At 45.0% G+C, this 71,826-nt stretch overlaps 4 protein-coding genes and 1 long non-coding RNA gene across 5 annotated transcripts; 3 read left to right on the top strand and 2 right to left on the bottom strand.

Moving 5' to 3' along the window:
• The first annotated feature begins 38,161 nt into the window (after window positions 1-38,161).
• Window positions 38,162-41,547, top strand: LOC127308423 (uncharacterized). Its single transcript, XM_051339247.1, has 4 exons — window positions 38,162-38,509; window positions 38,721-38,951; window positions 39,477-39,983; window positions 40,450-41,547. The coding sequence occupies exons 1-4, from the start codon at window positions 38,291-38,293 to the stop codon at window positions 41,281-41,283; spliced, it is 1,791 nt and encodes a 596-aa protein (XP_051195207.1). The 5' UTR covers window positions 38,162-38,290; the 3' UTR covers window positions 41,284-41,547.
• A 106-nt stretch (window positions 41,548-41,653) lies between these two features.
• On the top strand, window positions 41,654-45,251 carry LOC127308424 (putative vacuolar cation/proton exchanger 4). Its single transcript, XM_071821531.1, has 14 exons — window positions 41,654-41,962; window positions 42,065-42,141; window positions 42,318-42,359; window positions 42,543-42,761; window positions 42,871-42,938; window positions 43,029-43,057; window positions 43,145-43,341; window positions 43,410-43,619; window positions 43,710-43,844; window positions 44,030-44,146; window positions 44,222-44,275; window positions 44,389-44,505; window positions 44,593-44,689; window positions 44,947-45,251. The coding sequence occupies exons 2-14, from the start codon at window positions 42,070-42,072 to the stop codon at window positions 44,967-44,969; spliced, it is 1,380 nt and encodes a 459-aa protein (XP_071677632.1). The 5' UTR covers window positions 41,654-41,962; window positions 42,065-42,069; the 3' UTR covers window positions 44,970-45,251.
• Window positions 45,252-45,426: 175 nt separating this feature from the next.
• LOC139832334 (uncharacterized) lies at window positions 45,427-49,713 on the top strand. The gene is made up of 5 exons (XM_071822069.1): window positions 45,427-45,430; window positions 45,829-46,139; window positions 46,241-46,912; window positions 46,993-48,588; window positions 48,682-49,713. The coding sequence occupies exons 1-5, from the start codon at window positions 45,427-45,429 to the stop codon at window positions 49,711-49,713; spliced, it is 3,615 nt and encodes a 1,204-aa protein (XP_071678170.1).
• A 2,200-nt stretch (window positions 49,714-51,913) lies between these two features.
• Window positions 51,914-52,476, bottom strand: LOC127310622 (uncharacterized). Its single transcript, XR_011746364.1, has 3 exons — window positions 52,388-52,476; window positions 52,234-52,296; window positions 51,914-52,001 (listed from the first exon to the last, which is right to left on the bottom strand). It is a non-coding gene; the product is annotated as an uncharacterized lncRNA (long non-coding RNA).
• Window positions 52,477-53,255: 779 nt separating this feature from the next.
• LOC127309750 (uncharacterized) lies at window positions 53,256-53,802 on the bottom strand. Its single transcript, XM_051340485.2, has one exon. It carries the CDS (start codon window positions 53,721-53,723, stop codon window positions 53,280-53,282), a length of 444 nt encoding a protein of 147 aa, XP_051196445.2. The 5' UTR covers window positions 53,724-53,802; the 3' UTR covers window positions 53,256-53,279.
• Between the last annotated feature and the right edge of the window lie 18,024 nt (window positions 53,803-71,826).

Genomic DNA, 71,826 nt, shown 5'->3' on the forward strand with positions numbered 1-71,826 from the left:
ACCACAAATTTAGGATATCTCGTTACTAAAGATAAGACTAAAAAACAACCCATTATACATCATATTTTATTGTTATATCTAGATTATGTGGCATGGTTAAGATAAGACAACCTTATCAACCATTGCACATGCCCTGATGTGGCAGTAGTGAACCAACATTGGAGAGATTTGATGTGCCTTAGTTAGACAAACTGTCTGAGTTTTAGCGGGCCCTAATAAATTTTGTAAGTACGATTTAATATGGCAATGTGCTTAGCCCAAAAGAGAAGATTTTGGCGAGTAATAATTAATAATAATCAGGAAGATTTTGGTAAGTAAGAATTAATGATTATTAGAGAGATTTTGCCAAAATATGATTTAAAAAAATAAAGCAATTGGATGGTGTAGATATTTTAGATGTTATTGCTGAGTGGAGACGTTGAGGTGGGATTGAATGGTATAGATGCATCCGTTGAGTGTTGAGGGTTTACTCAGAGCTAAATACATCAGTAGTCCCAATACCTGTACTTTAGGTGCAGTTTAGTCCCAATAGTTGTAAAATCGGATTAGTTAGTTCCTAAAGTTGTTCAAATGTGCAAAACCAGTCCTAATGGTTTGTGGTGTGGACACGTGGCTTCAGAGTTCTTTCAAAATGCCCCCGCATATTTTCTATACCACGTTTGACCATGCTGACGCCTGACAAATGCGGGTCCCGCCTGTCAGGTGAGAGGAAAGAAATAAAAAACAAAATGCGCTGGCACACAGATTCGAACCGGCACCTGCGGCGACCCTGTTAGCCAGAGCGGACGCTGCTACCACAAGCTCTTGTGATTTTTTATGTCTAAATATTGAACTTTTCCTTTATTATGCATTATGCACAAGATCAAAGCCAACAAATCTTATCTCGTTGTTTTTAAAATGTACCAAGAGCTAAAGACACTTTTTGCTATGACACCTGCTATTTTCAAACATGTTATAGAAAATATGTAGGGGGCATTTTGAAAGAAATCTGAAGCCACGTGTCGGCACCACAGACCATTAGGACTTGTTTTGCACATTGGAACAACTTTTGGGACTATCTAATCATATTTTACAACTATTGGACTAAACTGCACTTAAAATACAAGTATTAGGACTGCTCGTGTATTTAGCTCATTAACTAGCACCAATGGCCGTTTAACTACAGAATTACCACACTAAAATATAGATAAACATACAACTACCCAGTGAAAAATATTTCTGGCTTTAACCCATTTAATATTCAGGCTCCACAAAAATCTCATATGATGTTATAAATTTCGTCGCTCGCTGCACACAGCAGGTTGTACGAGCACCCCATGTTGGCGGCTAGGTAGTCCGGGCATCGAGCGACACGCTCGCTCAAGCTCACGCTGCCATGGCCTAGAATCGCTGGACCTAAGTATCTTGGGAAGGTGCTCCTGCATATGAATACCTAGTGGCGGACCAAGGATTCCGCCAAAAGGTATGCGCACTAAATTTTTGGCGCGTCAATTGATAATATATTTTTGTAGAATATAACATAATTATTAAATAAATGGAATTATGGAATATAATTAAAAAATTAAATTTTGCACACATGCATGGCTGACGAGGCATCCTAGTATTGAATTGAATTCTCACGGTTGCATCCGATCCTAAACTTTCGAAGTATACGACCGCCGCTGGATAATTATTTTGGCAGTACTAGGAGATACAATACAGTTAAATCATACTATTAAAACAAACAAAAAAAATACATAAATAATGTTATAGAAAGTTACAATGAAATGTTAAAAAAATCATATACTTGACTACCGCGAACTAATTATCAGTTAACTAAATTAGCAGCTAATGTTATACAGCTAGCACATACATACGCAGTGTAGAGTGGCTCCAAAGAAAGCATAATAACTAATTATTTCTTTAATTAATCATCATAGCTAATCTTCCATTACCATGTAGATACGTCCTTGATTACAAATAACTTTGTACTGTCGCATTATAGATAAACTTAAGATCTCCTGTTTAACAGATTAGCACCTTGGAGCGGATGGTTCACGCGTCCGCGGTTAGCGTCATGCCTTACTAAGCCGCGAGTTCGAATCCTGGTGACATCAAACTTACATTTTGTTTCTTTGCTCCCACCTGACAGGTGTCGGCGTCAGAATAGTTTGGGACTAGTTTTGCACAATGGAACTAACTTACCCCATTTTACAACTATTGGGACTAAAATGCACCTAAACTACAACTATTGGGACTAGTGGTTTATTTAGCTCGTTTACTCACCGTCTCATACTCCCCTTTAAGATATGCACATATAACAGGTTAAAACGAATCAGATCAAAAGGGATGACATTGGATCCCGAAAAGATCGTGAAAACGAATCGGATCACAACATGCAAATATATAATCGTCGTGGAGTGGATCGATCGTGCATGCAACACACGTTGCACCTACCAGTAGTAGTCGTTCACATGCATGTTAGCTGTCAAGTCAAGTATAGCTCAAAATGCAAGTGTTTAATCTTCTCATTCTGCGCGTCGTACGTGTAACACGCTGCAGTTAAATTATTCGTCACACACTCATCATACACATGCAAGTGTCTGCTGGCCGGCGATAAAACGCCTTGCCTGGCTTTCACCTTAATGGGCAAGGGCAAGCAGCACTAGTCATATCTTCTTCTTCCTCCTCTTCTTGCTGGCTCCATTGACGCGCCCCACCCCATCTTCTTCTTGCTCCCTTTCTCCCTCGATCTCCACTCTCTAAGCTAGCTATCAGAAACTACCATACGATGGCTTCCAAGGTGGTGGTCGTTGCCGTTTGCTTGGTGCTGCTAGCTGTGAACACGCAGCTGGCTGCGGCGGCGGGCACTGAGTGCGAGGCTTGCATGAAGGACTGCGGAACCTCCTGCAGCGAAAGCTGTAAATCCAAGTGCCAATCGGACCCGTCGTCAGGCGAGTGCGACAACTGCCGGTTCTTCCATGCGGATTGCGCCATGAATTGCTACACTCGCAACTGTCTGCGCAAACCTGCGTGCAGTGAAGCCGCGCAATCCGCGTAGCCGCTAGCTCCTGTGTTAATTTCAACGGAGAAATTTTCACTAGGCGGTTGACTTGAGCCATGTGTCAGCAGAAAATAAGCCACCCATGCTTTGTTTGCTAGCTACCTGTAGCACAAGCTGTGCATGGATGCATTGTATTAACTTGTATGGATGTTGTCCTGTTTAGAGCAACTCCAACAGCCGGTTGTTGGCTATAAGCAAGATACCATGTCATCTATAGCCAACTTGTAGCCAACAGATACAATAGTTGGCTATTGAAGTGCACTACTTTTTCAATGGATGACCCACCTTTCATTGACACAACTTGCCTAGGAGCACATGGTAGAGCTAGCTCTTGCATAAGAGCCCAATTACATTCTCTCTCATCTTCTCTCTCCTCCAACTAGACACAAATATATTATTTTAATCCTTCTAGCCAGCTGATTAGAACTTATTGTACTTGCTCTTATTTATACGAGAGTTGTGTTCCTTTTATCTCATCGAAATGGTTGTGGTTCTGTAATAAATTTTCTCCGTTTGCGGTTCTGCAAAAATTAATCTAATCCCAGTGTGGTTGTGGTTTCTGATTAGGAGACTGGAGACGGAATACAACTTCATGGTGACAGCGCCGACTAAAATTGGTACTGTAGGACACACATGGAAACGTAGCTCGAGATAACAACTGCTCGCTCCATCTGAAAATAAGTGAGCCGGATTTGTCTAGATAATATGTATTTAGATAAGTTTTAGTGTGTACATACATTCGAATCTAGAAAATCCAAGTCACTTAGTACATGTATATAGTAGATTCCAGTGGCGGAGCGTGAGCCAATATGAAGGATGGGCCAACACATTAAAGACTGGGCCAATTGATGATAATGGGCCAATTTTTTTACCAAATCCTGAAGAAAAGTGAGAGTGAAGACTGGGCCGAGGCCCGGTATGGCCTCCACTACGCGCCGCCCCTGGTAGATTCCACCAATCATTGCGCAAATCACCACTTCGACGTCTCTTTTGCAACTTTCACCATGTTTTGGTCTAATTTGTGGCACACTAGTCCAAACCAATCATTAGTAGCACCAAACATAAGAGAATTTGTATCATCTGGTACTAGTAACCTGAAGAGAAGGTTGTTATGGAATGTTTTGACATGATGTCTCCATATAAAACAGATAACTGAGACACATTACATGGATATATTGAAAACAACACTGATATATACAATAAAAGTAGAAAATACAGATGTCTAATCCATAAGCATCCAACTCTATACCATATGGCCACTACAGAAATTGGAGTCCAAAATGTTGGTGCAGGTTGAAGGCACTTTGTAAGCATTTATGTTTTTAAAATGTAGATCTGAAAAATAAATGCACCTACAACTTCTATACACACCTGCTCTAGAGAGAAAATCATGTCTATGCTCAGACTGACTTTTTCTAAAGATTGCCTTTTCTTTTGTGAAAGAAAATTATTGTGTGTTATTGCCTTTTCTTTTGTAGCTAACCATTGCACATATTAGCTATATAAGTGGCTATAGATAATATAATCATGTCTTATAGCTAGCACTTACTTGACTATATTATTAGTGGGAAGTAATATAGGTAGTAACATCAATCACATGCAATGCCAACTAATTATTTTGATGACATAGCATGTTATTAATTGAGAAAAAGGAGGGTAGTGGTAACTAGCTATGTTACCATCACATCATATTTTCCAAGAAAAAATGAGTCTACAAAATTATAAATGATGCATTGTACTACCTCCGTTTCAAGACATAAGACATCCTCGTTTTACGTGCTTTTTGTTTGACCAAGAATTACTTCAAATATATAAAGATTGTTTATATGAAATTAGCATCATTAGAAAGTGTTTTTCAATACAAATCCAATGGTCCTAATTACATATAATATAATTAAGATTTTGTTGCTTAATTTTTATGGTCAAAGTTCGTCTTGGAATACTACACCTATGGTACTACCTAGTGTGGAGCAGCGGAAGTAGTACCATCTTGGAGTCAACACACTAAAGTGGCCATGATCCATTTAGGGTCACGCTAGCCATCTGTAATATCCCAGGTATTGGGGTTACAAAAATACAGTAAATAGATGTGTGCATTGCATTCATGCATAGAAAATCCGGGGAATTTTCGCGCTTTAAAGTAAAACAGATCCACGATGGCGAAGTTTCACTTGACCTTGATGGAATTGAAGTAGATCATCAAGTCAAGTTCTATAAACCTCAATGTGACTTTGTTAAAACCTTGTTTTGGGAAAAGATGATTTGATCTAAGGGGTTAGATCAAATGGAATTAAAACCAACACAAGAAAATATTAATTAAGGATCAATTGCTTGATCTTATAAAAGATCATAACATGATACTCCTTGCCATAACATAAAAACATCTATTCAATTGAAAATCAACTAACAATAAAATGAAGAAAACATTCTTGACTTATCTCTTCCATGTCTTTAACAAATAAATCTTCCTACCATGAACCTCATGGTATTTCTTGAATTAAACTTTTGAACTTAACACCAACAAAAGCTTATCATTAAACCCTAGAGTTGGGAGAGGTATATAACCATCAAAGAGATAAGATGCAACTCTAAATTGTTAACACTTAAAAGTTAAGCAATTACCTTGAGGTACAATTGAATTCACTTTAAAACTAAATACCAAATATAGCAAAACCCAGGGACCTAAGTGCATAAAAGCCACACATTCTTATTGCAATCATAACTTATTAAATATGTGGAATATTACAAAACTAAATTCGTTTACAATACGAATTATAGTTCAAACTATTTGAATAAAATAAAATATGAGTACTTTGAAACTCATATGATCATGCCTTGGTGAAACTAACAATCACCATTCTAAATTGGGGTATAATCCTTGTCTTTGATATTTTTATCCCAATTACAATATAACTACAATCACATATGATATAATGACTCAACCACAAGCATAAAATCATCCCCAAGATATTTAGTAACAAAAGCCACTTGGCTATCCAAAAACAAATCACATGAGAGGATAATACCCATGCCACATAGGATGAAAATATCTACATAACTTGAATCCTAAGCTATGCCACCTCATGCTTAAAGGATTGGTATGGATGAGAGCATGACAACCAAGCACCTTACTCATCAAATTAAAACAAGAGTCATCCACCTATGTGTCAAGATATTAGAGCATGCCCAAGCCTATAAAAAGAACCCTCTACCACATCCATTTCATCATCTTGCACCATGATGCAAGGAAACCAACACATTGAGCCACTCCATAAAATAGTTAGGATCAAGATGAAGCAGCTAGGAGGTGGAGTCATGCCACAAGATGCAGGCTTATCAGAATTCCTGAAGAACAAGCTACAAAAGATAGCAAGGTAGAATTCTTAGGCAGACCACATGCTCAGATAATCATATCATCATTCCTTGAGTAGAAACCTAGATTATAATCCAAGTCCTTGTGGAGTGAGAGTGATAATAAATGGTATAACCATATTCAAATACCTCTAGTAATAACTTAGGAAGCCAAACCTTGATCATTATAAATTGTGTAGTGATCATAAACCCTAAGAACTAGAAGTAGAAGATATAAGCCCATAAGAATAACTTAGAGTTAAAGTCTATAATTTATATGGTGAGAAAACATTCATAATTCTAACCAAAGTTAACTATAAAAAGAAATATAACTACTTTAGTTACCTTAATAATAAATTAAGGATAATAATAGAAATCTATTGGTATAAGATAAAACCAACTCTCAAGTCCTTAGTAATTATAGGAGAACAGAAACAATTAAGCAAGTAATCATATTACCTTGGTTAGGGGAGATTAAACCCTAGCAAATGCAATATGATGTCATCCCAAGTCTCTAAACTAGAATTATATCTCAAACCTAGTTTATACATCACTATGGTAATCATAATCTAAACCCAGGCCATAATTGAGATTCAAACCATGTGTTAATAGGTAAAGAGCATATGAACCCTAATGGTTCATTAATCAAATTATATGCTTCAATTATAAAACAAAAGAGCCACCTAATGCTAAGTCCTATAATTAAACCCATGTGTGGTTAACAACCATTTAACTTTGTAACCAAGATAAACCATGATGGAAACAATACCTACTTAGATACTTTCATGTATAATGATAGTATTAACCTTAATAAGAGGGGTTATGATAGAAACTATAAAACCCTAATACATTGGAGCTCACATAAAATCATGTGCAATTGACCAATTCCTCCAATATGAAATCAAGTCCTAATAATAACTTCCAAAACACTTGGAAGAGGAATAACCAACTCTAATTATTCAACAAGAAGTTATATCATAAATGAGAAAGGAAGTTAAAATTAATACCTAAATTCTTGCCTAATTAAAAATTGTACCAAGGCTCACATATATGTTTGTTCAACAACAATGGAGTAATACATTTATCCTTTTAATGGTCCTAATGAAATTCATATACTCAGAATACCTGCATGGTATTACATGAGTTAAATTTGAATTAAAACAAGAATTCAAAATAGAAAATAAATGAAAGAGAAAAAGGGGAAAAACCTTACCAGACCTTACCTGTCCGTAGAGCCCAGCAGCAGCCCACCAGCACCGACCACCAACAGCCCAGCCGCACTAGCCCAGCACAGCCCACCGCGGCCCAGGTACCTCTTCGCGTGGATAAACACGAAGGAGGCATCGTCGTCTTCGTCTTCGTCTTCGTCTTCGTCCTGGACGCGCGGGAGCTCGCCACCGCATCGTCGACGCCACGTCCCGTGGTCGCCGCCGCCGTTGTTGACTGCCAGCAAACGCCTGAGACCCTATAAAACACGCAGGAACCCTCCTACGCCCCTCTCTCTGCTCAAATTTCGCCCTAGGCCGAAACCCTAACCAACCGGAGTCCGACCACCGCCGTCGATGGAGCCCATCCCAGACCACGCCGTGACCACCATTAGAACCACCGTGCTCGACAAGCCCACCGTGCAGGAGGAATTGCGCCAGGAAGCTCTCAGCCACCGGAGAATCGTCGCCCCCTTTTGCCGGTCACTGCCAGCAAATCGACGTTTGCCGTCGATTAGGACCACCTCCGGTCACGCCGTCTAGCTCAACACAACCACGGTGAGCTCACGCACCTCCTGGACTCCCTATTGCATCCAATCGCAGCCCGTAGCTTCGCCGCGCCGTTCAACCGTGCCGCCGCCGCAGGACCACGTCGCCGGCCATGCTCTGGTGACCGTATCGGGGCGGCGCCGCCACCATAATGCTCACCGTGATGCGCTGAGTCTCGTAGTATAGGTCATTGGCCCGCGCGAACATCGTACCGCCGGCGACCATCGCCACCGTCCGCCGGTCACCGTGCCCAATCGCCACGTTGGCAATTTTGACTCGGTCAAGCACGCGTGGCAGGTGACGTGGACTCTGGCCCACGGGTCAGTGTCTCTGTGGGTGTAAAGCCCGGGTAGGTTTACTCTTCTTTTGTTTTGTTTCAATTTCATTAAATACTGAAACTTTGAAAATACTTAAAAAATCCATAAAAGCTCAGAAAAATATAAATGAGATATCCAAATTCTTATAAAAGCAAACTCTATCCAACAAAAATATAAAATGAAATTTTTATTTGTAATAAAATTTTAATTATTTAAATACCTGTTAATTAAGTCTTTTCTCTTAATTACAAATTCAACCAAAATTCAGAAATTAATAAATGGTTCTAAAATAAATAAAAACCAGCAAGTAAATAAAGAAAATCTTAAAATTTACTTTCCTTTACTAATAACTTATTAAATCCTTATTAGGAGAATTTAAATCCTAATTAATAATTGCCCCAATTGTTAATTGTTCAAAAATAACAAAATGGCAAATTCAATATTATTTTTATTTGCAAAGTTATTAATGACTTCATCCATAATGAAGTTATTAACCTAAGAACTATATAGTAATTAGGAAAACCCTAATTCCTTACTAGATGATATTACAACCTTACCATTTTATGTGGAACCCTAATTCATTTAGAAACCCTAGGTCCACTATTCCATGTGAACTTAATTTGCCTCTAACCTAAACCCAAGGTTAGAACATGTGATCATGGTACTTTCTTTCAAATCATAGAGCCATGATTAGCAACTAAAGACATACCTATGTCCACATAAAATGTAGAACCCTATCACTAGCAATGTAGTATTCCATGTCTGCATACCCTTAAACCAAGATGATCAAGTAGGATCAACCAAGTTTGAACCCTAGCTTCTATCCCCAAAACCATCATCTTTAATCAACCTTGGTTAGCATCACACCATGGTGATGAATCCTAATAGCAACCATACGTACTATTTTGCACTACATAAATATGTTCCCCTAAACCCTGCTAGTATTAGATATTTATGAATCATCCTATATAGGAACCACCCTTCTTTACTTAGTGAATTCAAAGGCAAAACCTAGACAACCTCAACCTTAATTGTAATACTTCTTATTACTTAAGAAGTATGTTCTTCGAAAGTTATTCTTTTGAAGAAAATAAGAAATCATCATCAACCCTGCTTATAAGGATCTATAAACCCTAGCTAGCCATCATCAACAAGATGAGCCAACCTTGATAGCAACCTTGTATGAATAATTGCTTAGGATGCCTAGGCTTAACTCAACCTTACAAACCTTGGTGTTGATGAATCCAACTAGGTTTTTACCCATCTAATACTTACTCCAGAAGCTAGTTGAAACCATAGTAAACCATAGAACCTCACAACCCTAATTATCATACTTGTTCTTTATTAAAGAGCATGTTCTTCAAAAGTTATTCTTTTGAAGTACATGATAATTAATCGTTAACCATGCCATGTAGTGCTAAAACCTACCACTATTTATTACATGTTAGGATTATACCAAATGTTATAGTTGTGTGCTATTAATGTTATTGTTATGATATGTTGCAGCACCTGTTTATGATACCCTGTAACCACACCTGAATAAGAACCTTGTATGAGAATCATTCTAAAAGTGCAACACACCCGAAACTAATTATTACCATTCACTAAACCTAGATCATCGGGGTTAGGTCACGTTTAGAGCGATTGCATCTCATACTTATGCATTATTGCATCCTTGGCAATCTTTTAAACATTGTCCTTACCGGACGATGATGCTATTTCAGAATTTGAAGTTATTGCGTATCGAAGACCTTGCCTGCATAATCTTGCTGTCAATAAAGGCAAGTTCATCACTTGCTCATGTCATTTGAGTATTTTTACCAAATTACTTGCAAAGTACTATGTTTATCACTATTGCATAAAAAGGCAAAAACCACTATCTTCATAACTATGAATATGACTATGTGGTGGGCAATGGAACCATGGATTGTGTCGATATGGTGGAGGTTCCATTGCAAGGGTTTATATCCATCTAGGATTAAACACCAAATGTCGTCCAATGATTCTTGTGCCGTAATACCCGTGTTAACCATAAGATCCGGAGTGGGACGGAGTAGTCAAAAGTATTTCCACCTCTCGTTCATCAACGGATGCGCTTGCCGTAGACACTTGTATTCTGTCGGAGGCAAGCGGTAGGCTGGGGAAGCCATAAGTTCCCCACGGCATTGTCCGTAGACACTTGTCGCCCGGAGAGCAAGTGGTAGGCTGGGGAAGCCATAAGTTCCCCACGGTAATGCGCTCTATGATGGGTTGCAACTGCCGGCGAAGGAGTGTATGGTAGAGCCCTGCATTGTTGTCGTGGTCGGGGTCCATCCTTAATTGGTGTAAGAGGACCGGCGAGGACCCAGGGTCGGAGATTGCAACAAAGGGTGGGTGTTCGAGGTAGCGGAGGAACGTGATTGGCTAGACCTTATACCGGGCCTCACACCAAAGGAAGTGTGGACGGGTAACGTGCTTGGTTGGCAACAAGGTTAAGATCTCTTATGGGTAAAGCAACACACCTCTGCAGAGTGTAATGAATCGTGACCTGTCACTCCCTGTTCCGGGATATGGAACTGCGAACGCTGCCGGAAAGGAACTCCATGAAGTTCTAGTAAACCGGTGAAGGCTGACGGACATAGTTCTTCTGAATAAAAGCAACCTTTTGAAGAAATGGTTATGAAAACATGCATTGGTATTAGACTTTCTGGTCTAATGTTGTAGCTAGTGCATTAAACACCTCTTTCCTATAATGAACTTGTTGAGTACGCTCGTACTCATCCCACTCTTAAATCCCCTGCTTAGATATGGAGGCATCGAAGGAGGATCTACAGTGCAACTCGAAGGCCGAGGAGTCAACAACTACTTCAAGAGACAGGACCCTGTCAGAAGAGTCAAACACCACATCCAACAAGGATAAAACCTAACTTAGCAATAGAAAGGAACTAGTTTCCTAAACCTAGCGCCTATTTAGCTAGAATCTATTCATAGCCTCTATAGCTAGTTAAATACTCTACAAATAGAGTTCGTGATAAGACTAGACTACGAGTCGTTCTTCTGGAGTTTATTTGCAGTTTTACCTCATTGTAAAGTAGGAGGCTGTGATGATCTTATGTAACAGAGTCTGTATGTAATTCTATAGACATGCCTTGGACCCGCATATGTTTCTGTTGTACCACTCTGAGCGATATAATACTAGTGGAACAATGTTTCATTGGTGCTATATCAGACTTGCATACTACACCATGCAGTGGTATGCCGGGTCACCACAGTTGGTATCAGAGCAGATGCTTTGACCCTATGATTAAAACCCTTTAAAGGAGACCTATAGGATTGGTAGTGTCTATAGGAAGTTGTATTAGCTAAGTCAACTATGCTAAACCAAATAGTTCTTATGACTTGAGATGGATATTCACTTGAGAATAATCCTGGCACACTTGAGTCAACATTTCTTACCTATATTTCCTAAGTGAAGTTAGATAGTTAATCCCAAGTATGAGACACATCATTAAGTCCTTAAAAACAATAGATACGTAGACCATAGTTGGTATACAACACATGATAGTCCAAAGAGAGGATATAACCATAAGGAAGATATCCTATTGGAAGATGTGTACCAACACTTGTTATGGTTAAGTAAGAGTTATTCAGACCGGTCATAGGAGTGATAATAAGTGATTAAGATAAGTACATAAGGGAAGTATCTTACTAGAAGATGTATACCAAGACAAGTAATGGGTAAGTAAAAATATCCCAACTTGTGAAACATTTGATAGTAAGTGGTAAATATAAATTAGATGAAGTAGTATAGACCATGATGAGTCAATCATGGGAGGTAAGGAAGAGAGATATGAATAAAATATGCTTACTTACATGGTAGAGTTGTTAGTCATATAAGATTCACTTGAGAGTCATTATGAGAAGAGTAGAACATCTTAAATAATTAGGAGGAGTACAATCAGAAGTCAGGTGTTCACCAATAGTGCAAGAATTGTGTTCCAAAACCATGGGAAGTGTGCCAAGCACATCATGACCATAGTCTTATAATAGAAACACTTGGAATTATTGGAGGTATATTCCAATAGTTATGTGTTTAGAGTAGCCATTTTAGAATCTAGTGATACCATGTGAGGTAGTCCTCAACAAAATGGAAGCTAAGTTAGAACTTCCAAAGGAAATTAGGTTAACCTTAACTATCCCAAACCACTTCGTTTCATGTTTATCTCATTGCAAATGTGCAATTAAGGTAAAGGTTGAGACAAATAGTAGAATCCCATATATTTGTGCGAAGTATCGCGATATAAACCTATATTATGTGGTGTTATATACTACACATCTCAGCCTGATGTTTAGAGATGTCTTACTCAACAATCATATTCAGGCTTATGATGGTGTGTATTATAATCACAAAGCTGAATCTTCTTGGATTTCATTGTTTGACTAGATCCATACATGAAGTTTGACTTTGATATGCAAGTGCATGTTGCAATATCAAGTTCCTACTTTATGTTAAAGATCTAGAGGGTAATAGCATTTGTGTGAGGAAGTGACGAATTCTGGAAAGATTCCGAAGACAAGATGAAGGTTCATCAGAAGAAGGAAGCAAATTATGAGAAGCAACCACAATACTATGAAGGAAATGCCAATCAAAATTCATGCTTTACCTCAACAGAGGAGTACTTTAGTACATATGAAGCATGAAGGTGAGAAATATGATGATTATGGAGAAGTAGAAGTAGAACCATAGTCATTAGGGAAGAGGGAATGCATGGGAAATCACTTAGGATACTATATTCATAGTGTCAGCTAGTGGTTTCTTGCAAAATCAACCCTGAAGGAAGCAAGATGACCTATGATACCATAGCAGATATAAGAAGACCAAAAATTGGTATCAGAAGACCACATTTGGTATAGGATTAATACTACGAGATAAATTAGAGGATGTCTCGTTCAGTTGACCAGAAACTATAATAGAATCCATTTTTAGATAACAAATAGCCACAATTGATATCAAGTAGTTCATAATTGGAGTATTTGTACCAAGAATTTGTGAGCAAATAAAATTTTGTCAGCCAAATAATAATGACCTATAATCATTTAGTCGAAGGATTCACATTGGATGTCCACAAATTGAGTGGATATACCACAAACATTCTTCGTGAGACCTTAGAAGAAGTACAAACCATAAGTTAGACCTAGACCAATATTCTAACCATAAGTCCAATGGTTGGAGGAAAAGGAGTTGAAGACCATAAGAAAACTCTAAGGGGTAGAGTAAAGATTGAGTTGGATGTACAATGACTCAATACTTTGAGTAAGATATAAGAAGAAGATCTAAACTGAGAGGAAGTTCGATCTTATTTTCATAAGATTATCGAACACTACTTTCAGAAGGATGTCAGACCAGAAGCCGAGGTTTATACCTCGAGGAAGTAAGAAGTGGACTATAACTTGAGAAAGTGAGTAATAACTACTCAGAAGTACGATAGCTCAAGTAAACTAAGGTTAATGAAGTTGGACGGAGGAAATAGCGGAGACCAAACAAAGCTTTAAAAAGGCCAAAGACCGAAGAAGTTTAACTATACCAAAATTAAAGACTAATTGAAAGATTCCTTTCATGGAACCTAAAGAACCCAAAATAGTTATAGGTATCAACTATAAACCATGATTGGATAGACTAAATGAGTCTAATCCATTCTTAGTGAAATAAACCAACAAGACCATATCCATGGTAAGTACCTTACTAAGTACCATTATTGTAGTTTTGGTAGTAGGGGAAAACAAAGACCTATATTACCAATTAGGAGTATGTTGTTAAATTAGTCTTCAGTTGAGACTAGCAGCACTAGAAGAAGTTCCAAGAATTGAATCTTCAAGGAGAAAAGAAACAAGATTATTATATTAAAAGAAATCAGGGAATTGAAGTAAGAAGCCATGACTCAGAAACATATATTAATGGATTCCAGGAAGAATCTGGACAAGGGATATATTCAAATATATCCAATAATATCAACACGAAGTTCGAGAGAAGTCGTAGTCTGCACAAGTCAAATCCACACTCCGGAAACGTAAGAGAGTTCAAACTTCGAGGACGAAGTTTAGTTTAAGGGGTAGAGACTGTAATATTCCAGGTATTGGGGTTACAAAAATACAGTAAATAGATGTGTGCATTGCATTCATGCATAGAAAATCCGGGGAATTTTCGCGCTTTAAAGTAAAACAGTCACAGTAACTGAAGTTTCACTTGACCTTGATGGAATTGAAGTAGATCATCAAGTCAAGTTCTATGAACCTCAATGTGACTTTGTTAAAACCTTGTTTTGGGAAAAGATGATTTGATCTAAGGGGTTAGATCAAATGGAATTAAAACCAACACAAGAAAATATTAATTAAGGATCAATTGCTTGATCTTATAAAAGATCATAACATGATACTCCTTGCCATAACATAAAAACATCTATTCAATTGAAAATCAACTAACAATAAAATGAAGAAAACATTCTTGACTTATCTCTTCCATGTCTTTAACAAATAAATCTTCCTACCATGAACCTCATGGTATTTCTTGAATTAAACTTTTGAACTTAACACCAACAAAAGCTTATCATTAAACCCTAGAGTTGGGAGAGGTATATAACCATCAAAGAGATAAGATGCAACTCTAAATTGTTAACACTTAAAAGTTAAGCAATTACCTTGAGGTACAATTGAATTCACTTTAAAACTAAATACCAAATATAGCAAAACCCAAGGACCTAAGTGCATAAAAGCCACACATTCTTATTGCAATCATAACTTATTAAATATGTGGAATATTACAAAACTAAATTCGTTTACATTACGAATTATAGTTCAAACTATTTGAATAAAATAAAATATGAGTACTTTGAAACTCATATGATCATGCCTTGGTGAAACTAACAATCACCATTCTAAATTGGGGTATAATCCTTGTCTTTGACATTTTTATCCCAATTACAATATAACTACAATCACATATGATATAGTGACTCAACCACAAGCATAAAATCATCCCCAAGATATTTAGTAACAAAAGCCACTTGGCTATCCAAAAACAAATCACATGAGAGGATAATACCCATGCCACATAGGATGAAAATATCTACATAACTTGAATCCTAAGCTATGCCACCGCATGCTTAAAGGATTGCTATGGATGAGAGCATGACAACCAAGCACCTTACTCATAAAATTAAAACAAGAGTCATCCACCTATGTGTCAAGATATTAGAGCATGCCCAAGCCTATAAAAGGAACCCTCTACCACATCCATTTCATCATCTTGCACCATGATGCAAGGAAACCAACACATTGAGCCACTCCATAAAATAGTTAGGATCAAGATGAAGCAGCTAGGAGGTGGAGGCATGCCACAAGATGCATGCTTATCAGAATTCCTGAAGAACAAGCTACAAAAGATAGCAAGGTAGAATTCTTAGGCAGACCACATGCTCAGATAATCATATCATCATTCCTTGAGTAGAAACCTAGATTATAATCCAAGTCCTTGTGGAGTGAGAGTGATAATAAATGGTATAACCATATTCAAATACCTCTAGTAATAACTTAGGAAGCCAAACCTTGATCATTATAAATTGTGTAGTGATCATAAACCCTAAGAACTAGAAGTAGAAGATATAAGCCCATAAGAATAACTTAGAGTTAAAGTCTATAATTTATATGGTGAGAAACCATTCATAATTCTAACCAAAGTTAACTATAAAAAGAAATATAACTACTTTAGTTACCTTAATAATAAATTAAGGATAATAATAGAAATCTATTGGTATAAGATAAAACCAACTCTCAAGTCCTTAGTAATTATAGGAGAACAGAAACAATTAAGCAAGTAATCATATTACCTTGGTTAGGGGAGATTAAACCCTAGCAAATGCAATATGATGTCATCCCAAGTCTATAAACTAGAATTATATCTCAAACCTAGTTTATACATCACTATGGTAATCATAATCTAAACCCAGGCCATAATTGAGATTCAAACCATGTGTTTTTTTGACCAACCACTGTGAGGCAACAACCCCACAACAAAATTTATTCCAAAACCAAAAGAGTCTTATGTACAAACAAAAATAAAAAGGGGAGAGAAAACCTACCTAACCCAGGATTCAGACTCTAAGGTAGAGACCTAATCCAATCTAACAAACTGTCTTTGTGCTTAACTTTTATTCTATGTCTCAACAACAAAACATCATGAATAAAACCTGCCTTCCACCTTGCAAAGGTGGGTCTCTCTCCTCTAAATATTTTTCCATTCCTGACAATCCAGATATTCCAACATGCTAGCATAAGAACCTCCATAAAAAATGGCTTCGCAAATTCCTTCCTGGCATGAGCTATCACCATCTGCAGATCATCATTAGTCCTCCAATCAAACTGCAAGTAATTCCAAATCCTGACGCTGAAGTTACACTCAAAGAATAGGTGAATCATATCCTCATGTACATGCAATGGGCACAATTCACAGTGATAAACATCAGTGACATGCCAGTGCTGGCGCTTTAACAGATCCTTTGTATTCAATCAATCCACCAAAAGGAGCCATGCAAAGACCTTAGTTTTCATCATGCAACTCGACTTCCAAATCCACTCATAAACTTTGGGCACTTTTAGATGTTTGTGTATATGATAGTAAAACTTAGCAGATGCATAGGCACCACCCCAACAGTAAGTCCATTCATCAGAACCTCCAGTAATAGGATTTGCTTGCATTATCATCATGAGCTGCTGTAACTCAGCAAAAGCAGACTGAGACAATGGTGTATAAAATAAATATGTTATATCCTCCTTAGCATATACCTCTGCTGCCATTATCTCCTTTCTCAACACAAATGAGAATAACCTGGGAAACTTATCTTTAAGAACCATAACACCATCATCCATAAGGCAATTATATGTCCAAAACAGGAAAGTATCTCCGGTACCCAACTTCACTCGGGCCACAGCCCTAAAATTATCCACTTGCCTAAGCACATCCTTCCACCAAAAAGAGCCACACAAATTTTCAGCATGAGGTACCCTACCAGCATAGTGATTATCCCAAATTAAGCTCACCCAAGGTAAGTCTCTTTTGTTATAGAACTTATCCAAAAATTTAATAAGCAGAGCTGCATTCTGTTTTTGAAAGTTGACAATACCTAGACCACCTCTCATTTTGGGCTTACAAATCATCTCCCAAGCAGCTAAAGATTGTTTTGGTTCACCTTCTTTGTCCCTCCAGAGACACTGTCTCAAAATTCTATCCAGCTGTACAGTAAGGCCCACTGGCAACTGTAAAGTACATAGAAAATGTAATGGCATAGAAACCAATGCAGAGTTTATTAACTGCAATCTAGCACCTTGGGAGAGAAAACTAGAACTTGCAGACAATTTCCTTTCCAACCTACACACCAAAGGAGATAACTCAGTAATTGTAGACTTCATTGTACCCAAAGGCAATCCCAAATAGGTGAAGGGCATCTTCCCCATATGACAGCCAAAAACCTCTGCCAGTTGCTTCAGGTCATCATCTGACACATTGATTGGTACCATTTGGGATTTATCAAAATTAATTTTAAGGCCTGTGGAATTTGAGAATTTATGCAACACCTCTTTCAAAGCCAACAATTGATAAATATCAGCTGGTAAAATGAGAAGTGTATCATCAACATACTGCACTATAGGGAAGTCCACATCATTTGTCTCAATTGGTCTACACAAACTGCCAAGCTGAACCAACTCATTCACAGCTGACTGTAATAAGTCAGAGCCAAACAAATAGAACAAAGGAGAAATAGGATCCCCTTGTCTAACACCCCTTTTGCACTCAAACTGTTTGCCTGGAATCCCATTTAGCAAAATGGAAGAAGTTCCTGTAGACAGAATAGCCTTTGCCCATCCCAACCACTAATCATTAAATCCTTTATGCTTCATTACCTGCAGAATTGCCTCATGCTCTATTGTATCAAATGCTTTGGCAAAATCCAATTTCAAAATGATGATGGGCTTTTTAGACACATGGCAGAGATATAGATACTCAAAAGACCATGCTAAACAATCTTGGATAGATCTATTTCTAAGGAATCCATACTGATTCTTATGCAGGCACTCCAAAATTCTTGACTGCAACCTATTAAGGATATTGGCCTGAAATCATTTACTGTCAGAGACACTTGCTTCTTTGGGACCAAAGTAATATAAGAACCATTTAATAGGTAAAGAGCATATGAACCCTAATGGTTCATTAATTAAATTCTATGCTTCAATTATAAAACAAAAGAGCCACCTAATGCTAAGTCCTATAATTAAACCCATGTGTGGTTAACAACCATTTAACTTTGTAACCAAGATAAACCATGATGGAAACAATACCTACTTAGATACTTTCATGTATAATGATAGTATTAACCTTAATAAGAGGGGTTATGATAGAAACTATAAAACCCTAATACATTGGAGCTCACATAAAATCATGTGCAATTGACCAATTCCTCCAATATGAAATCAAGTCCTAATAATAACTTCCAAAACACTTGGAAGAGGAATAACCAACTCTAATTATTCAACAGGAAGTTATATCATAAATGAGAAAGGAAGTTAAAATTAATACCTAAATTCTTGCCTAATCAAAAAGGGATTTCTATTTTCGTGCCCCTGGTTCGTTAGTTGTACTCAGTTTTCCCCAGCCCCTTAGTTTTTCCTCAGTTTTCCCCTCCCTCTAGTTTGAAACCCGTCGCAGACGCTCAGACGGGAGGGTTGCCGTCTGGTCAGAGGCCTTCACCGTTACCGGTGACGGCTAGGGAGCTGCGTTGGTGTTGAATTAACCGTTTCTTTCGAACTGTGTTGACTGTTGACTGGAGGAGCTCACCCAAAGCTTTCCACTCCGCCCGATACTGGAGGAGCTCACACACCGCCCCTCCGCCGCCACGCCGTCCTGCCCTCCTACCTTATGGCGTCGTCCGCCGCCGAGCCGCCCCCGCCCCCACCACCACCACCGGGAGGCGGAGAGGGCTCCGCCTCCACCGGATCTAAATCTACCCCTTTCGTGGAGTTTGTATGTCCATCTGGTGTGCCAAATGTTCGCGTCAGCCGCGGAGAAGATTGGGAATCGGAGGGATCTAACGCATGGATTCCATCTGGGTAAGCATCGTCTGCCTATGTGAATTAACAGTAGGCAGTTTTTGAGCGCCAATCGTTGTTGCTCAACTAACTGCGTTGCTTTTCGAATATGATTGATCCAGCGCTGGCTTTTCGGCTGGTGGTTAGGCTGGATTCTAGCTTTACGCGTGATTCTAAACGCTATAAGAATGGGTTTTTCTTCCCTGCGGTGGTTGCAACCACCATCTCGTTGAGGAATTTGAAAGCTAACATCTGCGCTCAGTACAGCTGGAGCTCTGACGACGCAGTTCATTTCGAATATTTGCACAACAAGGAGGGAAGATTTGTTCCACTAATTTCCGACGACGATCTGGGAATTCTTTTTGCTTTGAATGCTTCTTGCCGGTTCGGTAAAATTCGTATCCATGTGGACAGGGGCCGGGCATCATCTCTCTCTGGTGCTGGGGCATCATCAGGTGGTCGGGCATCATGTCTCTCTACTGCTGCTGCCTCTTCTAACAGTGTGCGCCGCGGCGCTCCTTGTAGGTCCACAGCAGCACCATCTGTCCCCAGTGCTAGTGGTAGCCAGATCGTTCGTACGGTCGATGTGGAGGACGATGCAGACATTGAGGATCAGTCTCCTCAAGATGATGAGGATGAGTTGATGTTTCCTGAATTGGTAGATCGATGCGATGGCGAGGCAACGGAGGATCAATACATGGAATATATTGCTGTTGGTGCCAGATTTGATGACACTGATGATGAAGAGAAGAATGAGAATGATGACAACCTCGTTTTAGCCGATTACGAAGGTGAAGACTTGCCAACAATTGAGTGGAACAGGGAGGATCCCCAGCTTGTAGAAGGCACCGTGTTTCAAACGATGATGGACTGCCGTAATGCAATTACTACATATCACATTCTCACTAAGAATAATTTTGAGGTTGTTAAAAGTGAGCCAGGTAGGTTCACAATTAAATGCCCATACCCAAGGTGTAGGTTTAGGCTGCATGCATCCACAATGCGCAGAAGCAGCTTGGTTCAGGTACTACGCCAACCAGTTGTGTATTTAGATCACGGTGTAAAATTTGTTATCTATTAATGACATCCCTTATCATTATGTTTCAGATAAAGAAGAATAATGAGATCCATAGGTGTCCACCTCTAGGGGGAGAGCCAGAGCTGAAAACAAAGCTAGCGAAGACTAGGTGGTTGGCAGATATAATCCTAGATTGGCTGAGAGAAGATCCTTCACTTGGTCCAACAACACTCGTAAAAAAGGTGGTTGAGAAGTATAAAATGGAAGTACCTTACATGAGGATGTTCTATGCAAAGGAAATGGCTCTTGACAAGATCAATGGTCCATGGAATGAAAGCTTTCAGTTACTTTACACTTTCAAAGCTGAAGTGGAGATGGCTAGTCCAGGCAGTGTTGTAGCGATAGACAAGCATACAGTTCCCTACAAATTGAAAAGCGGGAAGGTAATGCACAAGGAATGTTTCAGAAGGGCTTTTGTTTGTTTCAAAGCTTCTTTGGAAAGGCTTTTTGGACGGTTGCAGGCCTTATTTGGCCGTGGATGCATCAGCTCTTCATGGCAGGTTTAAAGGACAGCTAGTTGCTGCTACTGTAGTTGATGGACATAATTGGATGTTCCCTGTTGCTTATGGGGTTTTGGAGGTTGAGTCACAGGAAAGTTGGACTTGGTTTCTGCAGAATTTGCGCGATCTTATAGGTCATCCACCAGGACTTGTTATCCACACAGACGCTTGCAAAGGTTTGGAGACTGCGGTAGAAGCAAGATTCCCTGGAGTGGAGCATAGGGAATGTATGCGACACTTGGTACAGAATTTTACAAAGAAATTCAAGGGTAAAGTTTTTACTGACAACCTATGGCCAGCTTCATACACATGCAGCTCTAGGAAGCATCTGTTTCATTTGGATGTGTTGTATAAACAAAAACCTGGGGTGAAGGAGTACTTGGATGAACATCATGGTAGGGTGTGGTCAAGAAGCCAATTCAATGAAATTTGCAAGGTAGACTATGTAACAAGTAACCTTGCGGAGAGTTTCAATTCAAAGGTCAAGTCATTGAAAGGGCTTATGATGTGGCAAATATTTGATAAGATTAGGCAGATGATCATGATAAAGATCGATCTGCGTCAAAGAATTGCATCCACAAATTATGTTGGCCATCTCATGCTCCCATCTTTGATTAAGTCTTTGCATGAGAGGGAAAAACAATTGAGGATGCAATGCGTCAGAAAAGGAATGGAGGCTGAGGTAACCTACACTGACAGTAAAAACAGGCAGTGGAGGTATCCAGTGAGTTTGGTTGATAGGACATGCCATTGTAGGGGATGGCAGATCCGTGGGATACCCTGCATACACGCATTGTTTTTCATGAGTGTTATAGGGGGTGAAGATGGTGAAGTTGATCAGTATGTGTCAGAGTATTTCTCTGTTGCCAAATTTAGGGCTGCATATGCTATGAATGTTCCTACCTTGTTGGGAAAAGAGCAATGGATGAAAGTCGATCCAGGCTTCAAACTGTACTCTCCAGTATTGACTAGACCGGCAGGTAGGCCGAGGAAGAATAGGATCAGAGCTAGTGCAGAGGGTGGTACACCGATTCGAAAACGTAAGTGCAAACGTTGTGGAATCCCTGGACACATTGCTAGGCTTTGTAAAAATGATGTTGACCCAGCTTTTGGAATGGAAGATTAGGCGGGAGCAGAAAATGCAGAGGAGAATGAAGCAGCAATTCAACTTGAGATTGAAGCAGCAGTTCAACGTGAGGAGATTGAAGCAGCAGTTCAACATGAGGAGATTGAAGCAGCAAATGCAGAGGAGATTGAAGCAGCAGTTCAACATGAGGAGATTGAAGCAGCAAATGCAGAGGAGATTGAAGCAGCAGTTCAACATGAGGAGATTGAAGCAGCAAATGCAGAGGAGATTGAAGCAGCAATTGAACATGAGGAGATTGAACCAATGGATCGAGAGCAGAGGGAACAGATGGATGTAGAATGGCTTCAACCGATGAGTCTAGAGGAGAGGGAACAGTATAGTCGAGAATGCCTCGAAAGTAGTAAGGCCATGATAGAAGCTAACTTCGAAGAGTACATGGCAAAAGAAAAAGCACAAGCTTTGCAGAAGAAGAAGAACAAGAAAGAGGGAAAAAGGAAGGTAGACACCGGTAATATCCCTGGTAGGGTTACCCGGAGTAAGGTGGTGGCCCCGGCGAGTCACACCAGGAGCAAGAGAAAGATTTTATTCTGAACAACTAATTTGAATTTGTATGAACAATTTGTATTGTGGTTCCCTTTGTATTGGGGATCCCTTTGTGTTGAACAATTTGTATTGGGGATGCCTTTGTGTTGAACAATCTGAATTTGTATGAACAATTTGTATTGTGGTTCCCTTTGTATTGGGGATCCCTTTGTGTTGAACAATTTGAATTTGTATGAACAATTTGTATGCCACATTTAAGCCACATTTATCATTTTAGGGTTTTAGGGTTTTAGGGTTTTAGGGTTTTAGGGTTTTAGGGTTCAATTCAAAATAATTCAAAACATGTTGGAACCTTCCCATGGAGCCTTGTTATGTTACCTACAACCTAGAGAAATAATAATGGAAAAGGAAATATAGTGATATGAAGTTTTTATGCCAAAAGCTTCAAAACCACTTCCTAGTCCATGAGCTACTAGATATGAAGATGCATGGCTTTCTGCTCAATACACCTCCCAAATACCCACTATGCTTACAAACTTTGTCCAAATGAGTCCAAATTCGTCACACTTGTGTATCTTTGAGTTGCAAACAATATCTAGTCGGCCAAAATGTAATATATTGTTCAAATAACACAATTTTACAATTTTTATGCCAAAAGCTTCAATTTCCCTTAGTCCGTTTATTATTTGGGTGCCCCTGTTTTACTTAGTGTTACTCAGTTTTCCCCCTCCGGGCCCACTTGTTTTACTCAGTCATACTCAGTTTTGCCCTTCCGATAAACATTTCCTCACTTTTCCCCCTCTTAGTTCTACTCAGTTTTCCTAACTTGTACTCACTGGCTGATCTCTGATTGGTCGAGATGTATGTCACACGGATCTTGGTTAGTTGAAATCTCAACGAACGCTTGCACCGTTCGATCATTTATGATCGGACGGCCTGTATCTCTCTCTCTACCACGATGGACGCATACGGAGACAAGAGCAGAGCACATACCTACCAACCCTGGCAGTCGCATATTCCAGTCGCATCCTCCTCTCTCGTATTTCCTCTCTTACTACGGCGCGGATCTAACCGTGCGTGCGGCGGCGTGCGGCGGCGCGGATCTAACCGTGCGTGCGCCGTGGATCTAAGAGTGCCGGTGAGGATCTAACCGTCAGAAATAGTTGAAATGTCTCTCTCTGTCTCTAACCGGTGAGGATTCTATTCTCAGATCTGTTGAATGATGAAGAACACCAAGACGGCGGCCGTGCCGACAGTGGTCATCGATGCCACGAACATTGAAGCCATCGCCTACAACATCGCTTCGACGGCGCAGACCCAGCCTTGAATGTCGGAGCCTGTTGATGTCTCACTTCCGGTGCCGAGAGTGCGAATCGATGCCAAGAAGATTGAAGCCATCATCTACAACCGCGCTGCAAAGCCGCCGATCCAGCCCTCCGCAGATCCGTCGCTGATGAAGTACACCAAGACAGCGGCGGTTTCGACACTGGTCATCGATGCCACGAACATTGAAGCCATCGCCGATAACATCGCTTCAACGTTTGATGGCGCAGATGACCGTGTTCGACGCCGCAAATTGGGATAAATTATGATAAATTTGTATTTTTCAATTTCCAAATGGGATAAAATTGTTCGAACTACTACCTCCGTCTCAAAAAAAGCTTCTCCACGTTCTTGATGTGTCCATGTACATCCGTATGTATGATTTGAATTCTATCCCAACTTGATTGGGAAGATATTGATATGTATTTGATCCGGAGGCTGGTACATGCTTTCACTTTTGGGATCCCTTCACTTTTATAAAATGTTCATGCATTCTAAAATTATCGTGCGCATTACTTAGCACAAGTAGGAAATTGTACACCAAAATACAGTGCTTAGAGCCACAACAAAATACAGTGGTTAGAGCCATCTACTGAATAACAATTCTATACTAAATCGTCTACCAGAACCACATAACTGCTAGGACAGGGATGACACCTAATAAAACTGCACAGATGAATCTACTTTTCTCCTCTCCCATCACTTTAAGTTCATGTTCTAGATTTTCTACCACTTGATCAAATACGGCAAGATCTGTCTCAACTCTCAACTTCTCCTTGCGAATAAGCTCTGAATTCTTCTTTTCTTCCTCCACAATACGCTTCAGCTCGAATATCATCAGGTTTTTACGGGCCAATTCATCACCTAAATTGGCCACCTTCTCCTCCAAATCCATCCTCTGGCTACACCACCGGTTGATTCATCTTGGTATGCAATGTACCATGGATCATCGGCTTGCACAGCTAAGCTGTAACAATAATGGAAAAAGGAACAACTGAAATCACCCCAACAGGCCATGGCGGAACTTCAAATTCAACGGTAGTACAGAGAGCTGAAGCTAGATACCTGAACTTCCGACGAGGTAGGAGAAGTAGAACGTGGCCACGACATGATCGAATCCCCACCCTCGCCGGTGTACCCGCTACGACCAGACATTGAGGACTATTTCGTACCTGCAAACTCCAATAAATTACGGGAACCGAATCGATTAGGGGGCGGGGGAGGCAGAAGCGGAGGTCTTACCAAGCTATACCAATTGGTGCGCGGAACAAATCCCGGTCGTCGTGGGCGGCGGATCTGCTTGCGGCGGACTTTCCTGCGGTGGGTACAATGCGTGCGGACGAAACAAGTCTTTGGAGCCGTGGTTGACGTGCAGCGCCGCAGTCGTCCGACGCCGCCGGGAGACAGAGCCGGCGGCGCGACGAGGCGCCGGCGATGGCTGCTCCGTCCGACGGTGGGGAACGAGCTGCCAGCGGTTCTCCGGTCTAGCTTAAGAATAATTAATTAGCGAACTTGTTGCTTCTCTCTACGATATTCTCTAAAGACATATATATATCAGAGCGGCAATATGTGAGTTTTCCTGAAAAATAGACGACCCACTGGTCATTGGCTGCGGCAGCCACACAGAGCGACAATATGTGTCTTTTCCTGAAAAATAGACGACCCCACTGGTCATTGGCTGCGGAGGCCCCACAGAGCGGCAATATATGATTTTCTCTAAATAAATAGACGACCCCACTGGTCATTGGCTGCGGCAGCCCCACAGAGCGGCAATATATGTCTTTTCCTAAAAAATAGACGACCCCACTGGTCATTGGCTGCGAAGGCCCCACAGAGCGGCAATATATGAGTTTCTCTAAATAAATAGACGACCCCACTGGTCATTGGCTGCGGCAGCCCCACAGAGCGGCAATATATGTCTTTTCCTGAAAAATAGACGACCCCACTGGTCATTGGCTGCGGCAGCCCTATAGAGCGGCCCCATTTGTCATTGGCAGCACCGCGTATAAAATCATGAAATAAAACGGCCCACACGTCAGCGATAGATGGATGGCTGCTCCGACGTGTCTCCTGACCCTACCCGTCAGCACGAGACGGTCAGGGAGGAGCTGCCCCTGTGCGGCCCCACCCGGTCAGACTAACGGTCAAGGCCTCTGACCTGACGGCTACCGGCCGTTCCAGCACTTGTGCGTGTTTCAAACTAGAGGAGGGGAAAACTGAGGAAAAACTAAGGGACTGGGGAAAACTGAGTACAATTAACGAACCAGGGGCACGAAAATAGAAATCCCAATCAAAAATTGTAGCAAGGCTCACATATATGTTTGTTCAACAACAATGGAGTAATACATTTATCCTTTTAATGGTCCTAATGAAATTCATATACTCAGAATACCTGCATGGTATTACATGAGTTAAATTTGAATTAAAACAAGAATTAAAAATAGAAAATAAATGAAAGAGAAAAAGGGGAAAAACCTTACCAGACCTTACCTGGCCGTAGAGCCCAGCAGCAGCCCACCAGCACCGACCACCAACAGCCCAGCCGCACTAGCCTAGCACAGCCCACCGTGGCCCAGGTACCTCTTCGCGTGGATAAACACGAAGGAGGCGTCGTCGTCTTCGTCTTCGTCTTCGTCCTGGACGCGCGGGAGCTCGCCACCGCATCGTCGACGCCACGTCCCGTGGTCGCCGCCGCCGTTGTTGACTGCCAGCAAACGCCTGAGACCCTATAAAACACGCAGGAACCCTCCTACGCCCCTCTCTCTGCTCAAATTTCGCCCTAGGCCGAAACCCTAACCAACCGGAGTCCGACCACCGCCGTCGATGGAGCCCATCCCAAACCTCGCCGTGACCACCATTAGAACCACCGTGCTCGACAAGCCCACCGTGCAGGAGGAATTGCGCCAGGAAGCTCTCAGCCACCGGAGAATCGTCGCCCCCTTTCGCCGGTCACCGCCAGCAAATCGACGTTCGCCATCGATTAGGACCACCTCCGGTCACGCCATCTAGCTCAACACAACCACAGTGAGCTCACGCACCTCCTGGACTCCCTATTGCATCCAATCGCAGCCCGTAGCTTCGCCGCGCCGTTCAACCGTGCCGCCGCCGCAGGACCACGTCGCCGGCCATGCTCCGGTGACCGTATCGGGGCGGCGCCGCCACCATAATGCTCACCGTGACGCGCTGAGTCTCGCAGTATAGGCCGTTGGCCCGCGCGAACACCGTACCGCCGGTGACCATCGCCACCGTCCGCCGGTCACCGTGCCCAATTGCCACGTTGGCAATTTTGACTCGGTCAAGCACGCGTGGCAGGTGACGTGGACTCTGGTCCACGGGTCAGTGTCTCTGTGGGTGTAAATCCCGGGTAGGTTTAGTTTTCTTTTGTTTTGTTTCAATTTCATTAAATACTGAAACTTTGAAAATACTTAAAAAATCCATAAAAGCTCAGAAAAATATAAATGAGATATCCAAATTCTTATAAAAGCAAACTCTATCCAACAAAAATATAAAATGAAATTTTTATTTGTAATAAAAAATTAATTATTTAAATACCTGTTAATTAAGTCTTTTCTCTTAATTACAAATTCAACCAAAATTCAGAAATTAATAAAAGGTTCTAAAATAAATAAAAACCAGTAAGTAAATAAAGAAAATCTTAAAATTTACTTTCCTTTACTAATAACTTATTAAATCCTTATTAGGAGAATTTAAATCCTAATTAATAATTGCCCCAATTGTTAATTGTTCAAAAATAACAAAATGGAAAATTCAATATTATTTTTATTTGCAAAGTTATTAATTACTTCATCCATAATGAAGTTATTAACCTAAGAACTATATAGTAATTAGGAAAACCCTAATTCCTTACTAGATGATATTACAACCTTACCATTTTATGTGGAACCCTAATTCATTTAGAAACCCTAGGTCCACTATTCCATGTGAACCTAATTTGCCTCTAACCGAAACCCAAGGTTAGAACATGTGATCATGGTACTTTCTTTCAAATCATAGAGCCATGATTAGCAACTAAAGACATACCTATGTCCACATAAAATGTAGAACCCTATCACTAGCAATGTAGTATTCCATGTCTGCATACCCTTAAACCAAGATGATCAAGTAGGAACAACCAAGTCTAAACCCTAGATTCTATCCCCAAAACCATCATCTTTAATCAACCTTGGTTAGCATCACACCATGGTGATGAATCCTAATAGCAACCATACCTACTATTTTGCACTACATAAACCTGTTCCCCTAAACCCTGCTAGTATTAGATATTTATGAATCATCCTATTTAGGAACCACCCTTCTTTACTTAGTGAATTCAAAGGCAAACCCTAGACAACCTCAACCTTAATTGTAATACTTCTTATTACTTAAGAAGTATGTTCTTCGAAAATTATTCTTTTGAAGAAAATAAGAAATCATCATCAACCCTGCTTATAAGGATCTATAAACCCTAGCTAGCCATCATCAACAAGATGAGCCAACCTTGATAGCAACCTTGTATGAATAATTGCTTAGGATGCCTAGGTTTAACTCAACCTTACAAACCTTGGTGTTGATGAATCCAACTAGGTTGTGACCCATCTAATACTTACTCCAGAAGCTAGTTGAAACCATAGTAAACCATAGAACCTCACAACCCTAATTATCATACTTGTTCTTTATTAAAGAGCATGTTCTTCAAAAGTTATTCTTTTGAAGTACATGATAATTAATCATTAACCATGCCATGTAGTGCTAAAACCTACCACTATTTATTACATGTTAGGATTATACCAAATGTTATAGTTGTGTGCTATTAATGTTATTGTTATGATATGTTGCAGCACCTGTTTATGATACCCTGTAACTACACCTGAATAAGAACCTTGTATGAGAATCATTCTAAAAGTGCAACACACCCGAAACTAATTATTACCATTCACTAAACCTAGATCATCGGGGTTAGGTCACGTTTAGAGCGATTGCATCTCATACTTATGCATTATTGCATCCTTGGCAATCTTTTAAACATCGTCCTTACCGGACGATGATGCTATTTCAGAATTTGGAGTTATTGCGTATCGAAGACCTTGCCTGCATAATCTTGCAGTCAATAAAGGCAAGTTCATCACTTGCTCATGTCATTTGAGTATTTTTACCAAATTACTTGCAAAGTACTATGTTTATCACTATTGCATAAAAAGGCAAAAACCACTATCTTCATAACTATGAATATGACTATGTGGTGGGCAATGGAACCATGGATTGTGTTGATATGGTGGAGGTTCCATTGCAAGGGTTTATATCCATCTAGGATTAAACAACAAATGTCGTCCAGTGATTCTTGTGCCGTAATACCCGTGTTAACCATAAGATCCGGAGTGGGACGGAGTAGTCAAAAGTGTTTCCACCTCTCGTTCATCAACGGATGCGCTTGCCGTAGACACTTGTATTCTGTCGGGGGCAAGCGGTAGGCTGGGGAAGCCATAAGTTCCCCACGGCATTGTCCGTAGACACTTGTCGCCCGAAGAGCAAGCGGTAGGCTGGGGAAGCCATAAGTTCTCCACGGTAATGCGGTCTATGATGGGTTGCAACTGCCGGCGAAGGAGTGTATGGTAGAGCCCTGCATTGTTGTCGTGGTCGGGGTCCATCCTTAATTGGTGTAAGAGGACCGGCGAGGACCCAGGGTCGGAGATTGCAACAAAGGGTGGGTGTTCGAGGTAGCGGAGGAACATGATTGGCTAGACCTTATACCGGGCCTCACACCAAAGGAAGTGTGGACGGGTAACGTGCTCGGTTGGCAACAAGGTTAAGATCTCTTATGGGTAAAGCAACACACCTCTGCAGATTGTAATGAATCGTGACCTGTCACTCCCTGTTCCGGGATATGGAACTGCGAACGCTGCCGGAAAGGAACTACATGAAGTTCTAGTAAACCGGTGAAGGCTGACGGACATAGTTCTTCTGAATAAAAGCAACCTTTTGAAGAAATGGTTATGAAAACATGCATTGGTATTAGAATTTCTGGTCTAATGCTGTAGCTAGTGCATTAAACACCTCTTTCCTATAATGAACTTGTTGAGTACGCTCGTACTCATCCCACTCTTAAATCCCCTGCTTAGATATGGAGGCATCGAAGGAGGATCTACAGTGCAACTCGAAGGACGAGGAGTCAACAACTACTTCAAGAGACAGGACCCTGTCAGAAGAGTCAAACACCACATCCAACAAGGATAAAACCTAACTTAGCAATAGAAAGGAACTAGTTTCCTAAACCTAGCGCCTATTTAGCTAGAATCTATTCATAGCCTCTATAGCTAGTTAAATACTCTACAAATAGAGTTCGTGATAAGACTAGACTACGAGTCGGTCTTCTGGAGTTTATTTGCAGTTTTACCTTATTGTAAAGTAGGAGGCTGTGATGATCTTATGTAACAGAGTCTGTATGTAATTCTATAGACATGCCTTGGACCCGCATATGTTTCTGTTGTACCACTCTGAGCGATATAATACTAGTGGAACGGTGTTTCATTGGTGCTATATCAGACTTGCAAACTACACCATGCAGTGGTATGCCGGGTCACCACACCATCGGCCGACCGGATCGATCGTCCCGGCCACCGTCCGTTCAGCCGCATCAAGTGGTTGAGAATCAGCTGTAGGAACATCGCTTTCTCGGTGCTCCGCTGGCGTCAGGAGCTTTTCAGAGCGGTGGAGGGTCTTGAGCCATCGTTTCAATGTGTGGAGCCCAGCACCAAGTGTCGCTGCACATGCCCTGCCACTCTCTGTTTTTGATGTGCAATTTGCATGCAGCCAGTGAAGTCTAGCTAGGTGCTAGGTGATGCTACGTAGAGTGGTAACTACTCCTAGATGACTAGTCTTCCATTGCAAATTTGTTGTTGCTCCAATACCATACTACACACAATATCGTACGGTAAATTATTGTATCCATTCTCAAGTATAAAGCTTTTCAGAAAGCTAATTGCTGCAATAAGTTCATGAGAAACAGAAAAAATTATCGAAAAAATTGTTGTATATTTGTAGCAAATTTATGTAATTTTACAACAAAAAAAAGTATGACACCATGGTGATTTACCTAAGGCAGAGAGTATTACAACAAAAATCTTCACCCCACTTACAAAAATATATACTTTTACAACAAAAAGGTCATAACATGTTTAAGAATGTAATGTTACAAATTTTTTTGGTTAAACAACAATCTTGTTGTTGTAGATTGGTTTACAACAAAATCACAAATGGGTACAACAAAACACCATGTGTGGGAATAATAAGTGGTTAAGGATCCATTTTTTTACTGCACTCATTTGCAACAAAAAGCACCAAGTATTTTAACAAAAAGCCCGGACGTTTACAACAATAAAAACCATGTGTTTGCATCATTTTGAAAAATCCGAGAAAAACACAACTTGTAGCAATCACATAGAAAAACATTGCAACATCTCGTGTGTCTATTCACAACAAAACTAATACGAATTTGTTACATTATAAATTCACTTATACAACATCAGAGAAATAGAACTTACAAAAAACATCTGGAATTGTTGCCGCGTCTCATGTATGCTTTCACAACAAAGCACACATGAGTTTGCACCAATTGGACACGTATGCAACATAAAATAATCCGCGCAAAACTAACCTTGTGTTGGAACATCGACCTTGCCAGATCGGGCTCCCGGCGACGAATCCATCTCACCAGAGACTCGTCAGAGTTAGATCACAATATTTTTTTGGCATACACCAAAATTCTTCATATGTTCGGAATGAAAGATAGATGAGACACCGATGTGTCAAAAAAGTTGTATGTATAGCATAAAATTATAATTAAGGATAGCTAGTTGAGTGTCAAACCATTTAGCTACATGAGGTTCATCCTCTCACACGCCGCATACATTTTTCAGCCCGTACACTAGTAAGCAGCAACTAGCATGAGTAGCAAAAGAAACTTGTATTATGGTGCACCCATGTGAGAAAAGCAGTCATGTGGCCAGGTGAGAGAACGATAGGTGGGGACCAGCGAAGAAAGTGGCACGTGGGCAGTGCGTTGACTAGGGCGAGATGACCAATCTTTTGGTTGGATCGGTCGGTGGATTGTAAGCATTTTCCATCCATTTAACTATGAACTCTGACGGCACTACTTTAAGTTTTTTTTTTAGATAATGGCACTATTTTAAGTTTTTTTTTTTTTTTTTGAAGCCTTGCCTACATTCATATTGGAGGAATTACAGGCAGGATTACACCCTCTGGTGGATCAGTGAACCACGTATGTCTACCACCATCTAGAGATGTGGCATATCTAGCTAGTCTGTGGGCATCCCCGTTAGACTCTCTGCGTTCGAAAACAAACCGAACATTCCCTCTAATCCTTGCTCTCTCTCTAATCTCAGCAAGGATAGAACCGTAGACACCAAGGTTTACACCCTGTAAACCCTTGATCACATTTGCGCAGTCTGATGCCACCAGGATTTCAGCCAAGTATAAGTCTTCAGCCGCATCCAAAGCTTCTCTACACGCTAGCGCTTCGAGAATGCCCGGCTCAGTTAGGCCATCAAACACCATTGCAGAAACACCCAGAACATCACCATTCTGAGATCGGCAGACAACACCAACAGCCCCCCTTGCCGTACCTTTTGAAACTGCAGCGTCAACGTTTATCTTTGTTACTCCATCAGGAGGTGCAATCCATCTTGGGGCCCCTGTAGAGCTCATTCTGCGCGCCACCGAAGAACTAGGTTCCTTATTCGGTACCCCCTCGCACGCAACAAGGTCATCCAAGAATCGGTTCACAAAGGACACCGTCGCCATCGGGCTCTGATAAACCTCCTCATGGATAGCCTTCCTTCTAGCATGCCATATAGCCCACATCGTAACCAGCATCCGAGAACGGTGAGGCTCCTTCCAATTCTCAAGCACATGAAATAACCACAGCCTAGCAACAGGCTCCGCTTCCACTGCCAGCAGATCAGTAATCTCTTCGCCCATTAACGCCCACACGCATCTAGACATGTTGCATTCAAAAAGAGAATGTCGCCACGAATCTTCCATGCCACAGATGGAACAAGCCGGGGACGGTGCCATGTGCCTATCATGACGAACATCGCCCGTAGGAAGCGAATGTCTCGCAACCCTCCAGAGAAACACACGAATTTTTGAAGGAACATGAACCTTCCAAAGCTTCGCCCAGGCTTTCTCTTCTCTCATGGGGTTCGAAGTGGCAGCCCTCTCATCAAACCAGTCTTCTCTGGCACTTTTGGTAGCCACAATCGCTCTATAGCAGGACCGCACCGAGAAAACGCCCGTTGTTTCGAAATGCCACCCCCAAAAGTCGGGTGCTCCACTCGTGCGCAACGGTATGCTGCGAATAACCTCACAGTCCATAGGCCAGAAGAATTCCTCCAGCTTCTCTATATTCCACGACGCGAACTCGGGGGTTATATAATCACACACCCGAGATGGGGCGCCATCTTTCTTGGGAGCCACAGGTCGTCTCCTCTCATTACGGGGAAGCCAGCTATCCTCCCATGCATCTGTTGATCGGCCATCGCCAATCCTGCGGATGAGGCCGATCTTCAGAGTGTCTCGTCCTTCAATCAGAGCCCGCCAGACCTGAGAGGGGTGGGACCCCAGCTGCGCTGACAGGATGTCTGAGTCAGGAAAATATACTGCCTTCAGCACCCGGGCACTCAATGTCTCTGGGCACTGCAAGATACGCCATGCCGATCTTGCCAACATAGCCAAGTTGAAAAGCTCAATATCTCGAAAACCCAAGCCCCCTGCATACTTTGGCTGCGTCATCGATTCCCAGGAGACCCAGCAGGTTCTCCTTTTGCCTTCTTTACTCCCCCACCAGAATTTGCGAAGCATAGAATTGATGTGTTCGCATAAACCCCTTGGTAGCTTGAAACAGGACATCGAAAAAGTGGGAACAGCCTGAGCTACTGCTTTAATGAGAACTTCTTTTCCTCCAACAGACAGCCACTGCTCCATCCATCCCAGGACCTTTTTCCAAACTCTATCCTTTAGATATTTAAAGGCACCATTCTTGGATTTTCCAACATCAGAGGGCATTCCAAGATATTTTTCACTGAGGGTCTCCTTCTGTACATCCAGCACATTTTTAATTCCCTCACGAACACTTTGTGGACATCCCCTGCTGAAGAAAACAGATGACTTGTCCATATTGATCCTCTGCCCCGAAGCCTGGCAGTACATCTCCAAAACTTCCTTGATCTCTGTCGCACCCTCGGCACTTGCTTTGAAAAACAGCAGGCTATCATCGGCGAAGAGTAAGTGGTTTACTGCCGGAGCAGTGGGGGCCACTTGTATACCACGAAGCACAGATGATTGATTTCTAGATTTTAGGAGGCACGAAAGGCCCTCTGCTGCCAACAAGAACAAGTAAGGTGAGATAGGATCACCCTGACGAATCCCCCTAGAGGGACGAAACTCTTCCTGCGGTGTACCATTAAACAACACCGAGAAAGATACAGTCGAAACCAGTCTCATCACTAGTGTCACCCAGGTTCTACTGAAGCCCAACTTGAGCATTATGGCCTCAAGATAGCTCCACTCAACCCTGTCATACGCCTTCCTCATATCCAGCTTTAATGCACATGCTCTATGCATCTTCGATTTATTCCTCTTCATAAAATGAAGACACTCATACGCTGTAATGATATTATCCGTAATCAGTCTTCCAGGAACAAAAGCAGATTGTTCCTCAGAAATAATCTCCGGTAAGACTTTCTTCAGCCTATTAGCCACCACTTTACTTGCAATCTTATATATCACATTGCACAGACTTATAGGCCGGAATTGTCCCATTTCCTTCGGACTCGCTATCTTTGGGATCATCACAATGAAGGTTTTGTTAATCACCTCCGGACTCTCCTCACCCTTCAGAACTCTCAGAACCACCTTTGTCACCTCCTCACCACAGACATCCCAGTTCCTTTGGAAAAAGTGGGCTGGGAAGCCATCGGGTCCCGGAGCTTTAGTGGGATACATCTCAAAAAGGGCCTCCTTTACTTCCTGCATACTGAAGGGTGCATCCAGCATTGCATTCATATGCACATCGACCTTTGCCGGTACAGTATCTAAGACACCCTCCATCCCATTTACTCCCTCAGTCGAGTACAACTCCCTATAAAAATCGCTGGCTAGGGTGCCCTTTGCTTTGTCATCTGTCACCACTGACCCATCAGTCCTCGTCAATTCCGCGACTGCATTTTTCTTCTTCCGCATGGTAGCACGCATATGAAAGAACCGGGTGTTCTTGTCCCCTGCCGCTAACCATTGGATCCGCGACCTCTGTCGCCACATCACTTCTTCTTGCTCAAGTAATTGGGAGATATTGGCAACCAGCTCAAGCTCTCTGTCACACGGACCAGCCCTTGACAAATTGCTTCTCAGCACTCCCAATTCACCCCTCAACTCCTTTAGCTTCTTCTGAATGTTGCCAAAAGAATTGACACGCCAGAGCGCCAAGTCAGACGCTACTGTCTCCAACTTATGGTGAATATCATCCACTGTATTGGCCGAGCCCCCTCGCTGCCATTTCTCTTTTAACATGGACGAGAAATCTGCATGGCTTTCCCATGCAAGCTCATACCTAAACACTCCTTTCCCGCGTCGCCGCTTCCTCGAGCCCTCTGTCGTACGCGAGAGCAGGATAGGTAAATGATCTGACGTCGCCACCATAGTCAAGTGGCGCACCTCTGCCTCGGGGTAACGAGCGCACCACGCCGGGGATGCGAGGGCACGGTCCAGCCTCGTTCTGCAGTAGATGCCCCCTGACACTTTCCTCTCAAAAGTCCAGGGCACTCCCTTGTAACCAAGATCATGGAGTCCGCAGACGTCCACCATCTCTCTAAAACCAGCCATTTGGCTGTCGCTCCGTTCGGACGCTCCTACATGTTCAGTACGGTGAAGGACTTCATTGAAATCCCCAATGCACAGCCACGGAAGATCATTTGCCGAACGTATGTACTTGATCATATCCCAAGTTTTCTGCCTCTCGTTGACCTGTGCCTCTCCATAGACAACAGTCAGACGCCAAGGCTCAGCTCCCTGCTCCGTAACAATCATATCAAGATGGTACTGCGAGTAGGGCAAAACTTCAACTTTTATTTCATTATTCCAGAATAAACCAATGCCGCCACTGCGGCCAGAGCTACTAACAGCAAAACTCTTATCAAAACCTAAAGAACGAGATAAATTCTCCACCCTTTTCTTATGCAGCTGAGTCTCCACTACACAAAGGAAGGCTGGATTATGCAGCTTCGCTAGATCACGAAGCTCTCGAACTGTCGCCGCTCCTCCCAAGCCACGACAGTTTGCACTCAGGATACTCATTGCGCTAGGCGGCGCTCCTCACTGGAGCCCGCCGTTGTGTTTGCTTTTGAGTGTTTCTTCGGACGTTTCTTCTCCCGAGCCGATGGAGGCGGAGGGGGGGTGCCCTCCCGAGGAACATACTCCTTGGATCCTTGCTCACCATCAAAATCCAGCTTCTTCGCTGCATCATTCATATTCTCAGGGGATTCTACAATCACCCCTGTTTCTTTCCACTCCAACCTCGGAACATCCGGAGTTGGTTGTACCCCTTTCACTGGGCTCACCTCAGTCAAGCTAGCATCAGCCGATGTTCTTTTACGAGTATCCCCAAGCACCAGCTGACCAGTACCCGGGCCACCACCACGGCCTCGGTGTCCTCCGTCTCCTCTACCACCTGTGCGTCCAAACCCCTCCTCAGACCGACCTCGTCCACCCACAGCTCGGCCCCGGCCTTCACCACGTCCCGGCGCCCGGCCTCGACCCTCACTTCGGCCGTGCCTTTGCTGAGAGAAAGGTTCAGCATTTGGGTAAAGTTGGGATCTGTTCCACGGCGTATCTGCTAACATCCATGTACCATATCCAAGCGTCTCTGGTGGGTGCTCACCTGCCCCACACTCCTCCTTCAGATGGCCAAGGAAACCACAGGCAGCACAGAAGCGAGGTATTTTTTCATATTTGACACGCATAACCACCGGCGGATGGCCCTCCGGTTGTATTGTTACAAACCTCGTCAACTCCTTCCTCACATCCAGCCAGACCCGCGCCCTTACGAAATCACCTCCGTCAACACGGATATCCATTGTAATCACCTCCCCAACTTTAGCAGCAAGATCCATCATGATTGGTTTCTTCCGGAATAGCTCAGGTACATCATGAATTTGGATCCAAGCATGGATACGGTTCAACTCGACCGATGAGGCCTTGCAGCTCCCATCATATTTCTCTATTAACAGCCCCTGCTCTCGAAAGATCCAGGGCCCCTGCTCGGTAATCCGCTGCCAATCACCCAGACAGTTTGCCTGGACAATGAATTTATTGTCCTCAATATCTCTGATAGTTACATCCTGCGCCGGCGCCCAAGCATAGCGCATCGTCTTCTTCATTGATGTAGCACTGAAAGGCCTCGGTGTAAGGACTCGCATCACCGCCATCCACTTCGTACTTTCCTTCAAAGCTTCCACATCCTCCTTTGGAACAAAAACTCCCCCAATGTCCTCCCCCTTGAGGTTCAGACTCTTCAGCAGTTCCTCCAGCGTCGGTTCCGATCGGGAGCGGGACCCCGATCCGCTGGCATCTCCCTTCTCACCATCCCCCTCCATGGTCTTGCCTCCCAAACCCTAGGCGTTCTGGGGAACCAAGGCCGGGTAGTTGCACAAGGCAACCCCTTTGTCAGCCCGAGTAGCCACCAGAAACGACGTAGAGAAGGGGAAGAGACGAACCTGGCGGTGAGAGATCTGCAGAGACCTCGCCGGCGTCACGACCGCCTTCGAGTCGCCAAACCCTAGCCGCTCATGCGAAAAGGTATTTTTAGAGGCGGTTTTTAGCACAGCTAAAGTTTGGCACTATTTTAAGTAGTCCAGTACCATCTTGGAGTACCATCTTTAAGTAGTAATGGCCCATTGAAGCCCACGACTAATTCGGCCTAATTCAAGTCCATCAAAACTTAACCGGCACACGTTGGCTCTTGGTCCCACCTTCCAGCGAACAAACCCCCACAGCCCGTCACGCTCCCATCTCCTCGACCTTTGCCCTCGCCGCCGCCGCCGCCGCCGCCGCCGCCCTGCGCGCTCGGCAGCTTCACTTCGCCGACCGCCGCAAGCAATCTCTCTCTTCCATGGCGGCAGCTGCGGAGGGAGACGGTGGTGGCACCGTCGTCGCGAGGTTATTCGTGGGCGGGCTAGCGGAGGGCGTCTCCGCGGCCGACCTGGAGGGCGTGTTCGGCTCCATCGGCCGCGTCGCCGGCGTCGAGTTCGTGCGCACCAGCGGCCGCTGCTTCGCCTACGTTGACTTCGAATGTCCCTCCCACAAAGCACTCACCAAGCTCTTCTCCACCGTAAGTAGCCGCAACCCCATCCAACCATATCCTTGTATCTCCACTTCCGTAGCAATTAGTCGTAGCAGATTGGGGGTTTGTTGGTTCTCTCTGTTCTTTCTAATTAGTGGCGCACTGGGCGTGAATGAGATGAGCAGATTTTGATGGTCTCCTACAGCTGTTTGTGTAACATTAAGGGAGAATGTCTGAGCCAATGTTAATTTGTGTGCAGTACAATGGGTGTAAATGGAAAGGGGGGAAGCTTAAACTGGAGAAGGCCAAGGAGCACTACCTGGTTCGACTGAAGCGAGAATGGGACCAGGAAGCAGCAGCGGCGGCAGCGGCACAAGAAAAGCCAGCAGAAGAAAATGTGGAGAAGCCGGAGGATAAGGAGAAACTGAAGCTGGAGAGGGATGCTTTGCTCAGTTCAAAGGTCAACATCTACTTCCCGAAATTGAGGAAGGTGAGCTGGCTCTCTTGTTGTTGTGTTACTCTTTTTTTCAACTGTTTGAGGATTGAGGAATATTTCGAATGTGCATTCTGTAGGTTCTTTTGTCGTTACAAATAGATATTTTAATAGTATGCTGTTCCAAGTGATGATTTATAGCACTGTACTCCCTCCGGCCATTTTTACATGTCACATGCATATTCAGAGGTTCAACTTTAACCATTAGGTTGACCAGTGAAATGTAGGTTATGTGCTATAAAGATTATACCATTGAAATCATATTCAAATAAAGTTTCTAATGGTATAATTTCTGTAATTTGTAAGATCAGATTTTGAATAAGAAGTTGCAATTCAGTATGAAATCGTGTGTAGATAAACATCTTGTTAAAACAGTGATTATAAAAATACCTGACAAGGTTAAAAGAGCGATGTATCATGCAGTATATTCATCAAAATAACTGGTGTGCATTGCCTACTGAAATGATTCTTAATATGACTTCATGGGCATTTAATCTCGTAACCAAGGATCTGTTTTTACAGCTGAGACCTTTGCCTTTCAAAGGCAGTGGAAAGCACAAATACAGTTTCAGAAATATCGAAGTCCCTTCCTACCCGATTCATTTCTGTGACTGTGAGGAGCACTGTGGGCCTCCTGAGAAAGCTAATGAGGAATATGCTGCTGCTCTGAATCGTGTTGCATATGAGAAAGAGCGCAGCATTATGAATTCTGTGATGAGTAAGCTCTTGGAGAAGGACAATGAACAACTAGATCCAGAGGAAGTGCAGAAACGCGATGGTGATGTTAACATCACGGAACCCTCTGATGCCGAGACCGAACCCTCTGATTCTGACACAGAACCCTCTGATGCGGAGAATGATCTGCGAATCGAAGAAACAAAAGAGACTGCTGAAGATGACCTCCAAATGGAAGAAACGGATGATCCTTCTGAAGAAGAATTGGATGATGACCTTGTGATCAATATTGTTCCTCGCAAGGCAAATAAATCAGTTGTCCAGTCTAATGCGGCAACCCAAGCAGTGAATAAGGTATGCATATTGCAATTACTCGTTGGCTAATCTAGCTTATTCTTCAGTCTTCGGTGTCAAATAAGTTAGCATATCTGTTAGGTAGTTTCAGTTAGCGCCGTTGGGTTCATCTGCTAGCGACCAGGTCTTGGGATGGTAGGATTTGTTTTGCTGACCGATTCCAACGGCAGGTAGTTGTTTACCCTCAACGACATGATCAAGACGTGGGATGGCACGCCTTAGTAGGATCGTGGAGTTGAGTTGCTTGTTCATCTGAAATAAAAGGAAAAGAGAAACCAGAAAAGCCGTACGTTGTACGCGGCACAAACACTTGTCTCTCCTCTCTGTGTGAGTTCTTGCATTGTCTTTGTGAAACTGTGCGAGAGTGAGAGAGAGATATAGGCCACATTACTTATGTGAACAATTTTTCTGTGGTGCATAAATTTGTTATGTAATTATGTGCAGTAACACTCTGAATTAATTTCAGGACGAGCAGTTCAGAAAACGGAAGCAATTTGAAGATGCTTCTGCACAGAACAAGAGACAGAAATTAGAAGATTCATCTGAACCTAGAAATAAGAAACAATCTAGTTCAGTGATTTCAAAAAGGAAGACTACAACGAAGTCTTTGTCTGCTATCTCAGGAGCCAACCATAGCAAACAAAAATCCTCTGGTTTGCCACTAGGAGGAACCCATGGTTTCTCCTCCGTACTTGATAGAGCTAAAAGCTCTGGTGGTCTTCAAGGTGTTGATGCTCTAACAGATCCTTCTACCAAAAAGGAAGGTTCACAAAGTGAGCTTGCTACTGAACCGAAAAAGGGTTCCTTGTGGACTCAGAAATCTGCCTGGAGAGAGCTTGTAGGAGGCATGGGGGCTGCATCTTTCAGTTTATCACAGGTATTGCCGAACACCAATCCAGCACCGGCGAAACTTCCAACTGGTTCCGAGACCTCTGTTGCACGCGCTGAATCCAAGAAGAAAGTGACATTCGTTGAGGAATCTTTGAATTCTGTGGAGGCTGTAACTCAGCCCTCGGCTGGACAGAAGTTGCTGCCGAGTTCAATGGGAGCGCCATCTGCTGGAACTACAGATGGTTCAGCTGGCCATGACTCTGGGGAGAGCAGTGAGAACACGGTAGTAGAAGCGCGCGTGGTCCCAAAAATTACCATCAGTGAAGTCTGCCCGTTCATGAGAAACAAAGAGTCGGAGCAGCAATGGTCAAAGGCGAAGAAGGTTCTGACTGGGTTCAACAAGAGGGGCGAAGAGAAAGCGGGATCAAGCAACGCCGGGAGAGGAAAGGCACCTTCAAGGAGAAGATAACCACATGTTCTTGGGACAACTTTCCGACCTACCGTGTACCGTCGTCAAGCCTTACCAGATCACAGTCGCTCTTTGATCTGAAGGTCGACTCCTGCAAATTTTGTTTTTGATTCTGTGCTGAAGCCTCTCGACGAGATATTGACCATGGCTCCTTGTAACATGTACTGATCCGTGGAACCCTCGGATATAGCCACATTATTTATGTGAAACTTCAGCAAAGAAAGTATTCTAGAGCTGTTTTAAAGGATCGACTTCATTTTTTAATCTTGCAAAATGGTCTTAAATCTCCTACTGTAACACTTGCACAATGCACGCTACTATTGATATTTTCCTTTAATATGGAGGGCTGTGATGCAAAACCTGCTCTTGACACTGCACTGTTCTTCCACGTACGGACAAACCTGTTCAGCTGTGGCCGTTGGAACCAACGTTCTCTCTCTAGGCTCTCTTAATAATCTCTCTCTCTCCCCCAAACCACGACCTAAACCGAACCTGAAACAGAAGGGGTGGATTCGGTAGGGACGAGGTGGTGCCGCACCTGTCTCTGACCTAACCAAAACCATGCATGCGTCTTACCTCTCATCCTCCCCTTCTTCATCATGAATCCATTGATGGCGAGCGCCCTGATCAGGATCAGGTTTTGGAGATAACCTCATTTCAAGAGATCAGGAGGGGAACGGTAAAGCTTTTCTCTACCCCGGAGCATTTCTATTTCTTCATGTCTCCTAGTGATCATCGATTGCAATCTCCATTCCTGAATGGGGCTTCATCCTTGGATCAGGACGTATGGCGTCAACGGCGGCGGCGGCCGGCTCCGACTCCCGGCGGCTCTTGCCGGGCCATCAGATTTCCCATCAGGTTCTTATTCCCTCATATGTATCTATTCTTGTTCTGTAATAACTTCACTTCCGCCCAAATCAAACCAAGATGTAATTCTGAATTGGCACAATTAATATGTCAATCAAGTAAATAACCAATTGATATTAATCAACTATAATTGCTGTATATTTACTAGTTTTTATTTTGATTCGCAGATGGATAGGATTAACGGGAATAGCCTGAAGTCTACCACTGCAGTGAGTGATCATAATGACAGTTTTTATTTATTGTTTGAGGGAAATAACATGACAGTTTCTCTTTCCGTCTGGCATATTTATCATGCATTCCCCATTTGCAATATGGTTTTATCTTCTTCTTTTAATTTGGCGTCCCCGTACTTATTCACTGGATTTTTTCTTAATGCTTTTCCTATAGAACAGGTATCTCCATTCTCTCTTGGAGCAGACGAATTCGAGGAGGACACGCTTATTGCCTCGCAAGCACCATCACAGGGAATTGGTGGCTTCGAAAGAAATGCAGGCTCTGTGAGCTGGGGCATTTTTCATAGCCTGAAGATCGTGCTGCTCAAGTCAAAGCTCAACGTGTTGATACCGTGTGGTTTTTTGGCCATCATTGTCAACTACTTGACCGGAAATCATGTATGGGTGCTAAATTTCGTAGGAGAGTTGCATCCGTTTGTAGCATCTAGCTTATTTGCTTTATGTTGCATTGTTGTGTTACATTATTACTGCTTTGTTTCTTTTGAAGGGTTGGGTATTTCCTCTGACCCTGCTGGGCATTATCCCTTTGGCCGAAAGATTGGGTTTCTCCACCGAGTAATTGCTACAATTTACCCACTTAATTATTTGGTTGATTCTTGTCGATCTTATTGACTAAAACATTTGACACTTTCCTTCTCACTGCAGACAATTAGCATTCTTCACAGGCCCAACAGGTATCACTCAGTTGGTCTTCTATCAAGCATTCTGATCTAGTTGCACTTGACATCGTTGTTGGTTTGACACATTTCATGTCCCTGCAGTTGGGGGCCTTCTGAATGCTACATTTGGCAATGCAACGGAGTTGATTATATCAATCCATGCACTAAGGAGCGGAAAGTTAAGGGTTGTTCAGCAATCCTTGCTTGGGTCCATCCTGTCAAACTTGCTTCTGGTTCTTGGTTGCGCATTCTTCAGCGGAGGGATCACTTGTGGAAAAACAGAGCAGAACTTCAACAAGGTGACCATTCTTGTCTGTTCACAGATTTTCATGATATAGATCTGAGTTCTCATTCTGTGTTTTTGCAGTCAGGTGCAGTAGTGAGCTCTGGACTGCTTTTAATGGCGGTATTGGGGTTGCTTCCTCCTACTGTGCTACATTACACCCATTCAGAAGTTCACTCTGGAAAGTCAGGACTAGCATTATCAAGGTTCAGCAGCTGCATTATGCTTGTTGCTTATGCTTGTTACATTTACTTTGAATTGTCAAGCAGTCGCCGTCGCGGGGAATTTAGTGAAGTAAGTATCTCAGATGAAGTTTTACTGAACTTACTATTTTTCCAAAAAAAAAAATCAAGTTTCTTAATTAAATACGTGCATTTGAACCAGGTCAGAGTTGCGAATTTAGGGGATGCCAATAATGATGAAAATCCCGAGATGTCAAAATGGGAAGCCATTGCCTGGCTTGCAATTTTGACAGTTTGGATCTCAGTACTCTCTGACTATTTAGTTGATGCAATCGATGTAAGCTGTCTATTTGATCTATTAGATGATTATATGCACCTTGTTTCAGTTACTTATGTTGCTTGTGACAACTTAACAGATACATATATGCATATGTTCTCATGGAAACAGATTCTATAATTTGTATAAAGTTATTAGTTTTCTTTCAGAAACAATGTTTTGAGTTAATCTTGCAAATTTATCAGGGGGCTTCCCAGGCTTGGAATATACCAGTTGCATTCATCAGTGTTATTTTGCTTCCAATTGTGGGGAATGCTGCAGAACATGCAAGTGCTGTCATGTTTGCAATGAAAGACAAATTAGTAAGAGAAGCTAAAATTCTTAACAGTCCTTCGCTTCAACGCAGATCACATAAGATTCTTGTACTTATCTTGTAGGATCTCTCCCTTGGAGTTGCAATAGGGTCATCCACACAAATGTCCATGTTTGGGGTAGGTTGGTTGAACTGTTGTACCTTCCTGACGTTCATCTGAATCCATCATATTGAGGTATGCCACATTAGCTATTGTTTTGCTCACTGATCTCTCTGCATCACATTTTGTAGATACCATTTTGTGTAGTGATAGGATGGATGATGGGCCAGCCAATGGACTTGAACTTTCATCTCTTCGAGACCGCAAGCCTCTTAATGACAGTACTGGTAGTCGCATTTTTGTTGCAGGTACTAGTCATATACCGACAGCATTCTTTGAAACCCCATCTTGCTTTTCCAAGACCTTACTCATCTATTTTTATTTTTTATTTCCAGGATGGGACTTCGAATTGCTTAAAAGGGTTGATGTTGTTTCTTTGCTATCTGATAGTGGCTGCCAGTTTCTATGTACATTCTGATCAGGATCCTGATGGCAAGTTGTTCACTTCCTATTATCCCTTCCATAAAACATAAATTATTTCGTTGATTAAAGCTCCGGGGTTTGGGGTATATGGTTGTTTAGTGTTTGTACTGCATGAGCTTTCAGTAGTTACACATTTAGGTATATGCATGTTTGTGCTTTTAATAATATTTTCATCAATCTCAAAATACAAAAATAAATTAAGTGAGAAAGATCAATAGTATGGTGACTTTGTACAATTCATTAATATAATGATTTTTGACCTGCAGGTAATAACCCTTCTCAAAACTAGGAGTACCTGGAAGATCCCACAGATTGTGAAGAAGATTTCTACCATGTGACAACATTTGCAGTCAAGAAAGGAGCTATTTATGTACTTTTGACTGATATAGGTCTTTCAAGTGCATCCATTCTTGAAACCTTTTTTTTTCAAGGAGACACATCCAGTTTTGTATATACGCAGAATCCCCGTAAAAATATGGAGTTGTGTAGACAGAAGCTTTCTTGTTATAATATCGAGAGAGAATAGTAAAACATCGAAACAAATCTTTTAGTTTCAGTATTAGCTCTGTTACTATGATAATCTGATTGAAAGAAAGTAAATTCCTGATGGTTTGCGGTGTACGGCACGTGCACATATAGCAGGAGAAGCTGTTTGCGGCGTACGGCATGTGCACGTATAGCGGGAGCATCTGTGTCATCTACCAACGACCACTCACGAGCAGCAAAAAGGCGTGACTGGGGCGAGTATGCGTGTGTATGTGTGTTATGGTCGGTCTGACTTATACACGCAGGAAGCCCGCTAGTGGCTAGTTGTGGGCTTAGCCCAAGTAAATTAGGGGCTTAGCCCAAGTAAATTAGGGTTTCGAGGAGGCCGTCCTCCTATATAAACACTTGTATCCCTTCGAGATTAATCAGACAATAATTCAGTATCATTACTGTCTCGTCTCTGAAGGAGAGGAGAACCCTGCGCCGCCGCACCAACCCTAGCCGCCGCCTCCTTCCTCCGCGACGGCGCCCAGCCGCCGGCGCCGAGCTCTCCAACCTCTCCGCCCTCACTTCCACCCTTACAACTTCCGCCCTAGACCCGGTAGAACCCTAGCCTCTACCACTTTGGTATCAGATTGCCTAGGTCTCATGGGCTCCAACAGGCCTCCCCGTCGACCCCATCGCCGCCACGTCCACCGCCGCCACCAACTCCACCCCCGCCGCCATGAAAGGCGCCCACGCGCTGCAGGGGGCCGCCGCCGCCACCGGAGATCAGGCCGCCGCCGTCCCCACGGGCCTCAACCTCCTGCCCGCTACTTTGGCGGAACTCGCCGACAGCCTCCGCGCCATCCGCTTTGAGCTCGCGGAGATCAAGGCTGGCCAGCAACCGCCACCCCCACAGGCCGCCGTTCCGCCGCCGGCCCCACCGCCGCCCGCCCCGCCGCCCCACCGCCCGCCTCCGCCGCCAGCAATGGCCGGCCCGCGTGGTGGCCGCCGTCGCCCTCGCCGATTCCCACATGGACCGTCGCGTCGCCCGTCTACACTCATACTGCGGCGCGGACGACGGTTCAGCAGCCCGCCCACCGCCTTGGCGGTCCTAGCGGGTTTGCGGGCCCCTTCGCCACGAGCACGTCCTTCAACCAGGGCCGCCAGGAGGGCGCCCCCGAGGTCCCGCCTTTGGCACAGCAGCCGCCCCGCTTCACTAAGCTGGAGTTCGCCACCTACGACGGCGCCACCGACCCCCTGAACTGGCTGAACCAGTGTGAGCAGTTTTTTCGAGGGCAGCGGACGCTCAGCACCGACCGCACATGGATCGCCTCCTATCACCTACGGGGCGCCGCGCAGACTTGGTACTACACCCTCGAGCAGGACGAGGGCGGGATGCCGCCCTGGGAGCGTTTCCGCGACCTGTGCCTCCAGCGGTTTGGGCAGACCCTCCGTGGCAGCCGCCTCGCCGAGTTGGGACGCCTCGCCTTCACCACCACGGTCCAGGACTTCGTCGACCGCTTTCAGGCGCTCGCGTGCCATGCCCCGGGCGTCTCGGCACGGCAGCGCGCCGATCTCTTCGTCGGCGGCCTCCCCGACTACATCCGCGTCGACGTCGAGATGCGCGAGCCGGCGGACCTGCAGACGGCCATGTACTACGCACGAGCCTACGAGCAGCGCGCCCTCGCCATGCAGCAGGTCTACGCGCAACGTGGCAGCGCGCGGCCCACGCCCCGACCCGCCCCGACACCCACCGCCCCGGTGCGCCCCGCACCGGCCGCTGCGCCCGCAGGCCCTCTGCGCCGACTCGCCCCTTCAGCGGGCCGACGGCTGCGGAGCAGCTTGAGCGGCGCCGCCAGGGGCTGTGCTTCAACTGCGACGAGAAGTACGCGCCGGGCCACACGTGCGCCCGCCTCTTCTACCTGGAGACCGTCGACGACGCCGACGTTGAGGCCCTCACCGCCGAGCTCGCGGCCGCCACCGTCACTGAGGCCGGTGTCACGACCTACGCGCCAGTCGACGCGTCCGCCTTCGTCGTCTCTCTCCATGCTATGGCGGGCATCAAGACGGCAAAGACGATGCTGCTTCCGGTGACGATCAATGGGGAGCGTCTCACTGCGCTGGTGGACACGGGCTCCACGCACAACTTCCTGTCCAACACCGCCATGCGCCGCCTCGCTCTCCAGCCGGCGGGATCGGAGAAGTACAGCGTCACCGTCGCCAACGGGGATCGTCTTACGTGCCAGGGCGTGGCGCGACAGGTTCCTGTGCTCGTGGGCGACGAGCCGTTCTCCATCGACTACATCGGCATCGACTTGGGCTGCTACGACTTCATCCTCGGCCTCGACTTCCTGAGAACCTTAGGCCCCATCCTGTGGGACCTCGACGTGCTGTCCCTCATCTTCTGGCGCGAGGACGGCCGCCGTGTTCACTGGACGGGCGTGGGCAGCACTGGACGAGCTCTTCGCGGATTTTTGGGCCTCGCAGGATACTACCGGCGATACATCCAGGACTTCGGCCTCATCACCGCGCCCCTCACGCGCCTGCTTCGCCGCGACGCCTTCTCCTGGGACGAGGAGGCGACCACGGCCTTCGCCGCCCTGCAGCGGGCACTCACGACGGGTCCTGTTCTTCAGATGCCGGACTTCGACGAGCCGTTCGTGGTGGACTGCGACACCTCCGGCATTGGCTTCGGCGCCGTCCTTCACCAGGGCGAGGGTCCGCTCGCCTTCTTCAGTCGTCCCTTCGCCGCGCGCCACCACAAGCTCGCCGCATATGAGCGCGAGCTGATCGGGCTGGTCCAGGCGGTGCGCCACTGGCGGGCGTATCTTTGGGGCCGGACATTCCGTGTGCGCACGGACCACTACAGCCTGAAGTTCTTGCTGGATCAGCGCCTCTCCACCGTGCCGCAACACCAGTGGATCAGCAAGCTCTTCGGCTTCGACTTCACCGTCGAGTACCGCCCCGGCCGCCTCAACACAGTCGCCGACGCCCTGTCCCGCCGAGACGTTGACGACACTGCGGACGCGCCCACAGTCGGTGCAGCCCTCTGCATCCACTCCGGGCCATCTTTCGCCTTCATCGACGAGGTTCGCCGCGCTACTGCTACGGCTGCGGATGCGCAGCAGCTGCGCCAGCGCCTGGCCGACGGCGAGCTGGCCGCGCCATGGCGCCTGGACGAGGGACTACTCCTCCATGGACGCCGCATCTTCGTACCGGATCATGGAGACCTGCGCCACCAGGCCTTGTCCTTGGCGCATTCTGCAGGTCACGAGGGCGTCCAGAAGACCCTGCACCGTCTCCGCGATGATTTTTACATTCCAGGGGATGGCGCCTTGGTGCGAGACTGGGTGCGGGCCTGTGTCACATGCCAGCGGAACAAGACGGAGACGCTCCGTCCGGTGGGCTTGCTGCAGCCGTTGGACGTGCCGTTCCAGGTGTGGGCGGACATCTCCATGGACTTCATCGAGGGGCTGCCGAAGGTTGGCGGCAAGTCCGTCATCCTCACGGTGGTTGACCGCTTCTCCAAGTACGCGCACTTCATCGCCCTCGGCCATCCCTATACGGCGGCGTCCGTGGCACGCGCTTTCTTCGACGGCATCGTTCGCCTCCACGGGTTTCCGTCCTCCATCGTCAGTGATCGTGATCCTGTGTTCACGGGTCACGTCTGGAGGGACCTCTTTGGGTTGGCGGGCGTGAAGCTCCGCATGAGCATGGCGTTTCATCCTCAGACGGACGGCCAGTCCGAGGTCGTCAACAAGATCATCGCCATGTACCTGCGCTGCATCACCGGGGATCGTCCACGAGCTTGGGTGGACTGGCTGGCGTGGGTCGAGTACTGCTACAACACGTCCTACCACTCCGCGCTGCACGCTACTCCCTTTGAGGTGGTCTACGGGAGGCCACCACCGGCGATGCTTCCCTATGCGTCTGGCACGGCCCGTACTGAGACGGCGGATGACCTGCTGCGTACCCGCGACGAGATACTGGCTGAGGCGCGCCAGCGACTTCTTCAGGCTCAGCAGCTGGCCAGGAAGTACTATGATGCACACCATCGCGAGGCGGAGTTTGCGGTGGGCGATTGGGTCTGGCTACGTCTTCTTCACCGGACGACCCAGTCCTTGGACCCGCGCTCCAGGCGCAAGTTGGGACCTCGTTACGCCGGTCCTTTCCGTGTGCTGGAGCGTATCGGCAAGCTCGCCTACCGCCTTGAGTTGCCTGCGGGCACGCGCCTCCACGACGTCTTCAACGTCGGCCTCCTGAAGGCCTACCGGGGCGACCCTCCTTCTGCACCACCAGCTCTTCCACCTACTTCGGATGGGCGTCTCGAGCCTGCCCCGGCGAGTGTGGCTCGCGTGTTGAAGGCCCAGCAGCGCCGTGGTGTTTGGCACGTCTTGGTGCATTGGACCGGCCTTCCTGAGGATGAGGCGACTTGGGAGAAGCTTGAAGATCTCCGCCAGCAGTTTCCAGAAGTTCAGCTCGAGGACGAGCTGTTTGAGAAGGCGGGGAGAGATGTTATGGTCGGTCTAACCTATACACGCAGGAAGCCCACTAGTGGCTAGTTGTGGGCTTAGCCCAAGTAAATTAGGGGCTTAGCCCAAGTAAATTAGGGTTTCGAGGAGGCCGTCCTCCTATATAAACACTTGTATTCCTTCGAGATTAATCAGACAATAATTCAGTATCATTACTGTCTCGTCTCCTGAAGGGAGACGGGAGAACCCTGCGCTGCCGCACCAACCCTAGCCGCCGCCTCCTTCCTCCGCGACGGCGCCCAGCCGCCGGCGCCGAGCTCTCCAACCTCTCCGCCCTCACTTTCACCCTTACAACCTCCGCCCTAGACCCGGTAGAACCCTAGCCTCTACCAATGTGCAGTCCTGAAGTTCTACTATGGCGGCGGCGCGGCGATGCAGGAGGGAGTACTTGCAGCCGGAGTTCGTGCAGACAACTTTCGCACTACATATGAAACTGGAGGTGCCAAATTGCACTTCTGGATTTGAATGTGCCTGAGTGTCCACTGGGTGACCGGTATTTCCAATCAGTCCAAGGAAAGAAGCTACTACTACTCACTTCTGGAGTACATGTTTTTAGAATCTAGGGTGTTTCACACAATTCCTCAGTTCACCGTGTAGTAGGTTTGACAACAAGCTTTAACAACCAGCTAGTGTCCACAGCAGCTTTGACAACCAGACCACAACAGCTTTTAAAGCACAACAAACTCACACAAAGAAGGCCTAAACCACGCATTGCTTCCAGTAATTTAGTAGTGACCACACACATGCAAATGTAGCTTTAGTGTAAGGATCATAGTTTATGAAACATGATTTTGTTTTCTGGAGTTAACACACCCATTCGGGGATATTGTTTAATTCTTTACAAGGATAGTGAAAATTAAAAGGGGCGAAAAATGTGACATAAAAGCATGATCTTACACAAAACTGCATACTCGCATGCTATCCTTACAACTAATTAAACAGTATCCTTGATAACTCATAGGACAAATGATTGTTTTTATGGATGTCGTACATTGCATGATGTAGTTTCTAACAGACAATGCGGGATGTGGTTTTTGTTCTTCGTGGTTGTAAATTTTCTCTCATGCAACTTATATACCAATTTTGATCAATTTCTTATGATACTAACACAAAAATGTTACATTTTCAATACTTCTGCTATCAAGACTTGAAATCAAGTCCCGTGTTGTGATACCAATTTCAAATGTTGGTTGAGTATCTGTTGTGGCTTCAAGGTCAACACCCTCTTGTCTAACAGAAGCTGCAGCTACAATTTCCTCTTGTGTTTCAAAATAATCATCCCCATTGTCTGGAGGTGGATTGTTAAGATCAATTCCACGAGTCCCTTCATTGGGATCCATCATCCACAAATCTGCGAGACAAAAGTAAACTTATGAAAAGCATGACAAAACAAGCACTGACACATTCAAACTTGACAACAACGATAGGTCTTTTCGCCATTGATATTTTATCTACTGTTTTTTCTTACGTCTGCATTTTTCAGCTATGTTATAATTGGTAATGTACGCATACACAACTGGCAACAACACCTGGCAACATCAACCTATCATCAGGCTGAAACATTCTTCAGGGGCAGCAATCAGTTAAAGTGTTTCACGATTAATTTGACATCACACAAGGCAGCAAGCAGTCAGAGTGCTTCGAATATTCATGCGACATATATTTCAGGGCAGCACCAATAATACGTTCCAAATTTGTTTTGGGTGCCGGTAAATCTTTATGGCCAAAAAATAGTCGGTTTGCGTGGTTTTATTGATGTCAATTAGGAGGAGGGGGGGGGGGGGGGGGGCATTCTTTTTGTTGATGTGTGTATAATTGAATTGCCTAGCTCTTTCAATCAATTGAACCTTTGGTTGTGTTGGTTAGTGCTGCAGCTTGACATGGTACCAGAACCAAGGTCTCGAATCCAATTCGTGTGTACCGCAATTTATTGATCTCTAAATTGTTGGTGCCCCTCCGTCCATGTACAAGGCCACTTGTGCCTACCTCTGAGCGTACCTGGTTTATTTTATAACATGTTGAAAGTGAACTGATAAAAGTATCAAAAAAGGAACATCATTTTTTGCACAGAGATTTACATGCATAATGTGCATGATCTGCAGGCTGTTAAATTTTTTGCTGTATTGGCTAAAATCTAATGTGCTACTAGAAGACCCAGGGTGTTGTTTTAATACTCATCTATGAGAGAGGGCTTGGTAGGGGAGCCGAGCACCTAAATATGCTCGATGGCCTCATCAACTTACCTGCATTGGTCTTTGCTGTCACTCCAGAGCTTCCAGCACGGCTTGTCACCATCCATATTGGAAGATCAGGAGAACCTACAACTAGTAGGGTAATTAATTAGAAACGACAGAAAGTATAGGTACGTACTGATGCAAAGAACACCATTAAAGATTTGACAAGGCTGTTCCACTCATGGGATTGCAGTTCTGAATTATCATGAGTACACGAAAGGCACAACAATGTGAAGTGGAGTTTACTCAAAGTCCACTTTTACCCGGAGTATTGACATGCCAGTGAGGAAGGAGAGCCCAGTACATGTGAGGTTACCTTCCTTCCCATCTGTCTGAATTACATAGCACCCTACATGCAGACCACCTCGTAAACTGTCATCTGCAGGTTACACATGTTGATCAGTCCCGACAGAATGCACATACATGCATGTAGACTAGTCTACTCTGCACATTGTAATATATAGTATTACCAATGATAGTGGCCAGAAATTCCCTGGACTCATCAAAGGATTCTGTACATTGGAAAAGACACACGTCGTTATATATTCACTGCCACACCCATTTTAAGCCGAATTCACAACCTACACATTTTAAGTTTTCTTCTTTTAACAAGATCATATTAATCATACCAAAAGTTGACCACTTGAGGTGTCTAATATAACGTCGGCTACAAAAAGCAAAGGTATATAGATTATGTATAAAATAAATTAAACAGAGGGGATCGAGCTTGATCCATCCATATATAAAATAAATTATTAATTGTGTTATACCTCCTCCTGACAACCCTGGCGACATTAGCTGATTTTACCTGGACCGTCCCTTGTTTCTTCATGTGTGGCCTCCGACTCAAACTATGTATTGATGGATGTGGAAATAAATTAATCACAGTAGAGATTGTAATTGTAATGAATTTTTGGCGGGCTCCGAGATAGTGTTTACAAATTTTTGGGACCACATTCATGAAAATTAAAGTGAAATCCGAACTTGGCTACATTTAGCTAAATTTGTAGGAAATTTGACAATATAATTCCCAGAAATCCCCAAAACTGAGATTTCGGCCGGCCACGGATATTTTGTAAGCCGAAATTTAAAACCCTATCACACTGACCACATGACACACTGGTGACTAGATCATCTTGATATGAAGTGAGAGCTGGATGGCTATGTCCATCAACCGATGCAAAGGGCACCATCCTTTTTGGGAAAAAATGTGAATTTCGGCTGAAAATAATAATTGTGCAGCAAACTAATTATCCTCTTCGCTAGTAATAAAAGGAAGTGTAATTGGTATCTTCTTGATATTAATATATTCCCTTTATCGAAAAAGTAATAAAAGGAAGTGGGGATAGGAGGATGGTAATGTTACCCAAGACCAACGGGGAGTAGGTCACGCGGCACCACTTGGCGAGCCGGCAACCTCAGCCTTCTCCTGTTCTGCTCGGGCGTCAGCCAAACCAGTCTGTCGACAGTGTCCGCTGCATAGCTCCTCACCTGTTCCCAGTTCATGCACGACCTGACGTCGTCCAGGAAGAGGACGGAGCGGGCCATGACGGGGTCGACGGCCCGGTTAGTGTAGGTTGTGGCCTGCCGGGCGTAGACGACGTCGCGCATCCACTCGTCCGCCAAGATCGCGTTGAGCGCGGCCCGGTCGCCGGCGACAACGGCGGCGATGTGGCGGTGCATCAGGAGGAAGTTGCGGAAGACCTGGGCGCCAAAGCTCCTCGCGCAGGCCGGCAGGAAGCCGTCGAGGTAGCGCAGGGCGTCGTCCCACAGGCCCTCCGTCACGAGCAGCTTCATGTGCTCCATGCTGAACTCATCGCGCGCCTGATACAACAGCCTATGTACATGGATCGATCGGCGGTGTTAATTGCCAATTAGCAAGTGTTGCAACAGGCTACATGGATATTGATTCCATCGCCACCAGCCTTGCGTTAGGTTTCAGACGTGCATGCTTAGTAGGAGTAGTATATACTTACGCGTTGAAGGCGGCGTCGTAGCCATGGCCTCGGAGGAAGGCGAGGAGTCGCGTGTGACGAAGCCGCGTCAAGCTCTGGTTGCCGGAGGCCATCACATACGACGATTTTTAAGATGATGATGGCCGATTTCAGCGGAGAGTCGGGATCTCTAATGATCTATAGAGATTGGGGGAACATGTTTATAATTGTGGGGCACAACCTCATTGTGGGACCCACCTTACCCTAGAAACATCAAGTACCGATGCCTCTCTTTTTTTGGAGCACGGGAATCCGGTCCAGGGAGGAGTTCCTATCTTGGTCCGGTTTTTTTATTTGTTTGAAAGTAGCTTATCACGTGTACCACGCGGTCTATCCTGGTCAGGTTTAGTTCTCTATAACCCTTCTGTTCTCGCTCTCACACTCTAAACAGCTCTTCGACCGTTCCAGTAAAGGGATCGGCTAGGGTTTTAGAGGTTTCTTCACATTTTTGCCATGGGTGCGCGATCTTCGTCGAGCTCAACCAATTAGACTGCATGATCAGTAAAAATCGAAGGCCCTGGATGCATTGCTCAAACGATTAGGGATCGAAGAGGACAAATTTGATGATCTAGTCTTTCAAGAAGTTGATGTGCCGAAAGAAGGGATGAAGTGGATGACGCTTTGCAGGTTCCACAGAACGAACTTTTTCAACCCACAGATGTTTGAGCAACATATGCGATTTGCTTGGAGTCCAGCCAAGGCGATCAATATCACTCCTTTGAAAGATGATTTATTTTCAATCAAATCTGAAGGTAGAAGAAGGTGGCCTTGGTTATTTTGTCAGAACACTATGAGCATCGAGCCATATGATGGCCTTTCGTCCCCCTGACCATGTTGATCTAAATTTGTTTGCAGCTTTCATACAAACCATAAGCTCCCAATTTTTTTAGAGAGAAGGCGTCGTCAAGAACATCACCGAGAAAAAGGTGGGAAATGTGATCGATATTGAAACTGAAATCCGGGGGGTAACAACTTTATTCGGGTCAAAAGATTGATGTTCGAAAGGTGTTAGCTCGGTTTGTGAAAAGTTTTAGTGGTGCTTGCGGATTTCTTGGCCACACTCATCTCGATTGTGGATCGGGAGAACATGATCAAGATAGTTTGGAGTGGGGTGATTGATTATGGGTGGATTGTTCGACATGGCACGACTGAGGTTTTGCTGGTTAGAGAGGTGGTGGTTGTGGAGGTCGAGGGATAGAGAAATTTGGTGGTGGACATGCTCTTGACCCCCTGCAGGTAGTGGTCGTACATGCCCTACAAGTTAGCGTTAGAACACACTCCCGTACTTTGAAGGGGAAGGGTGGTCGAATGATTTGAAGGATATGGGTACTAGCCCTATCAAAAACACACAAATAGACCTTGATTGGGTGGATAAATCTGAAAGTAGTGCTAATAAACGACTAGTAATGGAGCAGGAAACAAATGATACGTGTCATGGTGTGGAGCATAAGGAGAATGGAAAAAAATAGTCCCATTGAATGATCATGGATGGAAATATACCGCCTTCTGGTGTGGCTCATGATAACCCAAGAAGGATTGGACAAAGTGCTCAAAGAAGACTTGAGATTGTTGTGAAGTGTATATGTGGATTGCCTAGCCCTTTTCATCAGTTCGGACTTTTGGTTCAAGTGGCTAGTGCATGAAGCTTAACATGGTATCAGAGCCCCAGGTCTCAAGTTCAAATCCTGGCTTTCACATGGTTTTCGCAATTAAGCCTAAAAATTGCTGTTGCCCCCCTCTTTAGCCACCGCTGTTTCGGTGTGCTCTTCTTCTTTCACGTGTTGACTTTCTCTTCTCCCGTCACACGCGAGTGGGGGTGTTGTGAAGTGTATATGTGGATTGCCTAGCCCTTTTCATCAGTTCGGACTTTTGGTTCAAGTGGCTAGTGCATGAAGCTTAACAGAGATGACTCCCCTTCAAATGAATCGGTGGGCTCCTTCGAAAGGTCCATCAGGCCGCAATGAAACTTCTAGATTTGAATTGGGTTTGGGAAACGCCCCGATAGTTCGATCGCTTTTGAATATTCAAAGGTTTTATGATCACATTTTTTGTCGGAGACATGTCTAGAAGACTATCCAACTATTTTTTTTACGTACAAGGTTACAGATGGACTCAAATAGTGAATCCAAGTGATGGAAGAAGTGGGCAAGTTATTATGTTTTGGAAGAAAGAAAAAGTGATTCGACAACTCTTCTCGACTCTTAAATACATTGATGCTCGGCTGGAAGAGAGCCTTGGGAAAATCTGGAGATTAACTACCATTTATGGAGAACCTCGATGGGGAGATAAATAGTATAAGAAATGGGATAAGCTCGGAGAATTAAATGATAACCATGATCTGACATGGGTTATCTAATTTGGTGAGCCAATGAGATACTCTACTCGCATGAGAAAGAAGGGGTAATCCTAGAGGCATTTCGAGATGCCCTAACATACTGTGAGGGAACGGTTGGATCGGGCGGTGGCTAAGGAGGCCTGGAATGCAATGAAGTCCCACCACTGGATCGTTGTTTGACACCGAGGAGGTTTGAAGTTAAATATTTTTGAGAGAAAGGCTTCAACGACGTGGTTCAACATGCATGGGAGGTGGCAGCTGCAGCCAATCCAACGGCTGGTGTGCTAGAAAAACTAGGGCACATGCATAGTGCCCTCAATGCATGGGACCCATCGTGCGGTGACCCAACACACCATTGCATGTTGTATTGCACAAGTGAAAGACCGATGCCGCCTAGAGGGAGAGGGTGAATAGGCGGTTTCAAAAACTTCTATGATGGGGCTAGAACAAGTGCGGAATATACTTGCCAAGCATAAAGCCTATAAACTAGGGTTTGCCTATTTGCACCAACAATTTGTGCTAAGAAACATAAGCAACAAGGTGATAGCAAGATATAGAACATCAAGAACGAAGGCTATCACAAAGTAAATTTCATAAATAAATGAGCTTGGGTTGAGAAGTAACCGACGAACGCGGAGACGACGATGTATTCCAAAGTTCACACCCTTGTGGGTGCTACTCTCCGTTGGAGCAGTGTGGAGGTGCAAGGCACTCCAAATGCCACGATGGCGCATCGTATTATCCTCGAGCCTTCCGACCAAAAGGGAAATCATAGATCCACTAAGGGACCCTTCAGGGTGGTCACCAAACCCGTACAATCTTTGGGCGATCTCCCAAGTATCAAGCTTGAGGCAAACTCCACAACAGCTGGGGGCTCTCAAGAACACCGCCAGAAAGGCTACTAGAATACAAAGGCTAAAAGGTCACAGAAGGCTACAAGAACACAAAAGCTACAACGCCACAAAAGGCTACAAGGTCACAAATCTACAACGCCACAAAGGCTACACCGCCACAAAAGGCTACAAGGCCACAAAGGCTACAACACTATCTAGGGTTCCAAGAACACAAGAGGAAACACTCACGAACTCTCACGATACCAAATCTTCGTAGATAACTCAAAACGATGCACCTAATGCAATGGTAAAAACACCACTAAGATGCTCAATTCCTTCGCTCCTAAATTTCAACAAAGCTACAAAAACTATTGGGGGAATAAGAGAGGAAGAACAAAAATAAGAAGGAACACCAAATTTCTCCAAGATCTAGATCTAGTGAGCCCCCCCCCCCCCCCCCCACACACACACACAAAAAGAGAGGGATTTGATTGGTGGAGTAGTCACTAGTAGGGAAAAGCCTACCAGTCATGTGCCATGTTTCGCTACCAGTCGCGGGCCCTGGCCCGCCACTGGTACCTCGCCAGTGGTAAGGTCCTACTAATCGCGTCCGTACCCGACACGTGACTAGTATGTCAGGTACTAGTCGTGTGCGCACCCAATACGCTGCCAATAAGTTACTAGTCGTGTGCTCTCGTCCGGTCTGCTACCAGTATTTTTTTGGCTATTTTAAAAAAAGCTGGGACCAGTGCCCAGTTGTCCAGGTGTTTTTTTCACAAAATACCCTAAAAATGAAAACAAAGCAATCGAGTCCATGTCGCCTCTTTGTGGCATTGACAAGATCTGGTCACCGGTGTAGGGTATCGGAGATGGTCGCCGTTGTCTGAGGTGGTGGAGCAGGGCGTCAGAGGTAGGCATCGGAGGTGGTCGCCGTCGTCTGAGAGGAGCAGGTCGTCGATGGTGGCGGAGCAGGGCGTCGGAGGTGGGCATCGGAGGTGGTCGCCGACATCTAAGAGGAGCAGGCCATCGACGGTGGCGGAACGGTGGCAGAGCAGGGCGTCGGCGAGGAGGTTTTCGTTGTTTGTTGCCAGAGAGGAGGTGGTTGCTGGAGGTGGTGGTCATCTTTGGGTAGAGGAGGAGGGAACTAATGGGAAGAGGAGGAGGTAAAGAAGTGGAAGAGGAGGAGGGGAGAAGGTGGAGGACAGGAGGAGGAAAAGAATGGGAAGAGATGGAGGGATAAAGTGGAGAAGGTGGAGAGAGGGAATTTTTTTGAATTTTTTCATAGAAATCTAAAACCTGAAAAAACTCTGTTTTTTTCTATTTTTTGGGAATCTAAAAAATCTCTAAACGCTCGGAGGGAATTGAAATTGGATTTAAAATTTTGTGTCGATACATTTTTATATATTGAGGTTATATGCAATCAAAAAATCCATTTTTTAGAGAAACATGATGCCACTTTGCATACTATATCAAAATTCATGTGTGTTAATTTTCTTTAAAACTAGATTACCTAACACATGGCCATGTTAAGGATTTTATTGTTGAATTTCATATAATTTTCTATATTTCTTTTCAAAACTGAAAATGCAATATCGATCGAGGGGGGGGGGGGGGGGGGGGGGGTAAATCCTGAGATTACTAGTAGGGTACCCAAAATAGGCACGTTACCACCAAGTTGATAGTACCAGCGTACCTAAAATAAGTCACGCGGCTAGTATTTTGCTTGACTCGCGCCTGTCAGCTTAATATATTGCCAGTGGGCGGACAAAGGCACATGCAACCGGTATGGAGATAGCAGTTGTGTGCCCCCGTGAACGCGCGCTGCGCGTACTTTCTGGACCCGAGTACAGCTGGGTCCTAAATACTAGTCGCGTGTGTTACCCTTCGCTGCGCTGCTATTACGCGCGTACCAATCGCGTGCGTATTTTTGACACGCGATTACTAATATCGGTCGCGTACGTTTAGACGTGTGTGCTGCCAATGAGCCCTGCTAGTGAGTAGATCTAGGTCTCCTCTATTTTTTCCCTAAAGAAGAATCAAATTATTGGAGCACTCAAGAGGAAGGAGGCTCTTCAAATTCCATAATGAAGGAGAGAGAATAGGGGAGAAGAGCTAACTCAGGCTCAGAAAGAAGACCCCCTTTATAGGGACCCTCAAATCCAATGAGAGAGGATGCCAGGAGTACGATCAGGACATCGACAAGACCAGCAGGCAGGCCATCGTGCTACTCTACGTACACCTATCGATAGGCTTTTATAGAGCAATAGTGCTATTCTGTGTACTATAATGGAGCTCTTCAAGATCAATAATGTAGGAGAGAGAATAGGGAAGAAGAGCTAACTCAGCCTGGGGAAGAAGACCCCCTTTATAGGGGCCCTCAAATCCAATGAGAGAGAAAGCCATGAGTACGATCAGAACATCGACAAGACTAGCAGGCATGCCATCATGCTACTCTACGTATAGCTATCGATAGGTTCATGTAAAGCAATAGTGCTACTGTGTACAATTAATAAGACCTCAATAGTCAAATCCACTAGCGCATGTGGGCTCCATATGTTCCTTGGGTGGCCAACCATATAACGCACACAGGGGGAAGCCCTCAGGCTCATTCTCTCGCAGCTCACGCTCACTCACGAGCTCTCTCAGCTCTTAGTAGTTCTTCCTCCTCAGGACAAATAGCTAAAGAAGCAACTCTGTACCACTCATATGTGCTCATATAAATCAGACATGCACCGCGAGGATCTTGAACCTGGATACATCACCGTGTGCTGTGTACCAATCCCGCATCCGAATACCGTGGAGACATACCTCACATCTCCTCTATCACATCTCCTCTATTCAAGCCACCCTAGACATCTGCCGTGATCAAAACCACTGCACGTCCGGCTGGCTGCGGCCGCGGCCGATCCTCTCCGTCTTCTTCGCCAACACGAACCTCTCCAACAAACTCGGAGGCTTGGCCGCCTACAGCAGCGCCTCGTGCATGTGAACCCAAGCAGCAGCACAAGCACGACCGCGAGAATGCATGGGAGCGGTGGCTCGGCCTCGTCCTCCTTGGCGCGCCCTTGTGCCGCCCATGCCGTCCGCACCGCCGCCGCGCCATCTCCCTCGTCTGCTCGCCGCCGGCCGGCCTCCTGCTGTGCCGCTCGTCTACCTCGACCTTGCTTCCCTGCGCGCGTCCGTCCGCGCCTCACTTGCCGCCAGCAGCATACGCGCGGACGAGCAGCGCATCAGCGCACGAGCCGCAGCAAGCTAGCTGAGCATGCGTGAGTAGACAAGCAGCAGGCAGTGCCGCACGGCGGTGGCAGCAGCAAAAGAGCTAGCAACTAGCAGATTAGCGGCAGCGTACGCGCGCGCGTACAAGCCAAGCAGAGCAGCAGGCTAGCGTGCATGCACGAGCGGCAGCTAGCGCGAGAGCGGGCCGCATGCGCCCGTGTCTGCGGCAGCAAAGGGGCAACAGCACATCTCCTCGTCGCCCCGGCCGGCTCGCCGTCCTCGTCAACCTCGCCCACCATCGACCTCGCCACGGCCGGCTCCCGCCGCCAGCTCCGCCGCGCCCTTCGGCATCCTTGTAGCTGTCCAGCGCCCCGCGTGCCCAGCTGCTTCCGCGCCCTGAGCATCGCCCCTGTCGGCTTGCCGCTGCCGAGCTGCGCCCGCGTCGCCGAACCGAGCTGAGCGCCCATGCCGGCTTCACCATGAGCGTCACGTCTCTGCCGGCTCCGGCTGCGCCCTCGCGCCCATGGCCGGCTGCGTCGCCGCGTGAAGCCTCCGGCTTGTCCACCATTCTACCAGCTGCACCAACACCAGCGGCGGCTGGCTCGCCACCTCGAGCTGCTGCGCCCGCATACCGCACACCCTGCATCCACCTCCGGCTTCCGCTGGCTGCGCGCTGCGCCCATTGCCGGCTGCTCGCCCGCGTGCGCCTCCAACCATCGCGCACCCGCTCCGAGAGCGAGCGCCCCGTGGCCAGCTGCGCCCATTCGCCGCGCCGGCCTCCACGGCCGGCTCGTCCTGCGCGACCACGCCACCAGCAGCACCACCTCGCGCTCTGCCGGCTGCGTGCAACCTCCGACCGTCGATCATGCCGACGCTCGCTCCCGCAGCATCTCCGACTCCGGCTGCCCCGCCGCAACCAGCACTCACGGCATCTTCGCCGCCCACGTGCCCGGCTTCGCGCCCGTCCGGCTCATGCGCGCCCTGCTGCCGCTCAGCCGGCCACGCGTCCGCCTCCGCCGCGTGCCACTGTATCCAGCTTCGCCCACGCTCGATCGGGAGCACCACGACCGCCTCCTGCTGCTACTGTATGTGCATGGCCAGGTGCTGGCCAGCTTCAATCCTCCCAAGCGCACGGGCCAGCTACTCCCAGTACGTGGCCAGCTGACCAAGTACCAAGGCTACCCACCATCCTTCAAATCATTCAGAGAACGATCAAGACAATGCATGGACATGATGACCCAACATCGTATACCCCTGCCAGGCAGTGGTGGATACAGAAAAAAATTGAAGGATGGGCACATCTTAATTTTTTTTGGCACCCCTGTATTGTGATAAAAGTTTTCCAAATAAACAATATAAAAGACGACTCGATCTAAATAGTTCGAAACAGGAGAAGAGTCACCGGCTGTATTGGGGATTTTTAGAGCACAAAGTGACAGCCAGCATTGCTCCTGCTCTGGTTTTGCCTGGGCCAAGCGGCGAGTGGCCAAGGGAGCCAGAAGCTAGAACTGGGGAGCGGTCGAGCTGGCGAGGGGATGCAACCTGCAGGCTAAATCAAAGATGGGGCGAGAAGGCGAGCGAGGTGGCCGATGACGAAATTATGTCTCACTTCGTTTCCCCTTTTCGTCTTGTCTAGAGAGAGTCGAGAGAGAAGCGGGGATAGGGAAGGAGGATATGGAAGCCCTGGAACGATCGATACATAGGAAAAATGCCAATTGGGCCATGTTCTGAAGCAGTCGACTAGGGGTAGTAAAGAAATTTCAGAAAATTTAGGGTGGGCCACGGCCGACCCGGCCCACCCTGTGCGTATGCCCATGCTACTAGGAGTACGATCAGGACATCGACAAAACTAGCAAGCATGCCATCATCCTACTCTATGTATATCTATCGATAGGCTCTTGTAGAGCAATAGTGCTACTGTTAGTCAAATTCAACAGTGCATGTGGGCTCTATATGTCCCCTGGGTGGCCAGCCCATATTAGGCACACTAGGAGGAGCCCTCAGGCTCATTCTCTCTCAGCTCACGCTCATTCACAAGCTCTCTCAGCTCACAGTAGTTCTTCCACCTCAGGACAAATATTTTAAGGAGCAACTCTGTACCACTCATATGTGCTTATATACATCAAACATGCAGGAGTAGGGGTTTTACCTCCACCACGAAGGCCCTGAACCTGAGTACATCACTGTGTGATGTGTACCAATCCCGCATTCGGATACCATCAACGTCCAGACATGCCTAACCTCTCCTCTACTCAAGAAACCCCTGACATCTGTCGTGATCAAAACTACGACACGCGGACTTGGTGACTTCAAGCGGCGGTTCCGGTTGTGGCACCGCTTGAGTACCGCAAGGGTTACTGCCATGTAAAACGAGAGTGTGGTATCCCAAGCGGTACTACCGCTTCCAAAAAGAGAGCGGTAGCTGACGTGTACACGCGTGTTGGAGGCGGTAGTGGTACTACCGCTCCCAATGCCAGTACTACCAGATAGAGCAAAACTGCAGAGATAACAAATCCAGAAATGCAGCAACTCAAGTTTGGGAACTCCGATTGAGGCGAAACTAATTTTGATGGAAAGAAGATGGCAAGAAACGCGGGGGAGGATTTTCTAGGATTTTTCGAAGTGCAGTTTCTCAACACGAGAAACCGAGAAAAGCACCAAAATCGAAAATGCAACAAGTGATATATGCGGAATCCGTTTTCGGTGAGCAAGAGCTTGTAATTAGAATGAACACAAGCTCTAAAACATCACATGGATAAGACCCCAGAACGGCCAAGAAACATGGTGCAAAGCATGCAAGCGTTTGAGCTCTATCCGAACGATACGACCAAGTGACTCATTCGAGCGACCTCTTGATAGTACGGCCAACTATTCTACACACTCAGTCTCCCAACAAAAAGATATTGGCAAGAGCGAAAGCCTATCAAGAATAAACCTTGACCTTGCGTATTTCACTCGAGCTTGACGATGACGATCTTGGCCTCTTCAAGATAGAATGACTTTTTATATTGTGCTTGCTTGATGAATTCTTGCGGATTGCTCCCCCATAAACCACCATGGAGATCTTATTATTTAGCATGTCTTCATGTATCCATGTCCACCATTTCGATAGAAAGCTCCATTTTCATGCCTCTTTTTCAATGCAAGCCTCTCTCTTCATCCATCTTCTTCATCGCACTTCACTGTCTTCATTATTCATATTGTTGATGTCTTGAAGATGCACATGACATCTCACTCCGTCTTATGCTTCAAGACATACTTGTCACTTGATCTTATTCACTTGCTTCTTCTTGCAACCTTGAAACCAACATATGGTTCAAACATTGCCTATGGACAAAACCTATAAGAGAAACTCAATACAACCATTAGTCCATAGCGATTTTCATCAATTAGTAAAAACGCACATAGGGGCTACATGTTCTTTCAACAAGTCGTTGGCATAACACTCGGGGAACATCTTTCCATAAATATTACACCTAGTAGAGTGGTACAAACAAAAATCGCGGGTCCAATTTTTTCTTTATTCATACCCACATCTACAAGAATACAAAAGATTCGAGATCCTCCTGGTTCCAATGAGGATTCCCGGAAAATAAAAATCCAAATCTACTAGCTTGAAACAAAAGGCACAACTATGTCTTACAACATTTGAGATCAATAACTTATTTAGTAGGACTATATCCTGCCCAGCTCGTCTAACTTATTCTAAGGAATCTAAATCTTGGTCCCTGCCTCGTCGTCTTCCAGTTCATACACTATATCATAGTATGTGATACGTCTCCAACGTATCGATAATTTCTTATGTTCCATGCTTGTTTTATGATGATACACACATGTTTTATACATACTTTATGTCATATTTATGCATTTTCCGGCACTAACCTATTAACAAGATGCCGAAGAGCCATTCTTTGTTTCTGCTGTTTTTGGTTCCAGAAATCCTAGTAAGGAAATATTCTCGGAATTGGACGAAATCAACGCCCAGGATCTTATTTTTCCACGAAGCTTCCAGAAGTCCGGAGGAGATACGAAGTGGGGCGACGAGGCGCCCACACAACAGGGCGGCGCGGCCAAGGCTTGGGCCGCGCGGCCCTGGCGTGTGGGGCCCTCGTGGCGCCCCCTGACCTACCCTTCCGCCTACATAATCCTTCGTCGAGAATAGTTCCAGTACCGAGAGCCACGATACGAAAAACCTTCCAGAGACGCCGCCGCCGCCAATCCCATCTCGGGGGATTCAGGAGATCGCCTCCGGCACCCTGCCGGATTGGGGAATCATCTCCCGGAGGACTCTTCACCGCCATGGTCGCCTCCGGAGTGATGTGTGAGTAGTTCACCCCTGGACTATGGGTCCATAGCAGTAGCTAGATGGTTGTCTTCTCCTAATTGTGCTATCATTGTTGGATCTTGTGAGCTGCCTAACATGATCAAGATCATCTATTTGTAATGCTACATGTTGCGTTTGTTTGGATCCGATGAATAGTGAATACTATGCTATGTTGATTATCAATCTATTATCTATGTGTTGTTTATGATCTTGCATGCTCTCCGTTGCTAGTAGAGGCTCTGGCCAAGTTGATACTTGTAACTTCAAGAGGGAGTATTTATGCTCGATAGTGGGTTCTTGTCTCCATTAAATCTGGGGGAGTGACAGCAACCCCTAAGGTTGTGGATGTGTTGTTGCCACTAGGGATAAAACATCAATGCTATGTCTAAGGATGTATTTGTTGATTACATTACGCACCATACTTAATGCAATTGTCTGTTGTTTGCAACTTAATACTGGAGGGGGTTCGGATGATAATCTGAAGGTGGACTTTTTAGGCATAGATGCATGCTGGATAGCGGTCTATGTACTTTGTAGTAATACCCAATTAAATCTCACAATACTCATCATAACATGTATGTGCATGATCATGCCCTCTTTATTTGTCAATTGCCCAACTGTAATTTGTTCACCCAACATGCTATTTATCTTACGGAGAGACACCTCTAGTGAACTGTGGACCCCGGTCCATTCTTTTACATCGAATACAATCTACTGCAATACTCGTTCTACTGTTCTCTGCAAACATCATCATCCACACTATACATCTAATCCTTTGTTACAGCAAGCCGGTGAGATTGACAACCTCACTGTCACGTTGGGGCAATTTGGTTGTGTTGTGCAGGTTCCACGTTGGCGCCGAATCCCTGGTGTTGCGCCGCACTACACTCCGTCGCCATCAACCTTCAACGTGCTTCTTGGCTCCTACTGGTACGATAAACCTTGGTTTCTTACTGAGGAAAACTTACTGCTGTACGCATCACACCTTCCACTTGGGGTTCCCAACGGTCGCGTGCTGAACGGAGAGACACACGTCAACTGCGCGCCAGCAAGTAAGTTTCTGGCGCCGTTGCCGGGGAGATCAAGACACGCTGCAAGGGGAGTCTCCACTTCCAATCTCTTTACTTTGTTTTTGTCTTGCTTTATTTTATTTACTTTTTTTATTTGCTGCACTAAAACAAAACACAAAAAAATTAGTTGCTAGTTTTACTTTATTTACTATCTTGTTTGCCATATTAAAAACACAAAAAAAATTTAGTTACTTGCATTTACTTTATCTAGTTTGCTTTATTCTCTATTGCTAAAATGAGTAATCCTGAAGTTGAAGTTCGTTCGTTTAAGCAACAGGGGGGAGAATGTTTAAAAGATACTTGGTATAAAATTAGTGATGCTCATAATAGGTGCACTAAGAAACACTCCACCACTATCCTACTCAGGAATTTTTATGTTGGTATCTCTAGCTGGAATAGGTATGTTCTTGATTGTCTCGCGGGAGGTAATTTCCTAGGCACTCCTGCTTTAGAAGCTAGTTGCATTATTGAGAGTGTATTTGGAATACCACCTATTAATGAAGTTAAAACTGGAATCTCTTTTGAAGATGTCATGAAAAAGTTAGAAACCATAGAGCAAAATCTTCCAAGTATTGAGACTAAGTTGGGAGAATTACTTAATAGCACTGATAAACTTGACAAATCTCTAGGTGGAATTAATGAGAGAATTGCCATCTTAGAAACTTGTGCTATTCATGATAATCAAACCCAAATAATTAGTGAACTTGAAGAAGCTATGGGAACCTTGGGTTCAACTTTTTCTTCTATTAAGTTTAAGGAGAAAGCTTATGTGGGTAAGGAGCAAAAGTTCATGTACGTCTCTAAGGTGCCTAAAACAAAAAATCATTATAGGCCTAAAATTGGTAAAGCTCTTAATACCACTATAGATAATGGAGCATCTAATGCTTCATCTCTTGATGTCACTTGATACACACTTTCTGCGCCTAGCTGAAAGGCGTTAAAGAAAAGCGCTTATGGGACACAACCCATGATTTTACTACAGCACTTTTGTTTTAGGGATTTCTATTTTCGTGCCCTCGGGTCCTTAGTTGTGCTCAGTTTTCCCCAGCTCCTTAGTTTTTCCTCAGTTTTACCCAAGCGTTTGTCTGAAACCATCACACGTGATGTAACGCCCGGTTGCCCGACGGTTGACCGTTATCTTCTGACTAGTGGGGCCACGTAGAGCCTGCAAAGACACGTTAGACCATCCATCTTTGTTTGACCGTAAGCATCGCTGTATCCCTGACCAAAACGCGAACGAGTGGGGCTTCGCTATATCAAATGACAAGTGGGGCCATGGCGCTGATACAAGGGGCAATACACGGGTAGGATTAGATTTTTAAACGGAGCTCTACAGCGATGGCACGGAGGAGGTGGCCTGCGGAGTGCCGAGATGAGATCGACGTCCACAAAGAACTGCATGAGGCGAGACCAGACGCATTAGATAGATATGAACTAGACGCGTTTAACCATGCAAAGAAGAGAAGAAATGGTCAGCGACATCGACGACTACCTCAAAACTTTGACTGACCGTGTCCGACACGAACGTGAGCAATGTAGAGAAAACTAGTGTCTCTCCTTTCTGGCGTGTATAGATGGGTGCTAGAAGAGTGTGGTGGCGAAGGGAAAGACCTCGCGGTGGTCTGTGGCGTCCAACATAGCGGGGCGGCGTGGCCGTGCCCACATCGGCGTGGATGCATGTTCGGCATTGGCATCAGCATGTACGTTCGGCATTGGCCTCGGTGGTATCTCTGGTGTGTCAGTGATCGAATGAGGGGACGGGATTGAGGGTGCATATCCCGACGGTGACCTAGCAGTGGCGTCGAGCATAGCCGTTCTGACCATGCCGATATCGGCATCGGCAAAGTTTGGAGGCTGTGGTGCTCGAATCAATGAGGGATTTGTTTCTTGTACGCCAAAAGTGATTTGAAACAAGTTTCGTGTTGAAGGTTAGGTAACGAAAGTTTGTAAGTAAGCCCAAAATTATACTAGCGCCATGGTGAGGTTCTTTTTGATAGAGCTATACGGTTGGGCAAACTTTTTTGACACTTTTTAGATAGGGTTCCTTGTTGTTACACGTATGGCATCATGTATGGCAAATTTGGGATCATTTGGAGATGTTCGAAAAAATCACTTTGCTTAAACGCATGCCGTTTCGTCTCACTGAAACCAGCTTTTCTAACAAGGTGATTTATTCTACCTCCTCTAAATGACCTCAAATTTCATACAGCTGATCTTCTATACATAGATAGATAGATTGTTTCGTTTTTATATTTTTTGAACTTTTTATTTCCCTTTATAATATCCAATTGATTTTCAGGTCAAAACCTCGAAAAACAGCATCATGTATGGCATCATTTTCGCCATAAATTTCAAATTTTGTGAAACTTTCCCTTTTAGATATTCCTTGTTGTTATAGATATGGCATAATGTATGCCAAATTTGGTTAGGTCTCACTGAAACCAGCTTTTGTAACAAGTTAGGTTTTTTCGACCTTCTCAAAAGGGATTTTTTTCTACCTTCTCTAAATGACCTCAAAAATCATACAGACGATCTTCTATACAAAGATAGGTAGATTGTTTCGTTTTTACATTTTTTGAACTTTTATTTCCCTTTATAATACCCATTTGTTTTCAGATCAAAACCTCGAAAGTTAACATAACTAGATGGTGAACCCTTCCAAACTTCAAATACAGAGATAGATAGATTGGTTCGTTTATCATTTTTACCGTGAATAGTAATGGCTACAAGAAATCGGTGATGGTCTATCATTTTTGCGTGAAAAGTAATGGCTACAACAAATCGGTGATGGTTTATCATTTGGGATTTTCGTGAAAATTAATGGCTACAACAAATCGGTGACGGTTTATCATTTTTTGCGTGAAAATTTATGGCTACAACAAATCGGTGATGGTTTATCATTTTTGCGTGAAAAGTAATGCCTAAAAGAGTTTATAATTTTTAGCGCGTGAAAATAAATACAGAAAACCGCCATTTAGCAAACTTAGAGAGTGGAAGGTAACCGCCGATGAGAGAGGGAGGGGTTATCCTGCCCATTAGATCATACGATCAACCGGTCGGCGGGCACGATCCGCGTGACATGGGCTAGACCAATCAGGGCAATGTTGCACGTGGGAGAGAATTTGTGGAGGGAGAGGGCAAAACCGAGTAGTATCAAGAAACCAAGGGCACCTATGTAATAAACAGACTAAGGGATTCAAATATGAGATTTAAAAATGAAAAATGCGTGTTTTGTAGAATAAAACCCATCTTGGCCTATCTCAAACTATTTGCAATACAAATATACATGAGTGTGAGAATTGTGGCCTCATTTAGACAAAGTATGTTTTGGGGAAAGCTGTTTTGGGAAGGGCTTATTGTGGAAAACCATGCACCTTCATAGCTACTAGGTGATTTGAGAAGGCCTTTGAGAAGTGGCAATTTGTGGTAAAACTTGATTTATCTATGACTTATCTATGTTTTGAGAACTGGAAATTTGTGGTAAAGACTCCATGAGTATGTGCCACTATTTTTCGGAATTTTTTGCACATTAAATGACTCATTTAACTAGTTAATCCCATTTGTTGACTGTCTGTTGACCAGCTACTTGAGGGTAAAACTGAGCATATTGCACTAGCCAGTACTAGCACTCAAGGGGAAAACTGAGCAAACAAAAAATGATAGTATAATGCTCGAGGTTATAGCGAGTATATCTAAATTTTCAGGGTTAGACTCGAGGACGCGTGTTGCGGTGCAGAAATGAAAGACGTGCAATATTTGACGCGTAGACGCCGGTCGCGGTGCAGAAGTCGAAGACGTGCAATCGTGGACGCGTGGCGCATTGCAGAAGTCCAAGACGTGCAGACGTGCAGCGGTGGACGCGTAGGACGCGGGTCGCATTAACCACCACTAGCCTTTATAGACGCCTCCTCCCACTATCTCTGTCACTCTCACTCGCCTACGCAACGCCGCCTCTCTCACGTCCCATCATCTTCTCCAAAGCAAAAAAACCCTCTCCCTCTCCCTCTCCTCTGCCGGCGAGATGGACAAGGAGAATGCCAATCCCATCGTCCACGGCGCCGTCGGCTCCAAGCGCGACGCCTCCCTCTTCGACGCCGTCCCCTCAACGGACGTCGCCGCCGTCCCCTCAACGGACGTCGCCGCCGCCTCCGCCGGTGCATCGGAGGCTGCTGCCGCCGGTCGCGGTCAGATCCCACCGGGATGGGACCCCTACGAGCCGGTGCCGTACGTCCCGCCCCCGAACTGCTACGACACCTCCATAGAGGACCCATGGAACGAGGTAATAACTACGGTTTGCTTCCTTTTTTGTTCCCCATTCCTTTTTGAATCCTATTTGTGCTGGTGTAGATGGATCTGTGGATGGATGAGTATTGGGCTAATATTTGCGCCGATTTTATTCCATTTTGCTTTGATCCCTCCTTGATTTCGTTCAAGATTTGGGTTTCGGCCGTTCGGTTAATTTATGCAAGTAATAATGGGATCTCAATCAGTTAATTTATGCAAGTAATCATAGGATCTCAATCAGTTATTTTATGCACGAATCAAAAGATATCAACCGTTTAATTTTGCAAATAATCTGGAATGTGTTCAAGTTCAGATCTGGAATCATTTCTTTGCCTATGATGAATCGGTGGGCACAGATTTTTTACAGGAGGGTTCAGCGAACCATTTCTGTGTACAAATATGTTGTGCATGAGCTTTGGTTCGCTTACACCGTCCTTTTATAATTTTAATCTTTTCAACTCTAACTGTGGCTGCAGTTGTTTTTCCTAATTTTGTTATCATGCACGTTTGAAACTCTTTCATTATTAATTTCCCTTTTGATTTGTATCAGCTGTCTGGCAGCGACGTCGGCGGCGACGACGAGCACCATGACGTCAAGACTCGCCAGTGCTGCGGAGGCTGCAGGTCGGCCGATATGTCTCCTACCTCGACGTCGCCAAGGGTGTCTACAGGTGCCCCTTCTGCACTAGGAGGCTCGGCGGCACTGACTTCAACTGCGTCCTCACGCATGCCGAGAACATCGGCCACACCAACCCCAAGGTCAGCGCGTCGGTGAACCCCAACTCCTTCCGCGCCAAGCACTTGGCGCTCGGCATGCACCTCCGCGGCATCCGGCGGCCGGTGGAGATCTCCGGCGGGCGCATGCCTCCGCTCAAGCCAAGGCTCCCAAGGGGAGCAACAAGTGGAGGCAGAGGCAGATGGGGTAGGCGGAGTCCTGGACGTGTGCTGCTGCTGCCTCCTCCATTTTGTTGTTGGGATCCCTTTGTTGTTAGTTAGGGATCCCTCGTTGTTATGTTGTTAGTATGATGGTCTTTGTCTGCTGTGAAGAACCTCGAACCCTACTATGTTTGGTCTTGAATGCAGCTTATTATCTATATTATCTATCCCTATTCTACTATATGACCTTGTGAATTTATCGTACATTCCCTGTAGATTTGCTTCTAGATTTAACTACATACATATGGACCAGATGGAGTACTAGATTGGGCTCCCTACTAGATTTGCTGCCATATTGGGAAAACAACCAGGGCCAAAAGGCACAAATAATAATTGAAGAAAGACAGAAATGCAAGCTTCTCTAGATTTGATACTAATTATGTGAAAAAAGGCAGAGAGAAGGAGGCAGAAAAGGTACTCTTAAAAGGGAAATGCCAATGGCCGAGAGAGACAAAACCCAGCTCCTGCTCACGTGCAACCAAACGCAATCTCGTCCTGTCCCACGCGGTCCCTTTCTACCAGCCCCACGCGACGCGGGCCCACACGACGCGGGCCCACACGACGCGGCCCCACACGTCAGAACGGAGTGGTCAACTTAACGGGAATCCTGCCGTCTGAGCTGCCTTCTGCGGGTTTCAAACAAGGACTTGGGGAAAAGTGAGGAAAAACTAAGGGGCTGGGGAAAACTGAGTACAACTAAGGAACCGAGGGCACGAAAATAGAAATCCCTTTGTTTTATATTTGAGTCTTGGAAGTTGTTACTACTGTAGCAACCTCTCCTTATCTTAATTTTGTTGCATTTTTGTGCCAAGTAAAGTCTTTGATAGTAAGCTTCATACTAGATTTGGATTGCTGCGCAGAAACAGATTTCTTGCTGTCACGAATTTGAGCAGTAGGCTCTGTAGGTAACTCAGAAA

Source organism: Lolium perenne, chromosome 6 (assembly GCF_019359855.2).
Source record: "Lolium perenne isolate Kyuss_39 chromosome 6, Kyuss_2.0, whole genome shotgun sequence".
NCBI lineage: Eukaryota > Viridiplantae > Streptophyta > Magnoliopsida > Poales > Poaceae > Lolium > Lolium perenne.

Excerpts from the sequence above, each read along its gene's own strand:
- LOC139832334 (XM_071822069.1), top strand. Across the intron at positions 46,140-46,240 it reads CGCCTCCGCCGCCAGCAATG|CCCGCCCACCGCCTTGGCGG; the intron begins GCCGGCCCGCGT and ends ACGGTTCAGCAG. Across the intron at positions 48,589-48,681 it reads CGTTGGACGTGCCGTTCCAG|TACGCGCACTTCATCGCCCT; the intron begins GTGTGGGCGGAC and ends CGCTTCTCCAAG.
- LOC127309750 (XM_051340485.2), bottom strand. The coding sequence starts at position 53,723 with ATGGAGCACATGAAGCTGCTCGTGACGGAGGGCCTGTGGGACGACGCC.
- LOC127308424 (XM_071821531.1), top strand. The coding sequence starts at position 42,070 with ATGGCGTCAACGGCGGCGGCGGCCGGCTCCGACTCCCGGCGGCTCTTG. Across the intron at positions 43,620-43,709 it reads GTCGCGGGGAATTTAGTGAA|GTCAGAGTTGCGAATTTAGG; the intron begins GTAAGTATCTCA and ends CATTTGAACCAG. Across the intron at positions 44,276-44,388 it reads CACAAATGTCCATGTTTGGG|ATACCATTTTGTGTAGTGAT; the intron begins GTAGGTTGGTTG and ends CACATTTTGTAG.
- LOC127308423 (XM_051339247.1), top strand. The coding sequence starts at position 38,291 with ATGGCGGCAGCTGCGGAGGGAGACGGTGGTGGCACCGTCGTCGCGAGG. Across the intron at positions 38,510-38,720 it reads TCACCAAGCTCTTCTCCACC|TACAATGGGTGTAAATGGAA; the intron begins GTAAGTAGCCGC and ends ATTTGTGTGCAG. Across the intron at positions 39,984-40,449 it reads CAACCCAAGCAGTGAATAAG|GACGAGCAGTTCAGAAAACG; the intron begins GTATGCATATTG and ends AATTAATTTCAG.